Here is a 60,948-nt window from a genome sequence, read left to right on the forward strand (position 1 = left end):
AAAAAGTCTGAAAAAGATGCTGTCTTACATATTTGCTTCTACCTACGTCAGTGCTTTTCTTCCCGTGACTCACACATACCGGCGACCTGCTAGAAAAAAGAGCTCAAAAGCTGGGGAGGTGAGCAAACAACACATGAAACAACACACATGCGCACATGTCCTGAAAACAACCCAAGTGTCAACATCAGCAGCACAGTTTAGAGCACAACTAAACACCGAACACAACTAAATGCATGCATTTTTAAGCAAGACAAACAATGTTCTTTTTATTAACATTGTTATACTGAAGCTGTCCAATAATAAATAAAATACTTCTCACCATTAATGCGACTTCTGGTGCTGCACGGTTTTGCACCGTACTCCTTGTCTTTCTTTCTTTGCGCCACCTTCTTCGTCAAAAGGGTTGGCTCTGCAAAATTAGTTAGCTGCCTATTTGATTAAAGCAGGGAATTTTACTTTTTGACCTCCCAATGACCCGCGTAGGCTACCGCATTATCCAATAATAATCGAGTTTTGGTGTTTAACCCAGAAAATACTGGACAGCTGGCATGGGCTCTGGCCACCCGCATTACAGTATGGATGGACGGATGAATTAAAATACATAAGAATGTTTTTTATTTTGAACATTATTTTTAACACTGTGGTTTCTGGAATGTGTTACTCTGAATGCCGTTCTAGCTCGCTCTGCATTTTCATGCAAAGCTTATGACGTCCCTTACATCATACGTAGCAATTCATCATTAATGCGGCATTGTGCCTTTGCATGTGAGAGATGAAAGCAAATACAGACGTGATTATCTCCATGGATGCAGAGGCTGACATCTATTGATTTGCAGTCTCTCAGATTTGCGGTCCATGGATGTGAATGATTGATCTTCTGTTTTATCAACATGCATGAAAAGCTTGCATGAAACGGAATAGACTGGACCTTTGGAAAGATTATTAAGAAAAACTCCATCAATGCAGCTAAAGGTTAGAGAAGAACAGAAAATGAGAGCAGGGAGGGACAAATCCCAACAGAAGTGGGAACTTTTGCCAATTTCGATGTGCTGGATATGGAGTGAAACCACCTCACTCTATATATTTATAGTTGCTCATGGTAAATTCATGTAGATTACAAATTAGGAATAATCATTAATATTGAATTTAGTCGGTTGTGTGCAGTTGATTGTTGATTAATCACATCGAAAAAGTAGAAGAGAGAGTGCAGAACTTTGCTGCAACCAACAGAGGCACTGTTTGACGGCTATTCAAAACATTGACAGATATGATTATTATAACAAAATTATACAGTTGTCTCTTGTTTATTGCGGTTAATTGGTTCCAGACCCGACCACGATAAGTGCATTTCCACAAAATACAATTCCTTATCTATAAAGAGAATATTTTTGTAGTTACAGCTTAGAAAACCTGTTTTACGACCTGCTAAATATGGTTTTGAGCATTATTAGAGCCCTCTAGACGTGAAATAACACCCCCATAGTCAGTTTTAAACTTGTATTACCCAATATAGTTGACACAGTCAAAGAAAATAAGACGTCTTCGACATAACATAGACTCACATATTAGCACTGACAGGATACATGGTGGCTATTGTCTCATCAATGTGATGTTCCTGACACCTAGTGGCCAGCGTAGTAGAATAATACTGCAATGGCACAAAGAACACATGTGCAGTGAATGTTCACACAGGAGCTGCTGTCAGCCACAACTCACGCCAGTCACTGGCCCTCTCCACACTGCTACCTGTGCTAACACTCAGCAACTCTATAGTAGCTACCTGACGTCACACAAGTTACTTCCCATGCCTTTTATTTGTATTTGTGTTCATTCGGCCATTTTTATGACTGAAAATGCTTATATTGGGCCAATAACATGTACAATTTGCGTACATATGCATGAGTCTTGACTAATAGGCCGTATTCAACCATGAAACTGTGAACATTTGTTAATTAATTAATTCAATACCAACAACATATTTATACATTTTTTTTCAAAACCTGAAGCCTCGCTCCCAAAGACATATTTATAAGTGTTTTACGTTTTTTGTGGCACAAAAAGGCAAAAAGAGGGGATGACGCAATTGCACAACAAAAGAGATCACAATTCCAGCGGTTATACGCCATAAAAACGGCCACAAGGTGGCATGAGTGCATTTGATAAAAGCTCAGCATGGATCTTTTGCATGTTTTAACAGCTCGACAGCAAGGAGGAAGTACGAGAGCATGGAGGGGTGTAGCATGCAGATGGTTACGCATTGTAGGGAAAATTTTAGTTGTTTAGATATTTCAGCTGTCACAGAAGCAAAAAGGAACTGTGTCAAAGTGAAAGTTATGCTTGAAATGAAAAGCATACATGTATAAAACCAAAAATAGAAGAAGAATATGTACAGTACCATACAATGGAACCTTGGTGGGGAAAAAATCTATGATTCAAAATATTTTTTTAAATGTAATTAAAATAAAAAATAATCACCCAAAAATAATTTTTCCTTTTTTTTTTGCAGTTGTTCTAGTGGTGGTTTTTGGGATCTGCTGGGCCCCGTTTCACACCGACCGCCTGGTGTGGAGTTTCATCAGCGAGTGGACCGACAGCCGCCTGCAAATCTTCCAGTATGTGCACATCCTCTCTGGAGTGTTTTTCTACCTCAGCTCCGCCGTCAACCCAATCCTGTACAACCTCATGTCCACGCGCTTCCGAGAAATGTTCAAGGAGGTCATGTGCCATCGGCCGCACCACATCGTCCCTCGAAAATACTCGCTGAGTGTCACTCGGGTGACGCTTCGCAGTACCATCAACGATGTCCCGCAAAACATTGGACCAAACGTTGCGGAAGGGGAGGCAGAAGGAGAACGGGCAGTGAGAGAGACGGCAATCACATGTTAAGCACATTCTTATGATGTTAAGGATTGCATGACGCTCAGATAGTGTCTCACTTTCAACCACCGCATCCGTTCCCTGTCCTTCGCAATTGGACTGATTCAGCTTCATGTCTGAAAATACGGCAACTACCGCATGAACAAGCACAGGGCGAATTACTGTAACGTATGTCAGGGGTGTGCGAACAACATACTGAAAAATGAAGGGATGCAAGGGCCACTTTGATATATTGGAAAGAAGGAATATGTCAAGAAAAACCTGCATCTCAGCTTTGTGATGTAGGCGACAAATGACTTGCTCGCAAAAATAAAGGGAACACTTGTGTGAAATCAAACTGTCCACTTTGGAAGCAACACAGATTGACAATCAATTTCACATGCTGTTGTGCAAATGGAAATAGACACCACGTGGACAGCACAGCATAATAATAATAATAATAATAATAATAATACATTTGATTTCCATTGATAATTTCTGTGTGATTTAGTTGTCAGCACATACAGTATATGTAAAGAACAAAGTATTTAATAAGAATATTTCATTCATTCAGATCTAGGATGTGTTATTTTAGTGTTCCCTTCATTTTTTCGAGCAGCGTATTTCATCTTTCTTCTTAAATAAGTTTTGTAAATTTTCTTCTCGTATTTTGACTTTATTCCCCCGATATTTTGACGTTTTCACCAAGCCAATTTTCCAACAATTTTTTTTTTTTAATTCTCCTAAAATTGACATTTTCGGACGCTTTTTTCTCTTAATCCTTTGACTTTATTTGCGTACAATTCCAGCTATATTTTCCATCTCTGCCATTTGTTTCCTCATAATTATGACGTTATTTACATATTTTGATTTTATTATCATAACATAAGTTTTTTGCGACCTAATTTTCCCAAAATTGCAACTTTCTTTGTTTTTCATGACATTACAACTTTTAAAAAGTAACGTCTTTGATACAGTCGTCCCTCACTACATCGCAGTTCACCTTTCACGGCCTTGCAGTTTCAGACATATTTTTTTGCAATTTTGCAAAAACCCACGCATTGTGTTCTGCGTCCTGATTGGCTGCAGACCATTGTCAGTCAATCTCCTCCGTGCCGTGTCCCCTGTTGTCTGCGATCGCGAGCAAACAGCTAGCGGTGTGACTCTGAACTTTCTATGTTTGCAAGTTTTCTCACAGTGTCGATGAAACCTTCTGCGCCCAAAAGGCAAAGGTAGATGCTAACTAAACATTGCACAAAAAGTTGGATTTCTGGACATGCCGAAGGAAGACAGAAGTTACGCGGCTAGAGGGCGCCATTACGGAATAAATGACTCTTCGGTTTGTTCCATAAAGTTTGAGGAAAGTAGCATAAGGACGACAGCAGCAATGAGTTTTAACAAGGATGCAATAAACACTAGAGCGGAGCGGCGCCAGGACAAAGAGGCTCGGTCAGAGGAATGTAGTTCCAGGTACTCGCTGGGGTTACACAAGTGAGGAGTTTGGCTTCTCGAAACAATTTGCGTTCAAAAGAGTAGTATATTTGCATCACAAAAATGCCTACTCAAAATAATCAGACCTCACAAATCGCTCTGCGTTATATTTGTCTCCCCCCGTATCCTTGTGCACTGTCGCCTGTCCATTCTTGTGTATGTGACAAAGACGCTCACGTCTTCTTCCGCGACGGAGCGCCACGGCCATCTTGTTTACGTGTGTGTTCCACAGCGAGGTCCGTGGGTTGATCACAGCTTTTGTCTTGACTCAATGGGAAGCAATGGGAACCAAAGGCACTACTTCCCGCTATGAAATCTGCTCCAACGTCTTTAACACTTGGGGTAGAGAAGTGAATGAGGTATCAAATTCTAGTGCAAGTCATGTTTTATCAGATAGAATTAATCACAGACTTGATTTAATTCAACCTGTGAATTCATTCATCGTTAATTCAACCTGAAGTGTTGGTTGCGCTGGATTCAAATAAAATGCGAATGCATTTGCCATTAATTGTTGTTTACTTGTTTGTTTTATATCCATAATTAATTCATACCTGATTCTATTACCAAAAACAACGAGGAGTCTAGTCACCTGGACCGTCACCTGCACGGTCCAGTATCCAGGTATTTATTTCACAATCACACTGGTTGAATTTTTGGCTAAAAACTTACTGAATCGATTTAAAGTTACTGAATCGTTTCGGATCGTATCCTTCTAAATAAACCAATTTCGTCCTTGAATCGTATTGGCAACCACGAATCGTGATACGAATCGAATCGTTATGAAAATGAATCGTTACAGCCCTAGTCCTTGTGTTTGAGAAAGCTGCTTACAAATTCAAAGTATTATTATTATTATTGTCATGAATAAATGTACACCTTGGTCAAAAGTCAAATGAACATACATCACCCCAGACTTAAAAAAAAAAAAGGGGGGGAGGATTTGCTAAAAACAACAATTCCGGCTGAGAATTACAGTGCATCATTAAAAAGTCTTAATGCCTTTGCTAGTATTTATGTGCACGTCCACTCTTGTTTGGTCTTCTTGATGTTTAGTGGCGTAATGATCTGTAAACAGGCCCTGGCTAAGAGCTTCGCACATCTTTGCAGGTGCAGTAAGCGTGTAAAAATGTGTGTGCAATGGAAAATCTACGGGTTGTCTAATTCATTGAAAACGGTACGTGAAATCATGTTCAATGGTAGATGGCGCTGTAAGTGACACACCGTCTTGTTCTATGGAGTATTTTGTAAGACCTTCCCATTGACGTAAGTGTGCTGATTCCAGTGGCTTGAATGTAAAGTGAATGAAAACGTACAGTAGCGAAATGTCTTGACTGCTGTGTGCCTTCATGTTGTGGACTCAACTGTTTGCGTAATAAAGTTTTCGATTATGAACAGTTATAAAATGCAGTTGAATTTGTTTTAGTAGAAGCCAACACAAGCAGTTTGACAAATGTGATTTTCGACACTCGTGACGACACTACGCAGTTCGAATACATTGGTAAACTTACAAAAGAGTGTCTTTTAATTCAACTTATTCTCAATGCAAATACATACTAGCCCCCGGGTGTCCAAAGTGCGGTCCGGGGGCCATTTGCAGCCCGCATCTGTTTTGTTATTGGCTCGCTGCACATTCAAAAAGTATAATTTAACAAGAAAACTTAAAAAAAAAAAAAAAACAGCATCAAGTGAAAATTTGAAGAGAAAAAAGTTGTAATTAACGAGAAAAAGTCTTACAAGAACGTGATATCATGATGACGTTTTCAGTAGCATAAAGTTGAAATATTAAAGAAAAAAATATTTTTTTTTAAAGACAAATTATTATGAAAATCACAGAAAACAACAAATAAAGTTGTCATTTTTGGAAAATTAAGTTGTGAAAAAAGTTATGTGACAAAATAAAGTCATATCATACAGTGGTGTGAAATAGTGAAATAGTGTTTGCCCCCATCCTGATTTCTTATTTTCCCCGCCTTTAATAATAAAAAGTTTCATTTAAAAACTGCATTTTGTGTTCAGTTGTGTTGTCATTAACTAATATTTACATTTGTTTGATGATCTGAAACATTTACGTGTGACAAACATGCAAAAAAATAAATAAATCAGGGAGGGGGAAAACACTTTTTCACACCACTGTAGTAGTGTGATGGAAAATGGTATTTTTGTTTACGTGCACATAGATGCCAATTTATTGATTCAGCTGTCGGCCACAATGTATCGGTATTGAAAAACATTGCTTACTGTGTCAAATATTGTTATTCAATTCAAATGTGATGTGAATGAATTGGATGAGCAAATATAATCGGGTCCCACTACTGGCGACTACCTTCAAAAAGTACCTGTAATGATTTAATTCCTACAGTATTACATGTAAAGATTATTTATAGTGCCATATCTATATGCAAAGCAAGTTTTATGTGAAAACACGAAAAACAATTTCAACGTAGTCTTGTCCCTGACATCATTTCTGCCACGACACATAGTTAAACGCAATACAGCACAGAGCGCGAGGTCATTTTGTGTGATAAATCAAGTGCACCATCTCAGACAGATGTGGCTTCCCATTTACATTTCGCCAGCGTTGCAAATGTGCATAGTAACTTTAGTAGTACAAGACATTGGCTGAATTTTAACATTAGATATTTACTTTCCAGTCAGTGTCACAGTGGGTGTATGAAATAGAACATCAATGCAGCTTCGGGTTTCGATACAAGTGAATGAAATCCAATCTGGCGGCGGGACAATGGTAACGGGGCATAAATGATGCATATAAACACACTACTTAGCGGTAACGACAGTGAGGAGGGATGATAATGGAATTAGAATAGAAGAGCGGGTGGACAACAGGTGGTGAGAATTGAAAATCACAAAGACAGACTTTGGGCAGTCACAAGCGTAAGCTGCACAGCAAGCTATGACAAAAAAGGGTAAAGTAACCCTTCTCAAAAGGAGAAATCCTACCTCTGCCACGTAACACATTTAAGGTCGTCAGCCGTTTTTTGTTTTTTTTTTGACAGAAGATGAAAAGCGGCCCTTAAATTTAATATATAAATACCAACAACACAAAAAGCCGATTTGTATTTCATTCACTAATAATATCATTCAAAAAATGTGCATTAACTGCTGACTTGAAACAGTTGATGTTAGGAGTCTCTGGAAACATGGTTGGCGGGAGGGAGTTCCACAACCTGGCTGTTCTTGGGATGTAGGAAGAAAGGTGATACTGGGTGTTGGACTTGGGAATACTGACTACGTAGGGGTGACTACTCGCAAAAAATCGAAGTATGCATGCGCTTGTTCTTTCATTCGGCATATTTGTTCTTGCCAAGAAGTTTACTTCTGAGGGCCGTGTAAAAATTCTTGGATGGGGGCTTCTGAGGAAATGTACTTGCCAGGGCGTTTATTTCTGGAGATTGTGTCGACGTTCACGTGTGATTTTTACCAGGGCATCTCTCACGAACGGTAACTGAAACTCAGGAGTCAACGTAGAGCACAGTGAATTATGCTGAAATTGTAGATTCCACGTACAGTGGTACCTCAGTTAACATCCGCCCCGGTTCACGCGTTTTTCGGTTAACATCCCAAATTTTTGCCTTGGTTTGGGTTTGCCCGCTTGGTTAGCGTGCAATATGGCACGCGTAACAAACGTCGTATTAGTGCTTGGTTTGTTTACATAGCCATCTTGAATCACGCCAGTAGACGAAATCTCACTACAGCAGCCTGGAAGGCACATCCAATACATACGGTATAAGGCTATGAAGTAGCCTAAACCATGGACCCTCGGCGTTCATGACTGCTGTTCGTGCATTTTTTTCACTGAGTGCAATGAACTCTAAATAAGCGGCTATGAGTCCAAAGAAGGTTGCAAGTGACAGTGACATTCCAAAGAGGGTGAAGACCACTACTGAATTCAAGAAAGAGGTCATGATGGTGTCCATGTCGACGATCTCGCCAGGATGTACTGTAAGCCCTCATCAACAGTAAGTACCATCCTGAAGAATAACAACGTAATCAAGTGAGCTAATGTTGCCACATGAGTAACAGTGTTAACAAAACACAGACAACAAACCATGGAAGGTGTTCAGAAGCTGTTGCTCGTGTGTCTCAGCAGTGAGGCTGCTGGATCCAACACAGAAAACGCCTGCAACAAGTGAGTCTGTAGTCAAATTTAAAGCAAGCAGAGGCTGGTTTGGACATTTGTAAAAAAAGAACAGGCATACACAAAGTCAGGCATGGCAAATTTGCAAGTGCAGACTAACCAAGGGTGTCCACTTCAATTGTCGTGCTTGTGGCATTGTTTTTTCAATGTAAAACTGTGCATGTTAAAACGGCTTTAACAGATTATTTGTTTAACATGAGTGCAATAACAGTTAAAACAAAAAAGGCATTTCCCAGCAAGCATAAACTCCTCTCCTTTTAGGGTGTCTGCAATGGATTAATTGGATTTACAATCTTTTCTATGGGAAAACTTGCCTTAGTTACAGTCCGTTTTGGTTTGAGTCGAACCTTCTGGAACGGATTCATGACGCTAACCAAGGCACCACTGTACTATAATTTTGTCTCGAGTGCTCTCCGAGTGCCTGTTAACAGATGTTGGAAGCCCTTCGACCAGTTGGCAATAAAGATTAAGCAATGCAGAAAATCTGGCGTCAACTTGTAGCATCCTCTCTTAGAAACAACAGCTCGTGATTGGCCGCCCCCCAGTGAGGCGATAAGGATTGGAAAATATGGCCCCATCAATGCACAGGCACAACTTAGTTCATCAGATTGATTGATTGTACATGCAAACACACAGCCTGGAGTTCAAGCCATATGGAGGAATACACGCAAAATGATGTGTTAGGTAGGAAGAACATCATGCATAGATTTCTAAGCAAAGAGTGATGATGTGTGACGTTAAAATGTGCTCGTACTAGTCAAACCAGAGTACCCAATGACAAGTGTGACGTGTGTTAGACTATTTACAATAAAAACTGTATTTAGTTCACCCATTTATTTCCCCCCCAACCCATTTTCATTAGGGATTGCGACTGGATTTTGCATATACTGTGACAGAAATGTGATATATTGAAATTCATTTCTCATTTTAGAAGTCATTAACGGCCAGCTTGTGAAATAGCAACTACTCATCTGACTTTCTAATGGAAATCTGGCAGTCTGGAATTTCAGAGTTTATTTATATCTGCTTAAAAGAACATTTGGTCATGTTGACATTTTCTGAGAAAAAGTTGACAGACGCGGAATATTTTATGGTAGTTCCAATTTATACGTGATTCACGTTCTTGACAATGAACGAGATGTTTGTCATGAAGTTGACAAACATCAAGCACTTATTACTATTATTTAAAACAATGGGGGAAATGTGGATGTTTCTTTCAGGAATAGTGACACAGGAACCAAAAATGCAAAAAGTAGTATGTGTAATGAGTTTTGTGGAATTGGAATCATGGCAGTTGTTTTTTTTTTAACTCATTCAATTTGCAGCCATTTTTCAAAAGACAACCTCTTTAGTGCCAGCCATTTTAGACAATTTTGACTAATCTTTCAAGGTCTACAGAATATTGTGTTCTATGGTTATATAAACATGGAACCTACCAAAAGAAAGATTAGACTCTCATCTTTCATCAGAAAAAAAGTTGCTTTCTACCTTTTTCCATTCTTTAGTAATCAGCAGTAGAACATATGTACGTTTCAGGAAAATATCAGTTCCTGACTAAAACAGGGGAAAAAACAGCTTTTTATGAAAAGATGCATTTCAAGCATAACATTTACTTTGACACAAATATTTTTTTCCTTTTGTGACAGCTCGTTTTTATGGCTTGAAATTGCTCTGAAGTGAAGTGCATTAGCGGAGAGTTGCGTCATCACCTCTTTTTGCCTCTCGCGCAAAAAAACGTAAAAGATGTATAAATACGTTGAGCATTTTTCCAACAAAAATGAGACAGATCTGTGTCTTAGAAAAACATAGAGAACAATAGGAAATACTTGATGCATTTGCGCATTAATTCATGAGGAGCAACAGTTTAAGTAATATGGGGGCACAACATCATAGGAGGGCTGCACGGTGACCTAGTGTTTAGCATGTAGGCCACACAGTCAGGACATTAGGAAGATCTGGGTTCGTATCTCTGTTGGGTATCTCTGTGTTTGCATGTTCTCCCCGTCTGTGCGTGTTTTTCTTTCCATGTTTAAAACATGCATGTTAGGCTAATTGGCGACTCTAAATTGTCCATAGGTATGGCTGTGAGAGTGAATGGTTGTTGGTCTATATGTGCCCTGCGATAGCGGCATAGAAGATGGACGGATGGATGAACTTCAGAGGAATCACAACTTACAGAGACAGTTTGCTCAACTAATACCGACGGCAAAATGCTGCCGTGCACTTGAACTCAAGTGGTTTGCTTGCGACACAGCTGCAGTACCAAAAATAGCGTCTAAAGACCCCATTATCATGTTTACGCAATCACTATGAGTCATTTCACTAATCAATATACCTGCGCGTAATCACTTAATTGCTCACTTCTGCTTTGCCACTCTTACTCTGTGGCCCAAGAAGCAGAGCTTTTTCCGGCTGCTGATGGTTTGCTGAGGGGTTTTCAGTTAGCCTATTCAATGTAATGATCAGTTTAAAGTGCATGCATATTGTGGACGTGTGTATTACAGCGTTGTCACTGTTATCTAATTACACCAGTATGACATGTTTGAGCTGCTTTGCGCTTCTGCTTCATCATGAACCCTTCCAAGCTCTGCACCTGGGTTGAGCACATGCCATGTAACTCTGCACTGAAACGCTAGAGGGCAATGTTCTCCGGGGAGAAATGTGTCAAGTAGTGAGCACCATGACACTTGTCAGCTATTTAGCTTTTTAGCTTCCTTCGTTACCGGTGAGCAATGGCAATTAAAGAGAAACCAAGTGTGTCATTGGAGCAACTACCCATGTGGTACAATAGTAATTTTATTCCAAATGTTGGGGGTAATCAGATTACATTTGTTTGTAATGTAAAGTAAATATTTAAATATGTATTTATTTCATTCCGTCCCATTTGATCCTGTTTCCAGTTAGATGTGACAATTCATGATCAATTATCTGTGAATCTTTTTTTTTTTAACATGAACTTTGGTTATTGTGGGTGTTCTGCATACCTTACTTGTCTATTTGCATGTGCATTATACTGTATATTTGTCGGTTGCTACGTGAACAGATTTTCTGATATAACAATAGTGTATTGTGGAAAATGACAGTGGCATTTACCATTCTTGTCAGACCATTTGCATAATTTTTAGAATTAATGTCTCATAAAAGAAGTGCCAATCCTATACAAACCATTGACAGTATATATCCATTGAATTCCCTTCAGGGACTTCAGTGTTTTACTGTGCAGCAGCAATAAAGCGTCGCTCCATCTGCAATGCATACAAAGACACGGACACCTATACTATACTTAATAAACTGGATTTAATAGTTTCTGTGATAAGTGTTGAATCTGAAATGAGTTCAATAAGAGTCTATTGCTTATTTCAGCATACTGCTGAACAAGACTAGGTATAGACTACGTCTGCCTTCTGCAGAAAAAAGAAGGCTATGATCAATTTAGACTACCTCTTCTGGTAATAACAGACTCCAAAAATATATCACCTTTTCACACTTTAAATTACTTCTGACTTCATTTTCACACAAGACGTAATAACCCCCAAGACCTAAAAATTGCTGAAATACACTCACCGGACACTTCATTAAGCCTGCAGCTATCTAATGAGAGCAGAGAGCTGTATCACAAAAATCTGCTTTTCCAGAGACAATAATCCTCACTTTTGCCTGACATTTCAAACCATAGCTAAAAAAAAAAATCTGTAAGAAATAAACACTCGAAATAAAAACACTCAATAATGAGTAGCTGCACCATTCTTCTTCATCACCTCAAAAATTGGTTCGGGCATGCTTGATGCCTAGAGGGAATGTTGCTCCAGGTGGTGAAGATGGCTTCACAGACGGCATCCACTGTCCGGAACTGATGTCCATTTTTGTTAACTTCCCTTGCCATCCATCCCAATCTCCTTGTCTTGACGTTAGAAGCCATCAGGACCGTCAAGGTTCCATTTTTTTCCTCATCAGAGAATGAAACTTCTTTCCACCTTTCAATGTCCCATGTTTGGTGCTCTTCTGCAAATTCCAAATGCGCAATTTTGTGGCGTTGGAGACAAGGCCTTTGAAGATGTTTTTTGTTCTTAAAAACCTTCTCTCACAGATTCTGTCTGATGGTTATTGGTTATTTCAAAAGTTTCAAATGACTCCAACCTCAGCAGTATCACTATATGCATATTAATGACAATGATATACCAGTTTTTTTTTATATTGAATTCATTTTTTACCTTTCTTTGCTGATTGGTTTGGAGGAATCAAAGGGGTCTACTGCTTTATACTGAGGCTTCCATAGTAAGTTGCCCTATAAACAACTACACACAATCAAAAAAGGCCTCAGGATTCTTATCTACGTATGTTTTCACCTCAGCAGCTGCCTCTGCCTCCATGCTCCTTAGTAGAAATAGCTTCCAAAGACTGCCACAGCACAGAACAAGGAGTCCTGTTAAGGCATCAGAAATGTCAAGAAAACCTCCTCCACTAATGACACGGAACACAATTAGAGCACTCACATTCATGAAAACGTCTTCTGCATAATTGTCGGTATCCGCATCCCATAAACACCTTGAAGACATCCTGAGGAAGCAAAAACGTATCATCAATGTGTCCCTAAATGCAAAATGCATGCAGCTTTAAGTGTCTGAATGACATAGTATTGACAACAGCCATAGAAACTTCCTGTTCTTTCCATCAATACAGCTAACCTGCTGTTAACCGAAACATGTCATTATGCAATAAGCACTGACCACGATGCTATTCCTGTTAAATATAGTGTTTGTTGCACTATGATTGTGTCTGAATTGTACCTGGAGTGCTGCACTAATATCGATATTTAAGGAAACACATATTTTAGTTACTGTCACTTGAGAACTATAAAAGAAATGTAGACAACAAGCACAGCCAAATTGCTTTACTCAGTATATGTACGCTCAGAGCACTTCTCAAGAAAACTGCAGATGACATGAAAGGGTAAGTTGCTGATCTGATGAAATGGTGTCACAATAAACTGGAAATGCATGGCTGTAGATGACCACAATTTACTCCAGCAAGCATCTCCTTCGCATTATCACAAAAATAGGCATTTTTTTCCGCTGACAAAACATCTCATTCACCACAAATTGGTGAGAATTTATAAATACAGTATGTGATAATACGGGTCAAACTTACAGCATACATGTACCACTGCTAGAAAGCCCACAATTTTTACATGTTTATGTCTTTATGCTTCACTGGTAGTTTTTTCATCAAGCGCTGGGATTTCACAACTTTGTTCGGCGGTCCTCGAATGCACCATAGTTGTGTGCAGGGACGCAAAAATATGTTTGACTATGAAAGCACCAGTCTCAACAGTCATTGATCATCCTATGTTATTAGGGATGTCTGATATTGGCAATTTTGCAGATATTGTCCAACTCTCAATTTCGGATTCAGATATCAACCGATACCGTATGTGTAACATCACATATCTCATGTCATGGAATTAACACATTGTGGTTTTTAGAGGCATTTTAGAGATTAATGAAGTATCTATCTATCTGTCTATCTATCTATCTGGTTGTTGTAGCCACTTAGCTATTGCTAAAGAATAGGGAAAAACCCAATATCGATATTAACTGATATTGCGTTTCTATGCAAATATCTGGCCGATAATATTGGTGGCCAATATTATCGGACATCCCTATATATTATCATTCATTAGTGATGAGTAGCTATACGTTTTATGCTTTAAATGTGTTTAATAAGTGTGTGAGGCATATTTCAGGTTTAAACCTGAATTGTATCGTGAGTGAACAATGGCAAGTGAAGAGAGAGACGGGGAGGTTCTGGAGCTGAAGCTCATCTAATAATTACGACAGTCATTTTTATTGCAAATTTTGATCTAAAATTGGAGAACGTGGACATCAAGCTAGGAGGAGGTTTTGGAGACAATTATGGGCAATTGGTTAACTGTCCCAAATACTGTACGTTGTGCTTGACGGTGGCCATGTTTCTCCACCAATCTTGCTGTTATTCAGACATGGACTCCGAAAAGATGTGAAACAAATGTTGTGGTAATTCTGCTAAAGACGCTTAAGCTACAGTGAGTGTTTTGTAGTGCGCATTGAGCTGAAATCAAAGGTTACACCACTCTCGGAACAAGCTGAGAACTTGTGACATGTGTTCTGCACATATAAAACATCTGCAGCAAGTTGACGAGTACAGAATAATTCAAATGTTTCCCTGCACAATATGGTTATTTTAAAACTATGCGACTACAGAATATTTTATAAATAAAATGAAAATCAAGTACAGTGACTTACTTGACTCCTTGCCCACGTTGCTCTCCAATGGTCACCTGCACAACAAACTTGTATCTGTCAAACCCCAAACCTGTGCAGCAAGAGAAACATCAAACATAATGCAACCATTATTACAATGTGCATGTCATTTAGACATGAGGAGGAGGAGTTTTTAATGATGACTTTGGTTGAGGGTTGCATCACTCACTCTTGACTTTGTCCTTAATGCAGTCTGCCAATGTGCTGGTCAGCTCTGATACTTCTTCTGGGTCGTACTCCTCCTCGGCGAGGCGCTTCTTCAGTATTTCATGTATACATTCCTTCACGACAGCAGGCTTGAATCTAGAATGTTTCATAAATCAGATGTAACGAACCTTCCGAACTTTTCAAACTAAGCCCGGTGGTTTTCAACCAACAGGGCAGGAAAATGCACCGGATTACGGTAGCTAGGTAACGAGAGCGTCGGCTAGGCTACGGAAGCAATAGAAGCTAACCTCGCACTGTATAAATATTAGCTTTAAACCAACTCACTTGTGCTGGTAGTTGGGTCGTATGAGGTATGTATCTGACCCCTCCATGGCACGTCGACAACACACCCCCAAAATTCAAGTACTTTCATGGAAAAAGAGCGAGTACTTCCGTACACAAGAGCAGTGAAGTTACTGATCGAGACCGGAAATACATTCTTTTTTTTACAAACGGAAGTGACAGATTCGCACTCTTCAAATAAAATTGTTAATAATAGCGTATGTGGATTATAGTACCTTACATACATATTTTATCTTACAACATAATAATATATTTTTTTATTTAACAATACAAAATTGATGCGATTTGTCACAACTTGAGGGTAAAGTTAATTGTTATTATGCGCCAGCAGTTTCAACACATTCAGGGTGTGCCATGCTGCACACGTAAACCACACATTTAAATTACAATGCAGTCAAATTGTCTTCATCTCATCATCTCTTGATACCTGAATTTGACTGGGCCAATGTTGCTTGATATTGTAAAACATATTCTCTGACTTTGAAACATTATTAAAAACACATACAGACAAGATTAAAGGCTTGGGAAAATGTCATTCACCAGGGCTAAATGAATGTATTTAGTCTAATACAGAATACACGGTGAATAAATCCACTGTATCTTCTAAGATATGCCAGAAAGGTGAAGATCAGATCCAAATGAAAAATGAAGCAACAGAAAGCAAAGTGGTGAAGCTGACTGGAAGGTAAATGAATAATCATTTTCCCGACAAGGTGATTTTGTAAAAAAAAAAAAAAAAAAAAAAACAGTCAACCCGCGCCAACCTTCTAATTTCCCTTTGCCTGCTTTTTCCAAGTGGATAAGATCTGGGGCATTACGGGTCACAAATTGGCACCAGGGGATAGTGAGATTGCAACCTTGAGAGGTTCTCACAGATAACAAGCTGTGAGAATCTGTTATCCCCAAAGGTTTAACAGTACCACAGATTTAAAGGCACATTTTTATTTCACAGGCACACTTTCTCTGAGGATAATACTGTTGGTAGTGCAATTTCCCAACCTTTATCGAGCCAAGCACACCACCAACCAAACACGCGAAGCCCATTGATCTATTCCTTGGACTTTCCCCATCTAAATATTGGTCAATCCAATTAGTGAGGCCAAACATGTTCTTTTATGCTGCTGAAGAAGTAGAAAAATAGGCAAATCCCTGGTGACACTCCTGCATATCTAACATAACGGTGTTATTTCGTTTACATACGTTTCATCATTGTTTTTAATCAGCTACCTATTTCCCTGATGCAAAACAAGACTATAACTGATCAAAAGAAACGCACGTTGACATAAACTACGACGAAATTAGTACTTTAGCTGCAAGACGCCGTGTAAACCATGCGCAGCCATTAGCACCGCTATAGAAGCAACTTGAAGCAGCATCTGCAAGTGAAGCGAAGAGAAGTGACATTTTGCACAATAATCTGTTATTATTTTCATATGTTATATTTTTTTAATGTTTACTGCTGTTTTTATTGCTGCAAAAGAGCAGGGTTGCATCATGAATTTAATATCAGATAAAATAATATAACACTAGTATTAGTGTGAAATTGTTGACTTATTGATATACTGTATTCATTGAGAGCAGGTCTACTTTTTGTTATGAATTTTATTCAAGGAATAGTTCGGATTTTTTGACATGAAGTTGTATGACATCCCCATCAGCAGTGGGCTATATCAACAGTGGCTTACCCCCCCGTTTGGTCCCGCGAGCCCAGTTCTGGTCGGACTTCCGTGACAAGGAACGTAGTTCTGCTTAGTTGCTGGGTCATTTAAGTAAAGAGTTTGGCATCTCAAAGCAATATGCGTTCAAAAGAGTCATACATTTGCGTCATAAAAATGCCTCCTGAAAAAAATCAGACCTCACAAATCGCTCTGTGTTATATTTGTCTCCCGCCGTGTCCCTGCGCACTGTCGCCTCTCCATTCATGTGTATGTGATGAAGATGCTCACATCTTCATCCGCGACAGAGCGCCGCGACCATCTTGTTTACGTGTGTTCCACAGTGGAAGATATAGTTGATATAGTCCTGCTGATGTGGTCCAATGCTGATGGGGATGTCATACAACTTCATGTCAAAAAAATCCAAACTATCCCGTTTTATTAAGTCAGAAACTAGGGCTAAAAATACACTGGTATCGGTATCGGCCCTGGATCTTTCTCAATAACACAAAGCTGACACAGTTTTGTTTTTAAATACATATAAAATGTCCTTTTTTTAGGCTTTTTACAAAACAAAAATATCAAAATGGCACCGGCATCCATTGACTTTTCCATATGTGGACCTGTCTGGGAAAATGTTTGGGCACCCCAGCCCTAGAGCAAAAAAGACGCTGAAATTAGACAACAAAAATTGACATCAACCAGCACATATTAAGTTAAAATTTTTCTTAATGGATGCCCTGCCATTGGAGCCATCTGAGTGTGTGTGTGTATTTTTGTTTGTATTCCACCAGCTCATAGCTTGAATTGTCCCGAGAGTCCTCGCATGTGCACTAAATGCAGGATGCAGCATCTCCAACAAAAGTTGTGCAGAACTACAAGTTAACCTTGAATTTGCATTCATGTGATATAGTGTTAAGACACACACACACACACACACACACACACACACACACAGTGCAGTTCCAAATATGAAAATTGTAAATAGTTCATTGTGTTTGTAAATAAATTGTTATTTTCATGTAAAAAAAAAATTGTGGTGTTTATGTTGGTATAGTTGTTTAGATATTTGAGCTGTCACAAAAACAAAAAATATTTGTGTCAAAGTGAAAGTTATGCTTGAAATGTATCTTTTCACAAAAAGCTGGTTTTCTCCCTTTTCTAGTCGGGAACTGATATTTTCCTGAAACTTACCTACAGTATGTTCTACTGATGATTACTAAAGAGGTAGAAACTTTTTTTTCTGATGAAAGACACAGTATGTGGGTTGCTCAAGCTGATTATTTTGAACAGTGCGGCCAGAAAAAAATGCTGCGGTCATAGCAGAGAGCATCTGGTCCTCACATTTTATTTGCGTATGGCAGGTGTGCCGATGGACACACTGGAGCGGTGGTTTATTTCGTTTTGGATACATTCCTATACTCGCGGTTTGGCTTTTCCTACATTTGCATGTTTTTTTTAAGTCACATTTGCACTACCACTACTGTATACTGCATATATATGCATATATATACGTATATACAGTATATATATACAGTATCCTGAAGCACAAGCAGGCCAGTCAGAAGGACTCCTGTCTTCCATCTACCGGTCGGTAAGTTCTATTTATTTAACAAGTTCATATCACTTCATGTAATATCCAGTCCCAGTCAAAAGTTTGGAGACACTTTCCCATGGTATTAAATGAGAATGTGTGTCCATACGTTTGACTGGTATTGCATACAATATGATCTATACCATAAAGAAAGACCACTAATTCTCTGCAGGCACCACATATAAAACACTTGACATGATGGCCTTCGTGAAGCCTTCATTTCAGGTAAAGCATCCTCTCCATTTGTACATCCTGTATGTTTTCATCAACCTGTGACTGACAGTGCTTGAATTCTAGTGGACACTTCTTTCACCGAAGCCCGTATTGATTATACTGCTTGTTTTTATTCCCGGTACGTTTTATTTTTAAATGAATTTATAGATACAGCAGATTGATACAGAACCACTACATGTTCATTTTTGTATTGGTTCCTGACTTAAGAATGTTCTTCATGTGTTTTTTACCCATCAGTTCCGTGCAGCCCCATCAAGGTGACATGCTCTGAACCCAACCACCTGGCGCTGTTGGAGGCCCTGACACCCATCTTTAGCATGGCCGCCATGAGACCCGTCACAAACACGACCACCCCTACCAATGTCAGCATACGCTTCCTCCTGTACGGAATATTGGGAGTGGTATGTTTAGCTCAAGGTCTAAAATCGAATAAATCACTACAAACATGAAAAAGTATAATAACTAGGGATGCTCCGATAGATCAGCCACCGATCAGTATCGACCAATTTCCGTTAAAAAAAAATCGCATGATCAGCATACGCCGATAAATGCCTTTCAACGCCAATCACAAAAGCCTGTGGCTGGCACTAATGCAGCCCGCAACAATCCTTTCATTCAAGGCAGTGTCTTGCTCTAACTAACATCTTGGGCAGCGTCGTCCTCCCAATTTCCTTCAAAATAAAAGCAATCATGTCTGCCGTGAACCTAACTGCTAACACATGACACGAAAACTACCTTAGCCTTACCTTAGAAAGCTTTAATGCGGACACTTGACGGAGTATGGTGAGTTTTGGAGGCTCGCAGTCACGGCAGCTAAAGCAGCCGTGTGGCTAACACTCGCCCGTATGTGTGTGACAGTCAGACGGCTAAGCTAATCACCCGACAAAATCATTCAATTTATCGGATGAGAGCAGCCGTTCTCAGTGGTGGAAGACATCGGGTTCGCCAAAGTCCCCTTCAAGAAGGCGTCTCATCCTCTGGAAGTTTCAGAGTGGTATATGTTGTCTTCAAAAAGTAAGTCAAATATGTTTTTGTCTAAATTAGGTGATTTTATGCTTCCTTTTTTCATATCATATAGCCAAGTAGCAGGGGTGCAGCTAGGAATTCTGGGTCCTGGATGATCGGTATGGGAATCGGCAGCATAGAACCCTGATCGGAGCATCCCTAATAAAAACAATGACTATCTGTCCTTAAACATTGCCGTAATGAAAGTGTCTCATCTTCAGAATGAAAAGGCTCAACTCCTGACGACTTACCTTTGGCAGCATTTTGTAAGTACCGCGTCTTTATTTCTTCTTTCCATGGCCAAGCAACAACAGAGTCACTATTTTCTGCTAACCTATTTTGTTACTTCAGTGGTGGCAAAATGAGCTGGTCAGTTGGGACCCGCTCCAGTGTGGCACGGACAAGATTTCGCTGCCAAGAAATAAGTTTTGGGTTCCAGATGTCGTCATTAATGAATTGTGAGTTCACTACAAGACCGGAGAAAATGTGACTCTTGAGCACACTTGAGAGTCAGTGGTGTGCAATAATAGTCTGAGGCCAATAATAGGGTGTCCAAAGTGCGGCCCGCGGTACAGTCCAAAGAAAATTTACAAGAGGAAATTTGAAATGACCGAAAGAACGAGATCGCGGATACAAGCAGCTGAAATGAGTTTTCTTCGTAGGGTAGCGGGACTCACCCTAAGAGACAGGGTGAGGAGCTCGGTTATCCGAGAGGAGCTCAGAGTAGAGCCGCTGCTCCTTCACATCGAGAGGAGCCAGCTGAGGTGGCTCGGGCATCTAGTCCGGATGCCTCCCGGACGCCTCCCTGGTGAGGTGTTTTGGGCATGCCCAGCCGGGAGAAGGCCCCGGGGAAGACCTAGGACACGCTGGAGGGATTATGTCTCACAGCTGGCCTGGGAACGCCTCGGTGTCCTCCCGGTGGAGCTGGAGGAGGTGGTCGGGGACCGGGAAGTCTGGGCTTCCCTACTGAGACTGCTGCCCCCGCGACCCGGACCCGGATAAGCGGAGGAAAATGGAATGGAATGGAATGGAATGGAATGGAAATTTGAAATAGTTGGACAAAAAAACAGCAGAAATGGAAAAAAACAGCTGTATTTTACAAGAATAAAGTCAAAATATTAAGAGAAAAAGTCGTACAGTGGTCTCTAACCGAAACGGACGTCAACCGAATAAAAATTTCCCATAAGAAATAGTCAAAAATGTTAACACAAAACGTGGGCCATATTGTACGTTAACTGGAGAATGCACGCAAACTGAGGCAAAATTGTGCCGTAAATTTGACATTAACCGAAAAACACGCTAACCAGAGTGGACGCTAACTGAGACGCCGCTGTTTTCACGAGAATGAACTCATACTACTATTTTGAAGAAAAATATTGTCATTTTAGTAGCATTAACCTGAAATATATATTTAAAAATTTAAGAAAAAAAAAGTTTAAGTCGCAACATTAAAAAAATGTGAAAAAGAGCAAAGAGTGAAGTTCATACAACTGATATGCTTTTTCACCTCTATCACAAAGATGAGATGCAGTTTTTTGTTTAAATATTCTGTATATAACTTCTTAGTATAGCTACATTTCATTTTCCTGGTGGACAAAGTGTGGACACCACTGTTTTAGTCATTAGATGTGCTGTTTTAGCAACGCTTTAATGACCTCATGCAGTATAAACATTTCCCAATGTCTTTACTAGAGTGCAATTAAAATCACTACATTCACTCATGAGCTCCCTCCGGTGGCCATGGCCGCCATTGGCCAATGAACTCTGCTGGGAATAATACTCTATGGGAAGAACTTCAAATAGTTGCTGTTTTTTTTCATTTTTGGTACTTGACTTGTATAATTCTTAGGTACACCTTTTGAGTGTTAAGTTGCTGTGTGATGATTTTAGCTTTCTATCTAAGATGACACCGTGAGTCAGACTGTTACATTGAGTAATGACCCCCTGCCATTTCCGATGGGTTTCGTTGTGAGTTTTCTCATAGCCCATAAATAGCTGCCTGGACTAGTGCGCGCCACAATATGTATTTTTATGGCGTGGACATTTGCGGTTTATGCATGTGTTTTTCTCACTAGATTTAGTGGTTGCGGCTTAAACACGGGAAAATTACTGTACTATTGTATTGTCTAAAGAACTATAAAATAAGAAGTGGCCTTAGACTTTTGAAGCGAATGTTGTGCACGTTCAAGTCATCCATGTGCATTTGTGTGTTGCAGTATGGATGAAGACAAAGCTCCGTTTGTCCCTTATGTGAATCTGTACAGTGACGGAAGAGTGCAAGATGCCAAACCGGCCAGAGTTATCAGTTCGTGCAACCTCGATATCTACACCTTCCCCTTCGACATACAGGACTGCACTCTCACCTTCAGCTCCTTCATCAGCTTCGGTAAAGGACTTTGCATGAGGACTTTTCATCCTTCAGTGGTTGACAGGCGAAACAATGAGACGACTCAGCGTTGAAGTGCACATGTGGTGAAGTGATGGAATTGGACGTCTTAGAACCATGAAGATCTGTGAAAACAAGAATTTGATCACATGTGAAAGTCTTGCACAGTTGCTCTACAGCTGTCCAGGACAACTGTAGTACAGACTACAGGTCAAAACGTAACAAAGATGTATTGATTGTGTTTCTTCTAACCATCTTTAATGTATAAAGGGTTACAATTGGGAACAAATGGTAGATGAAGCCAAGGAGAAAAGGCCAAATTGTTGTGGTTTTCTATGAAATTGTGCTTTCAGAAAGAAAATTCTGTCTCTCATCTTGTGATCAGAAAAAGACTTGAAAGTGTTCTCGTCGATGCCTGATGATGAGATCACAGAAAGGTCCAAGAATGTGATGACCACTTTGGGGGAGTGGGAGCTGCTGGGCATCACCACTGAAAAAATGAGTCATCCACATGATACAAACGATTCCTTAATGGACGAGCTTGCATTTCATGTAAGTTTGAGTACTAAGTATTGCATGCGAGTGGACAGTCATTAAGTCAAGAATACTGTACATTTTGCTGCAAACCATGCTGGAAATCTATTGATTCGATTTTGGCTATGTCGACGTCAGTCAGCCAGTCTGAGTAGAAAAATGGCAAAACAAGGACTGACGAACAATTCAAGATATGAACATTTTCCCACTTTCCTGGCAGATCCGATTGCGACGCAGGTCTACATTGTACGTGGTCAACCTGTTGCTGCCCAGTTGCTTCCTCATCACAGTGGACCTCTTCAGCTTCCTGTTGCCTCCTCAAAGTGTGGACCGCTCCTCCTTCAAGATGACCCTCATCCTGGGCTACACCGTCTTCCTGCTCATTATGAACGACCTGCTGCCCATCACTGGAAACACCATACCCCTCATAAGTATGTTTCAGACTCAGATAAACAATCAATCAAGGACATGAGTAGTATAACTGGAACAAGGTAAACATTGGTAAAGTATGGAAATAAATGCCACAACAGTCTCATTGTTATCACACAATAATAATAACAGATACAACCTTAAACCAAAACAAAGTTCTTGACCTGTTCCATGTGTAAAGTGCCTTGAGATAACTTCTGTTGTGAATTGGGGCTATATAAATAAAACTGAATTGAATTGCATTGACTTAACCTTGAACATAACTCTAACCAAAACCCTAACCCTAGCCCAGCCAGAATTCTTAGCCCTACCTACAACCGTAACCAAAAACTTATCTCCAGTCCTAAGCAAAAATGTAAACCTAACGCCAGCCTGAACCGAACCCGCAACTCTATCCAAAACCCAAACTCCAGCCCGAACCAAAACCGTAACCCTAACTCCAGCCTGAACCAAAACGGTAACCTAATCCAAAACCATAACTCCAGTCGGAGCCAATACCGTAACCTAACCACAATCAAAACCCTAACTCCAACCCAAACCAAAACTATGACCTTAACCAATACCCTAACTCCAGGTGGAACCAAAACCGTGGCTGTATAACCTCTCACGGTTATTAAGCACATCTGAAATTCAGTTTTACAAATTACGAGACAATTACAGGCATACAGTATAGAGTACAGTGTTGTACAAAATGTGCAGTTACACAACATCACGTCTTGTCATGCGGCTTCCAGTTGGAAAATGTTGAGTTAATTTACTTGTGAGACAGTGCCCTCTGCTGGATTCATAGCTGCAGCACTCTTTTAACCCTTCTATTTAAGCCAGGGATGTCCAAAGTGCGGCACAGGAGCCATTTGTGTCCCACGGCAATTCTTTTATTGGCATGGAGTAAATTCTAAAAATTTTATTTAACACTAAAAACATTTAACACTAAAAAAAAACAACAGCAGCAAAAATGGAAAAATCAGCTCTAATTTTATAAGAACATAGTAAAAATATCAAGACAAAAAATTGTAATCTGAGAATTTCATTTAACGACAATAACGTCGTAATATTAGGAGGAAAAATAACGTTATTTTAGCAGCATAAAGTTGAAATATTAAAGAAAAAATACTTTTTTAGGGTGTAATATAAGAAACAAACAAAAATACAAATAAAGTTGAAATTTTTTAGAAATTTGGGTTGCGGAAAAAATGTTTGGAGAATGTAATGAAAATAAAGTCAAAATATTATGTGAACAAAGTCATAATTACAAGAAAAAAATTTACAAGAAGAAAGTTTAAATAGTTGGAAATGGCACATTTACCAGAAAATCTCACCAGAAAAAGGTCAAAATTTTACAAGAATAAACTCTTAATATTATGAGGAAAAATCTTTGTAGCATAGCGTTGAAATATTAAAAAATTATTTTTTAAGTCAAAGAAAAAGTAAGTTGGATTTTTTTTTACAGTTATAATATTATGAGAAACAAACAAAACATAATAAAGGTGTCATTTTCGGAAAATTAGGATGGGAAAAAGTTAGAATATTATGGGAATAAAGTCATAATATTATGAAAAGAAAAATTACGAAGATTATTTAAAGAAGAAATTTGAAATATTTGAAAAATTTAAAAATCCCAACAACAAAAATGGGGGGAAAAAGAGCAAAGATGATACTAATAATAGGCTTTTTCACCTACAGGATATGACAAAGCTGAGGTACAGTTTTTTCCTGAAATATAGACAACATGTGTTGCTTTACAAAATATCAAAGTGGCAAAGTTGCATCCTTCCATTTTTCACTATGTGGCCCTCGCTGGAGGAAAAGGTGGTTTAGACACTCCTGATTAAAAAAATTACAATTATAAAACTGAGAAAGGGAACCTGCAGATACGCTACAACTGCAAATAGGCAGTTCAGTATGTTTCCTATGGGGATTCCTATATCACAAAAAGATGCTGACTATGAGTGATTTTCACCAGCTAACAGATGAGTCCATGTTCACGTTCAGAGGTGTCCCACATGCAGGTTACAACTGCATCGATGGTAGTCATGCATGCAGTGATTTCATAAACAAATTCATGCGGTGCAGGGGTGCGTGGTAAAGTGTTACGTTCTCTACGGACAAACACGTTCAGATTTTCATATCGTCAAAATTCAAATAACAAGCAAACAAGTTTCACCGCAAGAAGTGACTTTTATAGACTTCTACTCTCTGCTCCAGGAACCGTTGGCGTTTTCATTTTGGACTGCACACTCTGGAAATGAAATGAATGTGTTTGACTTATCTCCTGTCCTTCTCGCCAGACGTGTTCTTCTCCTTGTGCCTGGCTCTGATGGTGGCCAGTCTCCTGGAGACCATTCTCATCACCAACTTGCTGCTCAGCTCAAAAAACCTCCGTCCCGTTCCCAGCTGGATCCGTGTGCTTGTTTTGCAGCTTCTGGGACGTCTTGTCGGTCAGCGCTGGGAGGCCAAAGAGGTTACAGAAGCAGGTATGTACTAAATAGATCGATGCAGATTCTAATTGTTAAATACTTCAAAGACAAGTGATCCGCTCTTACAGACACGAGGCCAAGCCCCTTGTCGGCACAGCAAGGAGAGGATGAGGCACCTGAAGAGGAGGAAGGACCAGAGGTGGAGGACAAGGCCCTGCAGGAGCTGAGGAGCCTGGGTGGAGACCTGAAGGTTATCCGCCTGCAGATGGAGCAGCAGCTGGGGGGCAGCCAGAGCGCAGAGGATTGGATCCAGGTGGGTTTCATCATAGACCGCCTGCTGTTTGGCATCTACATCCTCTTCATATCTATCAGCTTCCTCACCATCGTCATCATCTGGGTCAAGTCCTATAGCCAATAGTCTATCCGTGTGTGGAATTATGTTTTGGGCCAATAAATGTTTCCACTTTTTAATCATACACAAGTTATTGAAATGAGAACATGACATTGCCACACATCTCAAGAGGGATTCTCCAAATTTCCTGACGGATGTTGGTCTTCAGGGCCTCCACGGCCTGTGGGTTGTTGCAGTACACTCTCTCTTTCAGGTATCCCCACAGAATGTGTGGCAATGTCATCACAAACTTCAATGTGCGTGTTGCAGCTGTGATCCACGGAGGAGGAGCGTGGATTGAACATGTCATCAATTATTGAACTGTGCAGAAAACAAGGGAGAAAATGGGAAACCTTTGGTATCAAATGTTAATTTGATGTTTCGGTTACATATCTGTAAATACAATTTTTGAATAACTTATCATTTCAAAAACTTGTGCATGATTAAAAAGTGGTAACATTTTATTGGCCCACCCTTGCTACATACTGGTTGTATTACTTGTACGGGTAACAAATAGTCCCTCAATAACAAGCATTTACAGATACATAATGTATTCTCTACTGAATGTTAAAGCCACAGAAACCACTGTTAAAACAATAAAATTATATGTATAATACCTCAGAACTTTGGCTGATATTCATTTTAATCTACCATAGTTGTTGTTCTTGTTAGTCATGATTAAAAAACACCACATTATGAGAGAATAACTAGATACACTTACAATAATGTCATAAAATTAGCCTTGTTTTGTGCTCACTCTTGTCACATTTCATGTCAAAATGCATCCATGGTTAAGTCAAAAAATCAGAGCAACCCCACGAGATTTATTATTTACAACGGAACTGTATATAGTCAAACGCAATCCTGCGTGTTCAGAAATGATGTATTTTTTTTGCGACAGGAAGTCATCTGTTCCAGTGTCAAACTGTCATCTTCATATATTCAAGCAACTGTGCAATCAGCTTTTACAAGCATGAAAATAAGTTAACCGCCGTCAATACGAAGACCGGAACATAAAACAACCAGACAAGTGACTACTGAGCTGACCAGTCAGCTTCCAATTCATTTGTTCTAAATTTAGGAAAAGGTTTCAAATGGAGTGAGGAAGAAGGACAAAGTAAGAAGCCAAAAATTTACCTCTTCCACACTAAATGGGAGAACTTTTTTCACTCTATCATGTCAGACATACCAGGAAGGTAATGTAATGTAAGCTAATATCTTATCAGTGTAACATTAGTGCCACCTAGTGGCCAAAATATGACCATACAACTTGTCTTTCAATATTGTTGGACTAATAATAGTCCATAGTTAACCACAAAACAGCAGTGATTTGTGAATTAATGTGAAAAAACACGATCGTGTGAGGCAGCAAATTTTTAACCGCAGTGTAGCGAGGGACGAGCGTATTGTAAAAAATACATGACAGCATACGAAAATTGAGGCAACATTTTTGCCGAAAACCGAATCTTACAGAAACTGGGACATACAAAACCCAAGGTTGGAGTGTACATGTCATTTTACAAAGTTTACCAATATGTGAACCACTATAAAACACACGAAAACAAACCACCACATTAACTTCTACAACAAACTGTGATGCGTGTGCTTCAACTCAATGAATGAATGAATAAATGGTTAACCCGGAGACAGACTGTCTTGAATGTGTTTGCTGATGTGATGGTGACATTTAAAATGACACATTTCCACATGCAAATCACATTTCTGAAACTATCTGCAGTGCTGTGAAAAAGTGTTTGTCTCCTTCCTGATTTCTTATTTTTTTGCATGTTTGTCACACATAAATGTTTCAGATCATCAAACTAATTTAAATATTAGTCAATGACACGTCAATGTTTTAAATGAAACTTTTTATTATTAAGGGATAAAAAAAAATCCAAAGCTACATGTCCCTGTGTGGAAAAGTGATTGCCCCCTAAACCTAATAACTGGTTGGGCCCCCCTTAGCAGCAACAACTGCAATCAAGCGTTTGTGATAACTTGCAATGAGTCTCTCACAGCGCTGGGGAGGAATTTTGGCCCACTCATCTTTGCAGAATTGTTGTCATTCAACCACATTGGAGGGTTTTCCAGCATGAAGCGCCTTTTTAAGGTCATGTCGTCGCTGCTCTCTTGGGGTCATTTTGGTTGGCCGACCACTCCTTGGAAGGTTCACCACTGTTCCATGTTTTCACCATGTGTGGATAATGGCTCTCACTGTGGTTCGCTGGAGTCCCAAAGCTTTAGAAATGGCTTTATAACCTTTTCTACACTGATAGATCTCAATTCATCTCAGTTAAGTTATGTTTTAACAGGGGAGCAATCAATTTTTCACACAGGGCCATGTTGGTTTGGATTTTTTTTTCCCTTAATAATAAAATGTTTCATTTAAAAACTGCATTTTGTGTTCAGTTGTGTTGTCGTTGACTAATATTTACATTTGTTTGATGATCTGAAACAATTAAGCGTGACAAACATGCAAAAAAAATAAATCAGGAAGGGGGCAAACACTTTTTCACACCACTGTATGTATAATACATAAATATTTGCACGGGAGCACAGTGCACACTAACTCTCACCACCAACACAACACACACTTTTGACCCGCTGTTAATGTTTTTAGTGCTGCCCGCAGAAAGTCAAGTCTTCTGCGCTTCTCTTCATCTTCATCTCTCTCCTCGTGCACGGTAAGACATGTTCTTATTTTTAAGCTTGTTTTGCACTGAACAGGAAGCCACTGTGTGCACATCTTAAAGATGTGCACACCCAAAAACAGTAACAAAAATACATTTCATAGAGAATAATTCTAGTTTAAGACGCAGAAAGCAATATAAATGATGAATGGATGGAAATTATCGTTGATGTGGACTTCAGTAGTGTCGAATTCAGTAGTGTTGCTCAACTTCTTTATCACAGTGCTGGCGTTCACAACTTTCTTTGGCCCCATGGCGAATTATTTAAGGAGTCGCACTCAAAAAAAACAGCGAGTCAGCAAAACGTCGGGTGCTTTGTTTGGACACTTGATTTCACAGAATGACACAGTACAGGACAAACGGACTAGTTTGCTGCATGCAATACTGTACAAAAACTGAGCTAGTGTAGGAAAACGGAGGCAAAACTTTAGCGTTCGGTTGATATTATCAGACATCAACGGAATCATTGTGAATGTGTAACTGAGAAAGTGTGAGTGGTTGGATGATTATTACAGTGGTGCAGAAGAAGAGCTGAAGAATGCAAAAACAAAGTGTCTTCTATAGAGCATGTTTGGACCTTTAGAGTGGCACAACAGTTTCTCCTTGCTGACTCACCTGATTGTTGCAAGTCCTTCCTCCTGGTGTACAGGATCATGCACCTCCATCATGCAGAACTGCTCTCGCCCTGATTCCCTCGCCCTGCTGGAGGCTCTCAGGCCGGTTTTTAACCTCAGCTCCATTCGACCCGTCGTGAACATTTCAACCATCACTTATGTCCAGATCGACTTCATCCTGGTGGGCATCCTGGGCGTGGTAAGGGACAAATCATTTGTTACAAACAAGGTCATGACTGCTCTCGAACAGCATCCTGATGGCCTTCATTTGTTTTTCTATAGGATGAAAAGGCGCAGATCCTCACAACGTACATCCTGCAATACCTTGTGAGTCAGCACTTTTTAAGTTTCTTTACAACTGAAAAGGCTGTGATAACATCAAATATGCATAACACTGACAGGACTTTTTGTGGAGTTGCAGACGTGGAGAAATGAGTTTGTTAGCTGGGACCCAAGCGAGTGCGGTGCCGAGCAGATCATTGTCCCGAGAAAACTGCTGTGGATACCCGATGTGGTCATCAATGAGTTGTAAGTCGCCGCAACAATGGAGGAGCCACAATAATTAGCAATTTGGAATAATTTACTGTAATTTCCGGTGTGTAAGCCGCTACTTTTTTCTTAAAGTTGAACCCTGCGGCTAATTTATGGCTATGTTCAAATCTCGTGACATCACCTTTAGTTCAGAACTACTACTAATTGTTTAAATGCTGTGCCGCTCGCAAAATTGTCAGGAAATGGTAGCTCTGTCTTCGTCAGGAGCCGATCACGAGCTGTAATTGAACTCACGATGAGCTTGTCAACCCATTGGGAATCGCAGGAGGTCATTATGTATAACAGTATAACAACATAACAGCCTTACTCGCGGTGTCATCTAACTAAGAACACTAAACTCATCACACAGCAATTCAAAAGGTGTACCTGATAAATATACAAACATGTTTTCCCATAATGCATTGCGTCTGAGCAACACATTCATTGGGGCGCTGAAGTGACATCAGCCTCCCTCTGGGCTCTGAGCTCCCAGCTCCTCTGGCTCCCTCTGGTGGACAGAGGCAGCATTTCTGCATCATCCATACATTTTCTATGCTGCTTGTCCGCCAATGAAATATGTTGCTCAAGCAAAATGCACTATGGGAAAACTTTAAAATGTAGCTGATTTTTTTTAAATTGTATTGTTACATGTTTGTATGTTTCTGAGGGACACCTTTTGAGTGTTGAGTTGGTGTGTGATGAGTTTAATGGCGATGTTTTAATTGTAGCCATTGAACACATTTCTCCAAGCAATACTGACACACATTGTTGTGTTTTTTTTAAGAGGATGTTTCGTCTGTATCGTGATTGAAAAGGATATAGGCCTTCTTCTTCCTTTGAAGTTCCTCTTGCCACAGATCATGTCTCTTGAGCTCGTGTTCAATGATGTTCATACACAAGGCCCCGATCTTAAAATGTGTAACCAGTCCATGAAACTGGGAAAAACTAAAAGATAACATTTTAGACTTTCGTGAAGAAGTGGGGTTCGATCCATATTTAACATTATTAATAAGAGTAAATTTAGTAGTCGGCTAGTTTACCTTGAGAAGCAGAAGAAGATGCAGATTATGGTTGTTGCCAGATCCACACTCTGTTTCCAGTCCTCCCTCAGAACTCTAGAACTCTTGTAAGACGACACCGTGAGTCAGACTGCTCTATTGAGTATTGTGCAATTTCCAATGGGTTGACAAGCTTGTCATTGAGTTTTTTCATAGCTCATGATTGGCTCCTGTCAAATAAAGAGCTGCCTGGTCCTCACAGACTCGTGTGTGCCACAATATTTTAAGATTGTGGACACACCAGTGCAGCTTATATGTGTACAAATCTGGTTTTCCCTCTAAATGTAGTGGGTGCGGCTTATACACCGGAATTCACGTTAAGTACAAAAAAAGAAAGAATTTGAGTGTTGTGGTTTTCCCGCAGTATGGAGAGGAACAAGGCTCCAAAGTCCTTGTACACGTATCTGTATCACGTCGGCACAGTGCTGGACGCTCGGCCTGTCAGAGTGGTCAGCTCCTGTAGGCTCGACATCTACACCTTTCCATTTGACATCCAGAACTGCACCTTAACCTTCAACTCCTACCTGCATCGGAGTAAGTACTAACACCGCATCAGCTTTTGTTTTGCTGTATTTGTGTTTATAGTATTATAGCAACTGCATGCTGCCTTTGTATTGTATAGTTTTTTTGTGAATGTGTTGAGTGTAAACATCCCCTGGAAAATATTAAAATCCAAAATTCTTATCATTGTGTCCACTGGAGGTTTTGCATGGTAATATTGTGACTTTATTCTGGTAAGATATTTTGTTTCCCATCTTTATTGTGCCTCTAATAATCCTTTTAACATTCATATTTGTGTCTAGGCCGCTATAGAGATTTTTTTGGAACTATTTTTTTGGTTTAGAACTGTTATATTAAGTCTAAGTTGACAACATCCTCAACAGTTCCCATTTTAAGGCAGGAATATTTGTTGCTTTGCTTTGTTGTGATAAAATTCTGACTTTGGTATTGTAATATTTTAACATTTTTCCAGTAAGATTAGAAAAAAAAATGTTATTTAATATTTATTTATAATTTAAGATCACAAAATTAGGACTTTATAAGATTCTGGTAACATAATCACATCATTCGCGTAAAACTTATGATTTAATATTTAATACTGATAACTTTGTAGTTGTACTTTAAAATAGTAAAGTTGTATTACTAATTGTTCTCGTAATAGTAAATTACAACGTTATTCGGTCATAAAAAACGGTCATATCAGTTTCGTTTGAGCTAACCTTATTATTGGAACCTGCTTATTTTGTTGTCTTTTTGGATCGTGACAGGCGACAGCAACAATACTGTAGTTGAATAAACACCGTTCAATGTGTTTTTTTCCCTCCCCAGTATCTGCTATACAGCTCGGCCAAACAATTGCAACAGAGAAAATATTTGAATATTCCAAAGAAATGATGACAACCGTGGGTGAGTGGGAGCTGATTGGAATGTCATCGTCAAAAAAGCAACTACCGACTTCGGATGGCGACATTTACGAAGAGCTTCGCTTCTTTGTAAGGACGTACTTTTCCTGTTTTATTTTCATTGCAAGCAGCGCTCTGAATTATGAGTATTGAGCCACACTGAAAAAAAATGATCTGAGATTTTGAGAATAAAGTCGTACATTTACAGGAATAAAGTCATGAATTTACATTAAAAATGTCGTAAAATTACAAGAATACAGTCGTAAGTTTATGAGGAAAAAAAATCTTAATACTACAAGAATAAAGTTGTATATTTAAGAGAAAAAAAGGTGTAAATAAAAGCTTGGCTGAAGCAAGAGGAAATTTTCCTTTCTTCCTGAAAAGCTATGCTCTATTTTCCGTCTGACACGTATGACACCATGACAACTAAAATATTACTACTTTATTCTCATAAATTCACGGCTTTATTCTCGTACGTTGACAACATTATTCTCGTAAATTTGCTAATTTTTTCTCATAATATTAAGATTTTCTCATAAATGTAACACTTTTTTTTCTCGTACGTTTGCAACTTTATTCTCATAAATTGACTACTTTTTTTCTCGTGAATTCACAACTTTTTTCACGACGAGAATAAAGTCATAAATTTACAGGAACATTTTTTGTAAATTTACGACTTTATTCTTGTAAATGTACACCTTTTTTTCTTGTCAATTTACGACTTTGTTCTCATAATATTACAACTTTTTTTCTCGTAATGTACCAATTTTTCTCATAAGTTTACGACTTTATTCTCGTAAATCTACTACTTTTTTCTCATAAATTCACAACTTTTTTTCTCGTAAATTTAAAACTTTATTCTCATAAATTGACTACTTTTGTCCTCGTAAATTCACAACTTTTTTTCCCGTAAATGTACCACTTTTTTCTCGTAAATTTGAGACTTTTTCTCGAAAATGGATGACTTTATTCTCGTAATATTACGACTTTTTTTCTCCTACATTTACGACTTTATTCTCATCAATTCACTACTTTTTCTCATGAAGTCACAACTTTTTTCTCATAAATTTACGACTTTATTCTCGTAATACTACGACTTTTTTCTCATAATATTACGACTTTTTTTTCCTAAATGTCCGACTTTTTTCTCATAAGTTTACAACTTTATTCTCGTCAATTTACTACTTTTTTCTCGTAACTTTACGATTATATTCTCGTAATATTCCGAAGTTTTTTCTTACAACTTTTTTGTCATAAATTTACGACTTCATTCACCTAAATTTACTACTTTTTTCTCCCAAATTTCCAACTCTATGCTTGTAAATTGACTTTATTCTCCTAATCTCAGATGATTTTTTTTCCAATGAGGCCCTAATACTCACGACACGGTCTGCAACAGATCTCAGTGCGACGCAGGTCTACAATGTACGTGGTCAACCTGTTGCTGCCCAGCTGCTTCCTCATCACGGTGGACCTCTTCAGCTTCCTGCTGCCTCCTCAGAAAGTGGACCGCTCCTTGTTCAAGATGACCCTCATCCTGGGCTACACCGTCTTCCTGCTCATCATGAACGACCTGCTGCCCATCACTGGAAACACCATACCCCTCATAAGTACCTTTGCATCCAACTGTCACGACTTAACTTGATATATTTCACTCTGAATTGTTGGTAGAAATGCCACAAAACACACTCTGAGGAAAAAAGTGGAACTATTAGGAGGATAAAGTTGCGATTGTGAGTGGATGTCAGTGTCATACATACATACATACAAAATTAGGGCTTATTATTACTTATTTTCTTGTGTTTCTGTATACACAGGAAATGTAGTTTTTTTTCCCTTGTAATATTTTGACTTCATTCTTATAATATCACAGTGTTTTCTGTGAATATTACAGGGTTTTTTCTGGTAACTTGACACATTGTTTTTGTCCTAATATTCCAAATTCAAGATAACAAAATTAGGGGTATATTTCTGGGGTAATTACAATGTATTTTCTCTTAACGTAATTCTCGTAAAAAAAAAATTTCTTGTCATATTTTTACTTTAAACTTGCATTGTTACAATTTTTTCTGTTCATATTAAACAACTTTGTCACAAAAATGTTACTTTTTTCTGGGAATAGTTTGACTTTATTCTGATCATATATCAGTGTGTAATATTTTGACTTTGAAATTGGGACTTTATTTTTGGAAGATGATTATCTTTTTCTTGTAATATTTTTACGTCATTTTTGTAATAATATTTTTTTCATCATAATATTCCCACTTTATTCTCATAAAATGAAAACCATTTTCGTTTTTTCATGTATCTTGACTTTATTTTTGGAATATTATGTTTTCTTCACAAAGTTGACGTTTTTTCTTGTAATTTTTAAAATATTGTATTATGACTTTATTCTTTTAAAATGTCTTTCTTGCAATATCAAAACGTATTCAATGCTATATGACTACTTTAATACTGGAGCTATTTTTCCTCATAGTTTTATGACACTATTTTCATTTTTGTGCTTTTCCGTGTGCCCCTGAAAGCCACATTGTTCAAGAAGAACACCTTTTACCTGCCTAAATATGACAGTGAGTATGTGTTGCCATGACAGACGTGTTCCTGTCCCTCTGCTTGGCTCTGATGGTAGCGAGTCTGCTGGAGACGGTCGTCATCACCAACCTCCTGCACAGTTCTTCCCGCTACTCACCGGTTCCTCGGTGGCTGCGACTGACGGTCCTCCACATCATGGGCCGCCTGGTGCTGCTTCCTCCAAAGCCCGCACAACCGTGCCGGGTCATCCTAAATCCTGCCACGCTGGGTAAGAACTTTTACAAACCTGAAGACAAAAGAAGCGCGTTAAACCTGCAAGACGACGCAACTCCTCCTCCTCTACAACAGAAATGGACGCCAAAGACGGTGAAAGAGCAGGCGAGGGTGGGGCACCGAGAAAGGAGGGCAAGGCCCTGCAGGAGCTGAGGAGGCTGGGGAGGGACCTGCGCGTCATCCGCCTGCAGGTGGAGCGGGAGCTGAACGGCAGCCCGAGCGCGGAGGAGTGGATCCAGGTGGGCTTCATCATAGACCGCCTGCTGTTTGGCATCTACATCCTCTTCATATCTGTCTGCTTCCTCACCATCATCGTCATGTGGGTCAACTCAAACAACACAACATGATTGCGTTTACACTTCACTGTGTAAGTGTGCATGAGCAGGTTGCACTTCATTGAGTCCATTTCATCAAGTAATAAAGCCAACTGGCGTTCAATTGAATCTGTTGTGCTGTTTTGAATGTAAGATCGGATGCCACTTATTGCATGGAGATCAATACTGTCCATGTAATTGGATCACATCATGAGCCTCAAGGACCACTCAGTGATTGACATTATTTGAACAAAAATCATTTTTTAATATTCTTAAGTTTCAATTTTGTCTTCAAATATTAGTTACAGTTTTTGTCTTGCAATATTACACATTTTTTCATATATCTTTTTTTCTCCTATTCCAAATTTCGGATCAGGAAAATCAGGACTTCATTGTGGTTTATTTATTTTCATTAAAATAGCACTTTTTCCACATAATATTTTGACTTTATTCTCATTTTTAAAAAGTTGTTTTTCTTGTAATATTTTGATTTGATTCTCATAATATTAGAGCGTGCGTTGCTGTAATATTTATAATGCTGTATTTTCAGAAAACTATAAAAAATTTTCTTGTAAAATTTAAACTATGTTCTCGGAAAATAAAGTTTTTTTAAATCATGTAATATTTTGACTTAATTCTGGTAAATTTTTTCACTGTGATATTCCGACTTTAAATGATGACTTTTTTCTCATTACATTGCGACTTTATTCTTCTTTTTCAGGGATTTCGATGTTATTCTTCGAATATTACAATCATTTCTTTGAATGTTACAGTTCAAGTCGCTCTCTTGTAACGTTACACTTTCTTTCCTCACTTCATTTTCTAACTTCAAAATCATAAAATTAAGACTTTATTCTGTTAAATGTACAACTTTCTTGACCATTGCACATTTTTCCTGGTAATATTAAAATATGACATTAAAATGTACTTTTTTCTCATAATAGTTTGACTTTATTTTTGTAAAAAAGTTCTGTTATTCTTGTAATATTTTGACTTTATGCTTATAACATTACAGTATGTTCTTATGTTAACATTAATCTCATAAAAATACGACTTTATCCCTGAAAAATTAAAACTTCTGTCTTGTTGCATTAATTATATTCTTTACTTTATTCTTTACTTTGTTAAGATTTTTTTTAAATCCTTTTTCTCTTAGAATTATGACTTCATTCTCATAAAAAAATTAAAAACAACTTTTTTTTTTTTAATTTATGGCTTTATTCCCGTAAATGTACTACTTTTTTGGTAAATTTACTACTTTATTTGCGTACATTTACGGCTTTATTCCTGTAAACTTACAGTTTTATTCTATTCAATTTATGACTTTTTTTTCATAAATTTACAACATTATTCTTGTAAATTTACTGCTTTATTCCTGTAAATTTACTGGTTTTTTCCTCATAAATTTACGACGATATCCTTGTAAGTTTCTGACATTCTCTCATACATTTACACATTTTTCAATCGTGAATGTACAACTTTCTTTCTCTCTTACATTTACAACTTTATTTTCATAAATTTGCGACTTTATTCTCATAAATTTACTGCTTTATTCCCGTAAATGTGCGACTGTTTCTCTCTTACATTTATGACTTTGTTCTAAAAAATTTATGACTTTTTTCTCGTAAATTTACAACTTTGTTGTCATAAATTTACAGCTGTATTCACACAGATTTACGGCTGTATTCCCGTAAATTTACAACTTTTTTGTCATAGATTTACGACTTTTTTTCTCGTAAATTTATAACTTATTTGTCTTACATTTACGACTTTATTCTCATAAATTTACAACCTTTTTTCTTGTAAATTTACAACTTTATTCCCGTAAATTTGCGACTTTTTTTATGACTTTTTTCTCATAAATGTACAACTTTGTTGTAATAAATTTACAGCTGTGTTCACATAGATTTACGGCTGTATTCCTGTAAATTTACAACTTATTTGTCTTACAATTACGACTTTATTCTCATAAATTGACCATTTTTTCTCGTAAATTTCCAACTTTTCTCGTATTACAATTTTTTTTCTCATAAATTTACGACTCTATTGTCGGAAATGTATAAAAGCCGTACTTTTTTCTCGTAAATGTACGACTTTTTTCTCATAAATTTACGACTTTATTGTCGTAAATGTAAGACTTTCTTTCTCGTAAATGTCAACTTTATTCTTGAAATATCAGATTATTTTCTTTCCAACGTAGCCCTAATAATCGTCCTAGTCGTACATACTGTAAGAGTACAGACTTGAGCAGCCTGAATTGTAAGTCCCACAAGTGAAGGTGTTGGAAACTAAAACGGCTGAACGGTTATTGGAGGTGTTGAACAACACGTGGGTGCTTGTTTGCGACGGAGACGCAGCTGCTCATAGCAACATCTTATACTTTACTATCACGGTGCAACCCACTTACGTCGCTGCCGTTGTGGACAGCAGTGAAGCGGTGAGCTCGTTGTGAGGAGTTGAGGTCGTCTCCTGAGATGTCATGTGATGCTCCTGTCATGATGAAAGTGTGTGCGCGATGTGAGCTGTCTAACGGTCTACTTGATCGGCGCCCGTTGTTTTCTTTCACTCTAACATTCGTTGTCGTCTGACAGAGAGAAGCATCCAGCATGCCTTTGATGCATCACCAAGCCTACCTCATCTCAACCTTATTATTAATTACAGGTAACAGCTTTTTTTCTGCCTGCATCGTGTTTTAGCTCCGCGACTGAGATATTTCACGTAAGATAGTACTAGAACTGCATAGCAGCCATTAGCGTCTACTAATATGAATGCTGCTTTGCCTGTGGTGGCTTACGGTGTCTTAGGATACTTACTGCAAGTCAGTCGACTTAACCAACAAGAAGAAAACATATTCAATAAGAATAAAGTCAGAATGTTTTTAAAACAAAAACTAAAATGTATTTTATTTTTGACAAATACAAATTTATTTTGCTAAAAAAAAAAAGACTGCTCTTGTGCTCTTTTAATTTGATTCTTGAAAAAAACTAATAAAAAAATTAAATAATAAAATGTACTGTCAAAATTCCAATTTAATCTTTTTTAATGGTTTGTACATATTTTTGGAAACTTAGAAAAATAAGGTCATAAAGTTGTATTTTTCCAAATATATACAACTATTGCAATTTTATATGTTTTTTTAAGTAAAAATATGACAAATATTATTCTAGTTATTCTATAATTCTATTGTTTTATTTAAGACAAAAGTAAGTAAGATAAAAAAAAATTCTCAAGAAAAATATGACTATTTTTGGTTTTTAAAAATATAAATATAAAATAAGACGTATCTTTTCTTTTTTACTTTATTCTCTTGAGGTTAAAAATATTTTCCTTGTTTTTCTTGAGTTTTTATCAAAAACATGCAACCTTTCTAAAAATAAATACAGAAATAAATTAAAGTACATTTTTTTGTATACATTTTTTTTTCCTCAAGAATTTTGTGATGATTTTATTCTCAGCAGACTATGACTGTTTAGGACCTTTTTTTCTTTTCCATTGTTGCCCTAAAAGTTGTTCCCATTGTGTTTCCATGGCTTTACTTACTTACACTTGCTTATGCAGCATCATTCCCAGCTTCGCGCGTTCCTGTCTACTGGTTTGTCATTGATGACCGTTTTTGCAGCATCACAGTGTGACAGCAAGCTGTTGTGTGAGGAAGGGGAGAGCGGTCCATCCCATGCGTCCATGCAGGCTGTTTTTGACCTGCAAGCCTTCCGTCCAGTGGTGAATCTCAGCAATCCCACTGTGACTAACATCTCCTTCACGCTGTATGCCATACTCGGGGTGGTGAGTTCACACGTCGGGATTTCAGCTCCTACAATCTGACTCGAGTGCTAAATATGTCCACTAACTAATCAGACAGGAAGATGCTGCGCTGGCTCGTTAATGAGCAGTCTGATTATCACATTAAGAGCAGCAATTGGAGCTGACCGCCAGCCTTCTTTTTACTGCTTTTCAGAACGAGAAGACCCAGATACTTACCACGTTCCTGTGGCTAAGACTGGTGAGCGGGAGTCCATGAAATGATGCCGATCACACACAATAAGAGTGCATGTATGAATGTGTTATGCTTGGTTAATTACCTGCAGTACTGGAACCATGAGTTCCTCCTTTGGGAGCCTGACCAGTGTGATGGAGTCACCAGGATTTCTCTCCCTGTCAAGAAACTCTGGTCCCCGGATATCATCGTCTATGAGTTGTAAGGAAACAGATTTATTGTAAAAAATTAGGTAGATATGAGCATGAAATATTTGGGAGTCACACTTTTTTGTAGGGAAAAAAGTTGCCTTTTTTTGTGGAAAAAAAAAACGTAATTTTTTTGTGGAAAAAAAAAACGTAATTTTTTTGTGGAAAAAGAAACACTTTTTGTGGGGAAAAAAGTTACTTTTTTGTGGAAAAAGAGTCAAATTTTTTTGGCGGAAAAAAGTAAAATTTTTTGTGGCGAAAAGTTACCTTTTTTGTGGAAAACACTTTCATTTTTTGTGAAAAAAAGTCACATTTTAGTGGGAAAAAAGTCACATTTTTGTGAAAAAAAGTTACCTTTTTTTGTGGAAAAAAGTAACATTTTTTGTAAAAAAAAAAAAAAATTAATTAAAAATTTTTTTTTAAAAAGTTACCTTTTTTGTGGAAAAAAGTTACTTTTTTGTAGAAAAAAAATTTTAAAAAATTGTAGAAAAGTAACATTTTTTGTGAAAAAAATTATATTTTCTGTGAAAAAAAATCTTTTTTATGAAAAAAAAGTCACATTTTGTGGGGTTGTACTTTGTGGTGGAAAAAAGTTTAATGTTTTTGGTGAAAAAAGTTTTTTGTTGAAATTCTGCTACGAATTTGCAATGTGATGACTGCCCCCCCCCCCATATGACTTTTCCTTGAAAAATACGTATAAGCAGATATTGCTGTCAAAAATATATGACTTACATTTTTTTAATGAAAACACAATTACAAGAAAAATATGACTTTGTTCTTGTTTGTTCATGACTTTATTTTTTTTTTAAGTATTTTTAGTGAAAAAAAAACGTAAAAATTTTTGTGGGGAAAAAAAGTTTATTTTGGGGGCTGGGGAAAGTTGTACTTGTTGGTGGAAAAAAAGGATACAGATTTATTGTCAAAATTAGATAAGAGCATAAAATATTTTGGGGAAAAGAAGTTACATTTTTTGGAGGAAAAAAGTTTAATGTTTTCATGGACAAAAGTCACATTTTTTGCGGAAAAAAGTCAATTTTTTTGTAAAAAAAAAAAAGTTGTATTTTTGTCCAAATTGATATTGCAATGTGATAACTGTTTCCCCCCCAAAACATGATTTTCCTTGAAAAATGTCTTTTTCTCAATATAAGCAAATATTGCTCTCAAAAATATATGACTTTAAAAAAATGTTTATTCAAAAAACAATTACAAGAAAAAAAATGAGTTTATTCTTGAGAAAAAAAATGGTTTTGTGGGGAAAAAGTTGGGGTTTTTGTGTAAGAAAAGCTACTCTTTTAGGATACAGATTTAATGTCTAAATGAGTTAGACAAGAGCATAACAGATGAAAACAAAAGAAGAATTATTTGTGAATAAATATACAGTATGATTATCATTTCTGCCCACTCACTTGTACGTTGCAGCGTGGATGACGACGTGTCCCAAGCGTGCCCGTACGTCTACGTCAACCACACGGGCCACATTCGCTGGGACAGGATGCTGCGTCTGGTCTCAGCCTGCAACCTGGAGATCTTCAGTTTCCCTTTTGACGTGCAGAATTGCACTTTTACCTTCGGCTCCTACATGCACACCGGTAACAAAAGACTTGTTGTAGTGCAAGGGGAGCCGAGGGCCACCATGTTCCAGTCCGTGGTTTCTGTGTGCCCAGTACGTGATGTGAGGGTGGGTCCGGCGCTGACCTTTAAAGAGATGTCTGGAAACTCAAAGCGGTACCTGGAAACCAGCGGCGAGTGGGAACTGGTGGAGATACTGGGAGAGACCTCCATCCTGCGGTTTGGGATTGACGAATGGGACATCATCACTTTCTGGGTTGAGCGAGTCAGCTTCTCTGAATTATTCGAGGAGCTTTCCCCTTTCAAATCTTTCTTCCTTTTCCACAGGTGGTGATAAAGCGACGCCCCGTGCTCTACGTGGTCAACCTGCTGATCCCCAGCTCCTTCCTCATGCTCATCGACATCCTGTCCTTCTACCTGCCGCCCCACAGTGTGGACCGGGCCTCCTTCAAGATGACCCTCATCCTGGGATACACCGTCTTCCTGCTCATCATGAACGACCTGCTGCCCAGCACCGCCAACGGAACGCCCATCATAGGTCATTTGAATAATCGGCAACCAAAACTCACTTGCGTTAGTCGCTTTTCCTTGAAAACTGAAAGTGCTTTTTCGGAAAGTATGGATAGAGAGTATTTCCTGGGCGGTATATGATATTGCATTTTCATTTCATTTTGAAATGAAATTCTTGTCGCGCCCCGCCCCCCCCCCCCAAAAAAATATAACTTTTTCCTTGAAAAATAAAAATAAAAAATTCTCAAATATAAGCTAATATTTTTCTAAAAAATATATTAATTAAATCTGCTTAGACTACATTTTTATTTAATTTTAAAAAATGCTTTCGCATGCAACATATATTTTGTTCTTGTACATTTATGACTTCATTTTTTTGGGGGGCGGTTAAGGTTGGACGTCTTTGTGGGAAAAAAAAAGTATTTTATTTTTGGTGGGAAAAATAGTTATATTTTTTGGGCAGGTAAAGTTGTACTTTTTGGTGAAGACATTTTTGCATTTTTGTCCAAATTCCATTTAGATATTGTAATTAACCCCACACCCCCAATAAAAAACCTTAATTCCTATAAGATTTTCCCTGAATTTTCCCTGAACAACTGACTCAATGCAAATATTTATTTTAATATTAATTTTAATATTTAATTTAATATAAATGTTTGCAAAAAATATTACATAATTCTGGTAAGATTACAATTTTTTAAATTAAAAAATACAAGTAATAAAATAATATATTTTTTGATTAAAGTGTTTTTTTATGGGGGGGTTATTTAAAAAAAAGTTTTATTCTTTGTGGAATAAAGATTGTATTACTTGTGACAAAAAAATGCATTTTTTGTAAAAAAAAAAAATTACAAAATTGGGAAAAAAAGTTACATTTTTATGGAAAAAAGTTGTCCTCATTCCATTTTTATATTGTAATGCGATGACTGCTTTCCCCCCCCAAAAATATGACTTAATTGCTTGAAAAATGCAAAATTTGAATTTCAAATACAGACAAATATTTTTCTCAAAAATATATTTGAAAAAAGTGTGTGGGGGGGTTGTATGTTTTTGGCCGAGTAAAGCTGCATTTTTTGGTGAAATGTGGGTTTTTGTGATTTTTTGGTGAAAAAAAAATCTATTTTACATAATTCTGTTAAGATTAAAAAACGTATGAAAAATGTGACTTTATTCTTGAAAAACATACATTTTTCTGTTTTATACTTTGTGGTGGGGGGGAAGTATTTTTTGTAAAAAAAAAAAGATTGTATTACTTGTGACAAAAAAATGCATTTTTTGTAAAAAAAAAAAATTACAAAATTGGGAAAAAAAGTTACATTTTTATGGAAAAAAGTTGTCCTCATTCCATTTTTATATTGTAATGCGATGACTGCTTTCCCCCCCCCAAAAATATGACTTAATTGCTTGAAAAATGCAAAATTTGAATTTCAAATACAGACAAATATTTTTCTCAAAAATATATTTGAAAAAAGTGTGTGGGGGGGTTGTATGTTTTTGGCCGAGTAAAGCTGCATTTTTTGGTGAAATGTGGGTTTTTGTGATTTTTTGGTGAAAAAAAAATCTATTTTACATAATTCTGTTAAGATTAAAAAACGTATGAAAAATGTGACTTTATTCTTGAAAAACATACATTTTTCTGTTTTATACTTTGTGGTGGGGGGGAAGTATTTTTTGTAAAAAAAAAAAAAAAAAAACGTGGAAAAACATAGTATTTTTTAACATTGTATTTTTGAGAAAAATAAGTTGTACTTTTGAGGAAATAAGTTACAATTTATGGTGAAATTGTTTTTTGTTTTTTTTTTAATTCTTGACAAACGGGTCTTTAATTTTGACTGGTACCAACATGTACCAACAGCAATGACTTAGGTACGGTCATCTCCTGGCTGCTTTGCAGAGCTAAGAATGAGCTCATGTGAAATACTACTGGAAATGTTGTCGTCTCATCACTGTGTGTCCTGTGTCCTGTGTCCTGTGTCCTGTGACCTGTGACCTGTGACCTGTCCTCCCTGTGTCCTGTGTTCTGTGACCTGTGACCTGTCCTCCCTGTGTCCTGTGTCCTGTGTCCTGTCCTCCCCGTGTCCTGGCAGGTATTTATTTCTCCGTGTGTCTGGCCCTCATGGTGATCAGTCTGCTGGAGACGGTCATCATCACCAATGTTCTCCACAACAACTCCATGAAACACCAAGAAGTTCCACACTGGGTGAGGGTGGTGGTCCTGAAACACATCGCCAACCTCATCTGTTACCGCTGGCGCGAGGACGGCCGGCCGCCCTCTGTCACTCATGACAAGCCTTCGGAAGGTCAAGGTGCACTCACCCAACCCGCCAGGAGGACATCCGCCCAGAATCCAACCAGCAATGAGGGTAAGCACGCTTAAAGCAAAGCAAATACCGTGTAGACTGCAAACGCATCGTGACGTACACTTACGGGTCGTACCAGGCACGGCTGCGGTGGCCCAGCTCCAACAAATCTGTCAGCACCTGAGCGAGCTTCGTGCTCACGTCATCTCCGCGCAGAAGGAGAGCGAGCTACACGAGCGATGGTGTCACGTGGGGTACGTCCTGGACTTCCTGCTCTTCCGCATCTACCTGCTGCTCATCTCCTGCTACGCCGTGGTCATCATCTCCATGTGGTGCGTCTGGATCAGCCACGTCTAGACTAATCCTTTCAGCTCACCGCGACGCCACGCTAGGATCAAAAGCAGGGGGCCGCCGCCACGTTAGGACTTCATGACTGTGAAGGACATTTGGGGCGCCCCCTATTGGTTGTGGTTCCACTAATCTTGCTCGAGTCCAGTAATAATTTGACTTTATTCTCGTGATATTACAACTTTTTCCCAACTTCATTTTCCCAAATTGCAACTTTTATTTGTTTCTCATAACAGTTCTCATAGTATGACCGATTCAAATAAGGATTAAATAATATTTGAAAAACATAATATCAAAAATAATGATTTTTATATATATATATATATTTCAGCTTTGTGCTTCTAAAATTATTTTCCCCCTCACAATATTAGGTTATGATATTAGCTTCCATAATATTTAGACTCTATTCCTGTAATATTAGAACATTTTTCCAAACTAATTTTCCAAAACTGGCAACTTTTGTTATTTGTTTCTCATCATATTATGACGTAACAATATAAAAATATCAAAAATAATATATTTTTTAAATATTTCAGCTTTATGCTTCTAAAATTATTTTTCCACTCATAATATTGGGTTATATTATTAGCTCCTATAATATTTGGACTTTATTCTCGTAATATTATAGCTTTTTCCCAACTTAATTTTCCCAAATTGCAACTTTTATTAGTTTTTCAGAATATTTCTCATAGTATTAAAATAAGAATTCAATAATATGTTAAAAACATGATATAAAAATATCAAAAATAATGATTTAAAAATATATATTTCAGCTTTATGCTTCTAAAGTTATGTTTCACCTCATAATATTAGGTTATATTATTAGCTCCCATAATATTTTGACTTTATTCTTGTAATTTCATAACCTTTCCCCAACTTAATTTTCCAAAAATTGCAACTTTTGTTTGTTTCTCTTATTTCTCATAATGCGTGACTTAATAACAATAATAAAATAATATATAAAATATATATAATAATATATAAAATGAATAATATACAGTATTATGTACTATAACATGTTAAATATTATAAATAAATAAATATTTAATATATATATATATATATATAAATAAATATTAAAAAATAACATCTTTTTTTAATATTTCAACTTTAAGCTTCTAAAATTCCTCCCTTCTCCCACACATTAGGACTTTTTCCACTTAATACTGTAAAAAACGATATGTTTTAAAAACACAACGATTCGATACGGCGTACAAACGCTACGATTCGACATGATTCAAAGGTTCCATTTGTCGATGTCGACGTTACTCTTACATTACAAAATAAAGAAGCCAATTGTATCTGAGTGTCATTCTTACAGTATTTTCAAACGTGTGAAAGAGCACATCATTCAGGTGCAATGATTAAAAATATATATGTATTAAAAATGAAATTATTTTTATAATAACTACATCATTTTTTGTAAAGGGATACAAAGTTTGGAAATATGGGCCATTCTTTTATTCCAAAAAATTATATATATTCCGATATCCCACAATTTTTGCATGTTTTATGACATCGGTGACTTGTTCCACGGTCCTTGAACGCACCATTTGACTTTGCATTGCATCTTCTCCCAGGATGCACAGGTAAGACTACTTTGCCGTATTTGTCGGGTTTTCTTTCTCCTCATATTTGGTCCCAAATGCTGGAACCCAGATCTTCCCAATCTCCCGACTGTGTGGCCAACATGCTAACCACGTGGCCACTGTGCGGTCTGTGCTTTTAATTTGATGTTGTTTTGCACAATACATCATAAATAAGACAAATCAGATGGCTTCAATGTACGTACGTTACGTGTGTGTTGAAAGTTTTTCCCGGTGACCAGCCAGCGCGATGCTAACGCTCGCGAGAGCTAATGATATTTGACACAAGCCCCCAAAATAGCTGTCCTCGCTATGCCTGCCTGCAACTAGTAGCTCCTAGCCCTATTTTAGCTAGCCGTCCAAAGCAAAAATCCGCCCAGCGACGGCTTGTATCTTAAAAAAAACACACACACTCGCTAGTTGGGACGCTCGGTACCTCTGTATAACGGACAATTAAAAAAATACCAGCAGTGCACCAGTAACTTCTCTCTTCTTCCCGGCGACGTACGTCGTGACAATTGGACTCACAGCGACACAAACAAGTTTGGTCTTTGTCGAGAGAGGCATCTGCTAGGGCTGTGAAGCTAAACTTACACTTTTCTTTGCCCATTTTGGCTCGACAGTTGGACTCGCTTCTGGCTTCACATCCTCACATCTGCCACGCCGCTGCGCCGGAAACATGAAGGTGCACTGTATGACAATAAAGTGACATTTAATTAATAAGCGCCAGATGTTTAAAAATCATTGCTAAAAATGAAGGACGGTGTAGCAGCGGCATGTGAGGGAGGATTGAGCGCGTGTGCTTTTAAGGGTTTTTTGGGGGGTTTTTTTAGTGAGCGAGAAAAATATAAATTTCATCTCACGTCAGGCTAATATTGTTGATTTATACAAAAATGACCCGTCTTCACGGGAATGTATTTGGTTAGTTCAACACGAATATGAAAGTCATGTTTGCTTAACTTGATAAACATCCAGGCACCCACTTGCACGTAGTCGGTGTAAATATTGTTCATTGAATATTTGATTTACCATCTGTGCATACATCTGTGCATGAGTGGCTGGCACCAGCATCGTTCAAGCGTGAATAAAATACACTAACAGACGTACCGACCTTGAGGAATGCTTACACTTACCAGTCCAGGGTGTAAGTCAGCTGGGATAGGCGGCATAGAAGATGGATGGATGGTACGGTGGTAACCATCTCTCTTTACATGCATGTAAATGCATTTGCTAAACAAACTGTGGTGAGCAGGTGGGGGGTTTGACACGTATTATCCCAGCTTGTTTGCACACTTCAAGTGCGGGCTATGCATATAAATGAGACGATGCACGAGTCATTAAAAGCCTCCGACGGAGAATGCCACGTACCCAATTGAAGAAGGGATAACTGGGGATGGAAATAACGCTGGCAAAGGCACTTTGGCTCTTGATGCTGCCTCAGGGTAAGATTTTATGCAACTTTTTTTTCTTATATTCTTATTTCATTTTTTTCATTATCTTATTTTATTGTTTGTTTTCATATCATATTTTCATTTGTATTTTTTCATGATGTATTTTACACTTTTTTTTAATTTGAAAAATGTCCCAAGTTACTAAATGGCTTAGTCGGTTGAGTGCAAACCGCTGCAAGCTTAGAAAGTTTAAACGTCATGTGAAATGGGAAATAATAAAATAAACATCAATCATTAAAATAGCATATAAGAATAATAATTGGCAAATAAATGGAATTACAGTGGGGGGGTGCACATGTAACGCATACGCCGAATTACACAACGAATAAACGACTTAAGTTACGGTAAACAGAACTAAAAGGCGGTTATTTTAGGATTTTTACCACCCTGTGTACAGCTTTCTGTGTTTTTGGCATTTTTAAAAACATTTAATCGAGCTTTTAATACACTGTAGCAGCCTGCCTCCTATTTATTTTATTGCCGATATCTGTGAGCCTATACCAAAATTGAGTCCAATTGAATTTTGGGCGGGGGAAATTGTACGGGATTTCAGTCAAATTTGCCATGGAAAAATAAAGAAATAAAACTACTTTTTTTAAATCTCTCTATGGCAGGGGTGTCCAAACTTTTTCCACAGAGAGCCAAATAGTGAAAAATGAAAGGATGCAACTTCGCCGCTTTGCGATTTTGTAAACCGACACATGTACTGTAGATATGCTAAGAAGTGATATACTCTATATCAGGGGTCTCAAACTCAATTTACGTGGGGGCCGCTGGAGATAGGGTCTGGTTGTGGCTGGGCCGCATGAAGTATTGGGAATAGGGCTGGGAATCTCAGCGTACCCTACAATACGGTATGATACGCGATGCACGGCTCCCGATAATGATAATATCTTGATACAGTGATAGGATGAAACAAAACAATAAATCCATTTCATAGTTTGTATTTTGCTGCATTCAGCTGGGATAGGCTCCGGCTTACTCGTGACCCTAATGAAGACAAGCGTTAGAAAAGGAGTGGAATTTTTGCAGCATATTTAAGCAGCAATGGCACAAAAAGAATGAGGATGTTTTAGCAACATAAGTGTAAACAGGATTTTAGTTTCGGTGTCTGAAAAACAGTAAAGCTATTTTAAACTCATTCAGAAAACACAACATCTCATGTCTGTCAAGTAGATCAATGCTATAAAGTAGAATCATATCAAAAAGAAATATTTTTTATAGCATTTACACTACTCCTCCATGTCTAGTCGCGGGCCGCAAAATATGATCCGGCAGGCCACAAATGGCCCATGGGCCGCGAGTCTGAGACCCCTGCTCTATATGCTCTAGATACTGTATACCTTTTTTTTAAAGTGCATCCCAGCTTTATGATATAGGTGAAAAAGTCTATTATTAGCATAAAAAAGAGAAAAGGAAAAAAAGAGAAAAAATAGGGCAAAAAAAGGAAAAAAAAAGGGGGGAAAAAAGAAAAAAAAATTTGCATGAACCTCTGGCTTTGCTTCTTTTTCCCCGTTTTTGCTGCTGTTCAAGCAACTATTTCAACTTTCTTCTTAAATAATCTCGGTACATTTTTGTCTCGTAATGTTATGACTTTACTCCCATAATATTCTCACTTAATTTTCCTATTCTAATTTATTTATATTATATTATATTATTATATTATATTATATATTTATTTTGCTTTGTTTGTGTCTCATAATATTACAACTTTTTTCTGTAATATTTCGTCTCTGTGCCACTAAAATGACATCATTCTTCCCCATAGTATTACGAGTTTATTCTGTTTTTTTATTTCTGCTGTTATTTTTAGGGATGTCCGATATTGGCGTTTTTGCCGATAACTGATGTGCCGATGTTGTTCAACTCTCAATTTCCGATTCTGATATCAACCGATACCGATACGATACCGATATGTGGGACTTTGTTTTAATGTTTGACTTTATTCTTGTAAAGTCACTGCTGAATTTTCCATTTTATCTGTTTTTTTAAAAGACACTTTTAGAATGTGTCAAGGGCCAATAAAATTCTTATTTTTTAATTTAGCCGGCAGAAACGGAAACTCTCGAGGTCATTTGACCTCCTTTAAGTTTGTTAGTGTTTCATTTGCACAAGATAAATGATTATTTCCAATATTATGGTGCGGTACAGTGAAGAAGCTTGAAGCAAGACGTTTATATTTGCCCACCTCAACATGACTGGAAAGGAGCAGGAAGAAGCAGAGCTTAAAGTGTTCAATCCAAGCCCTTTCGGATGTGGGGCACATTTTCACAATCGAATCATTCAATGCAAGACTTGTGTCAAACATCCAACACTGATAAAGTTAATAATCCTCATGTAAGAATTTCTTATGGACTATATTGTGGTTGTAGTTTGCAGAACTCGCTGTTGCCCGAGGAATATCCATCTTCTCCTGATAACAATATCCTTTTTACCCCCTTAGATTGTCATCTTGTTTTTATGGGAAAGTTTTAAACCTTTTCTTATAATAAGGTCTTTATCCTATCATCGCAAGACAGGACCTAAATAAATAAATAAATGGGAGCACTGCAGACAAATAAAAATGTGGAGTGTCCGTGATTCACAAGTTATCTTAACACAGAATACACTCGAGCACACGGGGTGGGCAAAGTGTGGCCTGGGGGCCATTTGCAGCCTACAGCTGTTTTTTTTGTTGGGTTTTTTTTGGCCCTCGGCACATTTTTAAAATGCAATTAAGAAATTAAGAATGTTTTTTTATGTGAAAAAAGAATAGTAATTTCACAAGAATAAAGTTGAAATATTAGAATAAAATTGTAATCTTATGAGAAAAAAAGTTTAAGTCGGAATATTACGAGAAGAAAAGGTCATGTTAGAAGCACAAAGTTAAAATATTTAATAAAAAAAGATGTTCTATTTTAAAGTCAGAATATTAAGAGAAACAGGTAAGGTTGTCATTTTTGGAAGATTTGGTGGAAAGAAGTAATATTATGTGAATAAAGTCATTGTATTATGAGGGGAAAATGTATGATAACGTTGAAATAGTTGTAAAATAAAAAAAAACAGCAACAATGAGAAAAAGAACAGTAATTTTACAAGAAATAAAGTCAAAATGTTAAAAGAATAAAGTCATGATATTCAGAGAAAAAAGTTGTAATCTTATGAGATAAAAAAAGTCATAATTTTACGAGAATAAAGACAATTTTACACAAGTAAAGTTGAAATTTTATGAGGAAAAAGTCATAATATTAGGACAAAGAGTTGGAATACTGTAGTACTCTAATAATGATAAAAATAATAATAATAAAGTAATAAATAAGTAATTGAAAAAAAAACAGCAACAATGGAAAAAAACAGTGATTTTACAAGAATAAAGTCGAAATAATGAGAAAATAAAGTCATAAAATTAAGAGAAACGAGTTGTAATCTTACAAGAGAATAAGTCATCATTTTATGAGAATAAAGGCATCACTTTACAAGAATAAAGTTGGAATTTTATGAGAATAAAGTTTTTATGAGAAAAATCCTACAAGAAAAAAGGGTGTCATTTTACGAGAAAAAAGTCAAAATATGAAAAGAATAAAGTCATGATATGAAGACAAAAAAAGTTGTATAAAAAAAATGTGTCGTGAACCGCGATGAAGCGAGCGAACACTGTCTGCCACCCTCGGTGGGAAAAGTTTGGACACTGCTGTAGATCATTTCTTCTTCCTACCTTCAGGTTTTGTAGCACCGTTGAAGTGCAGCAGCCGACGCCCAGAATCCCTGTTTGCATCACTCGAGGCGGATTTATTCCCTAAAAAACTGGTGCCCCCAGTGGACAGGTTTTCAGATCCAATCAACATAAACATCAGTATTGTGGTGATGGCCATTTTTGGAGTGGTGAGTCTCCGACGATCACCCATTTGCAAATCAAAACTCTACTGAGACTCCATTTAAGGTCAAAATGTCTCACATACAGGATGAAAAAGTCCAGACTATGACATCTTTCATATCACAGTCCCTGGTAAGTGTTCATGCATCACGACATACCACACCATGAAGAGTTTAGTCATGCTGGGAGGGGTCACAGTGGCTGGTCAACGGGCCGTTCGCCTGGCTGGTGGCTCAACAGCTCGTTGGTGGACACGCTTCCCTGAGATGACACAAGACCTAAAATATAACACCAAAATATCCATGTGCACATGTTCTTAGAGTAGCACCAGACACTGAAAAATAAAGAATAATCAGTAGATTGTCTATTATTTGGGCACACAAAAGCAACTGATTTCCTGAGAGTCATTATTCGTGAGTGACGTGACGTGATTGTAGGAGACAACGCTGTTTTTTTAAGCATTACTGTGTCACTTGGACTGAAATCTAAAAAAAAAAGATGAATTATGGCAAATCAAAAATACATATTTTTGACAAAGATATGCTTTTTGTTAGTCAACAAAAAAAAAAGGATACACAGCAATCCCTCGTTTATCGCGGTTAATTGGTTCCCGACGCGACCGTGAGAAGTGAATTTCCGCGAAAGTAGGATTCCTTATTTATGAATGGAACAGGAAACCCGCTTATGACCTTCTAAATACACGTTTTGGGGCGGCATGGCTCAGGTGGTAGAGTGCTCGTCTCCCGACATGACAATCCTCCGTGCTCCCGTGATCGTGTCGAAGTGTCCTTGGGCAAGATACTGAACCCCCCGTTGCTCCTGATGCTGCGTCATCGGTAGGTTAATGTGCTAGCAGTGTCAAAGCGATGTGAGCGCTTTAAAGACCATTTAGCACTTTTTAACATTATTAGAGCCTTCTAGACATGGAATAGCACCCCTAAAGTCACCTTTACACTCATATTACCCAATATAGTAGATAAGACATCAATAAGACATAATACAGACTCACACATGTAAGCATTAGGAGAGGTCCTTGTTGTTCTTGTTTTTAGACGGCACTTCCTGCTGGCGGCAATTTTCTCATCAATATGACATTACTGACACCTAGTGACCAGTGTAGAATACTACATATCACTTCTTTGAATGCATCTTCTGAATACCTTATATTTAGATTTTTGTTAATTTAGCCATTTTTATGCTTGAAGATGCTTAAGTCTTTATTCAACCACAAAACAGCATGATTTATTCATTAATATATTTTTGTAAAAGCGTGATAGAGCGAAGCTGCAAAATTCAATGTGTGAAAATGGCGAGGGATTTCAGTAATACAATTAAAAAAAAATGCTGCTTTGCATGAACATAATGAATATGCTTGTGACTGTTGCAGACGTGGAGAATAGAAGGGCTGCACTGGAATGAGGCGGAGTGTGGAACGAACAGAGTTTCCGTTCCTCGGGAACAGCTTTGGCTGCCAGAAATCCACATTGCAGAGTTGTATGTTTAAAATTTTTGAAAGTGAATGGTAAATTCGCAAAAATGACATTAATAGTTCATGACGTCAGCCATGACAAACTCGTTATCGCAGCAAAGCGTCATTTCCGGAAGTGACATAAGCGAAGTAACACCTCTCAGCTAAAGCCAAGTAAACAAAGCTTGTCGATTTATTTCGGTATATTTTTCATCAAAATAGCAGTTATGCAAAAGGGAGTGTTGCTGCTGGATGTTCATAGTATCCAAGTGATACCGTAAGTTTGTTTTCTTTTACAAAAGAGGAACGTTTAAGACAGAAATGGACGAAGCAAGTGCAGAGAACGAGAGACAAATGGACCCCCCCATCTCTTTTTTATTTTATTCTTCACGGTGATCATTTCACTGATGACTGCTATGAAGGAACACCTTTAAAGCATTACACGTGTTTTGAATGCGACCAGTCTTCATCTCCATGTCATAAGGCTTAAGTCCATGTTCTGCAAGTGGGCCACTTCATCTCCAAATGTTTCTCCATTCTTTACTCCTCCAAAACTATTGACACATCGCTCAAATCTTCGCTATAATGACTGCAAACATCCTCCGTCTCGTACACCGCTATGTTTGTGTAGCTGAGAGGTGTTACTTCGCTGAGGTCACTTCCAGAAATGGCACTTTGCTGTGACAACCAGTTCCTCATGGTTGCCGCCATGAACTATAAATGTAATTTTCGCTAATTTACCGTTCGCTTTCAAAAAACAAACATAATTACAAACAATATATGACATATTTAAGCAAAGTTGATAAATTATGTGAGTGACCCTTAAAGATGCTGTGCGTTAAATCAACACAAACCCCCTTCTAATCCCTTTCAGTCACTATTTCTCCTGTTTCTTCTAGAATGGGTGAGGATGAATCGCCCCAAACCACGTATGTCTCCTTACACAACACTGGGGACGTTTTTGACAACAAGCCCATCAGAGTGGTCAGTTCCTGCCGAATGCTCATCTACACTTTCCCCTTCGATGTCCAAAACTGCTCTCTGACATTTCAATCATATCTGCACTTTGGTAAGACCAACCGCTCACACCTTCAACACAGTGGAACACGTTTATGTCAGTTTATGTCAGTCAGCCGGTCTGAGGGTGATTGTCGACATAATCGAAACCGAAACTAACAAGACATAAACATTTACAGGAGTGTGAAAAAGTGTTTGCCCCTTTCCTGATTTCTTTTTTTTTTGCATGTTTCAGATCATCAAACAAATTTAAATATTAGTCAATGACAATACAACTGAACAGAAAATGCAGTTTTTAAATGAAACTTTTTGTTATTGAGGGAGAAAAAAAAATCCAAACCTACACGGCCCTGTGTGAAAAAGTGATTGCCCCCAACCCCACGTTAAAACATAACTTAACTGAGATGAATCGAGATCCTTCAGTGGTTATAACGGTTATAAAGCGATTTCTACAGCTTTGGGACTCCAGCAAACCACAGTGAGAGTCATTATCTACAAATGGCCAAAACATGGAACAGTGTTGAAACTTCCCAGGAGTGGCCGGCCAACCAAAATGACCCTAAGAGCACAGTGACGACACGTCCAAGAGGTCAAAAAAGACCGCACAACAACATCCAAAGCAGCACTGCAGGCCTCACTTGCCTTAGTTAAGGTCAGTGTTCATGACTCCACCATAAGAAAGACACTGGGAGAAAACGAGTTCCAAGACCCAAACCATTGCTGAACAAAAAGAACATTAAGACTCGGGCTGCTAAGGGTGGCCCAACCAGTTATGAGGTTTAGGGGGCAATCACCTTTTCACACAGGGCCATGTAGCTTTGGATTTTTTTCTCCCTAAATAATAAAACGTCTCATTTAAAAACTGCAATTTGTGTTCAGCTGTGTTGTCAGTGACTGATATTTACATTTGTTTGATGACCTGAAACATTTAAGTGTGATAAACATGAGAGAAAATAAAAAAGCAAACACTTTTTCACACCACTGTACTTGAAAAAAAGATGAGAAATAATAAAGCACTTTTGAAGTATAGTCATTTGTTGACATTGGTAATGAGTAATGAAATGTTCATGGTTTCTTTCAACACAACTGACGAAAGCTCAGTCGGTCTGATTTTGCTCAAGCTGCTGCACCAAATATTGCGGTTTTTGACATTGGAGTTTTCCGATTGTCGTTGAAAGATCTGGACATAAGACTGATTCAGGGTTCCACAGCCGAAGAGACCCTGCAGGCTTCCAAAGATCTCATCCGAACCAACGGGGAGTGGGAGCTCATGGACATCAAAGCAGCACCGTATGTCGACAAATTAAGAAGGGGAAGAAGCTCCTCTGAGATGAAATACCATGTGAGTACCTACCTAGCAAGAACAGTCGTCCCTCGTTTATAGCGGTTAATTGGTTCCAGACTTGACTCCGATAAGTGAATTTTTGCAAAGTAGGGTTCAATATTAATAAATTTAATATGTTCTTAGTTATAGCATAAAAAACATGTTTTTGACCTTGTAAATACTGTTTTTACCATTATTAGAGTCCTGTAGACATGAAATAACACCCCTATAGTCACCTTTACACTTGTATTACCCAATATAGTAGACGTAATAATACTGTAGAAGATAAGTCATCTTAGACATAAATAAAATAGACTGTGTTAGCATGGACAGGTACTTCCTGAGATGGCTATTGTCTCATCAGTGTAACGCTACTGACGCCTAGTGACAAGTGTAGAATGCTGCCCCTGTTTGTGGTTAAGGAGAGACTCACAATTAGTTAGGGTTGGACATCGAGTCTCAAACATCGATGGTAACTGGGACTAACATCACAATTCTCCAGGGATCGTTCAAATGTTTTTATTTTCATTCCTTGGTTCAATGCCCACTTCGTCGATGGCGGAAATAGCTGCAAACACGACGAAGAAGAGGGCTTCAAACGATGCACAAGCAGAGAACACATGCAGTGAACATTCACACAGCAGCTGCTGTCGGTCACTCTCTGCACTCAGCTACAGTCAAGTCTAGCTAGGTGACGTCACACGCGTCACTTCCCTGGCCCCGCTTCTTAAAGGCATACCCAAGTCACAGATACAGTTTTACACTTCCTATCACGTCTTCTGAGTGCCTTATATTTGTAATTTTGTCCATTTAGCCATTTTTATGCTTGAAAATGCTTAATTTAGGCCAAGAATACGTACAATTTGTTTAAATATGCAATTTTTTCGGACTGATGGCTGTATTCGACCACAAAACAGCGATCATTTATTAATTTTTGAAAAACCGTCATAGCGTGAGGGAGCAATGTTGGAACCGCGATGTAGCGATGGACGACTGTATCTACCAAGTTTGAACTACGTGGTATGGTGTGTATTTAGGATTAGGACATGCATACACACTAAAATACCCTTCAGTCGTAGTCTACACTCTATACTCATGTTTTGGCGTGTTTTGTCTTAAGATTTCTTCTGTTTGACCAGAAATTTAGCACTTTAAGAGTTCCACTTTACTTGCAATATTATTTCAGAGTGAGTAACAGAGTAAGAGTTGTGTTTCCTTCTGTAATGTAGCTAGCTAGCGGTAGTGGGGTGAGTAAGTCAATGAGTTATTGGACACGAGGACTCTTTGGAACAGCTCATCCACGGCTCGTGTATCTCTACCGTTCGCCATCACAGTATTTCAGCCATTTATACGGGGCATGAAGGGGCAATGTGATTTCCTTGCAACACAGCACCTTTTGCGTCTCATTTCAAGGGAGAACTGCCCATTGGTCTCACCTGAGTTAATCCCTTTGTCTCGTCCCAAGATTGTCCTAAAACGTCAGCCCATGCTGTACGTGGTCAACCTGATCATCCCCAGCTGCTTCCTCATCACAGTGGATCTCTTCAGCTTCCTGCTGCCTCCCCAGAGCGTGGACCGCTCCTCCTTCAAGATGACCCTTATCCTGGGGTACACCGTCTTCCTGCTCATCATGAACGACCTGCTGCCTGTCACCGGGGAGACCACGCCGCTCATTAGTGAGTGACTCCCCCCTCCTGTAAGAAATAACCTCATTTTTTGCCCCTGGGCTTATCCTGACTCAGCGTTTGTACCATATTTTATGGAGCATAAGTCATACCTTTTTTCATATTTTGGCTGGTCCTGCGACCATATAATTTAACAAGTGCTTCCTTGTGGTTAAAGTGGGGTGGTGGGTGGTTTTGGCGACACCGAGTGGCCGCAATAATTCATTGCGTTGAACTTGTGAATTGAATGATAGAGCATAGCGGACGGTTCTTGATACTTTCTAATAAGCTTCTGCCTTGGAGACTATCTGTAAGTAATGTGCAACCATAATTATATGTATATGATTATCTACACCTGTGCGGATTGAGGAATGTGGGATTTTAGACGGCAGTGTTGTTTAATTAAGACTAAATACTGTATGTCAAGATTCAAGATTCAAGAGTTTTATTGTCATATGCTTGCAGCGGCTATGTCAGCCACTAACTACTGTAAATACACGCGTAAATGCCGTCCCCCCACAGAGGCTGATGCTCTTTCATAAGTTTATTCTGATCTGAACACATCGACAGCACTTCAACTCCAACATCATACAGTCATGGAAATACTGATTAGACCACCCTTGTTTGATTAGACCGCCCTTGTTTCTTCAGTTTATTGATCCATTTTAATGTCTGGAACAACGAAAGGCACAAATATAGTTCATAAGAGTTGAATTTAATAGCTGATATCTAGCAACTTCCATGGTTTTCCTGATAATAACCAAAATCACGTAAGTTCTTACATGAATAGCTCTAGCACCGTCCTGCCAAAAAAATTAACTCTTATGAGCTATTTTTTGTCATCGTTATATTTGTCCAAACAAAGGTACCTTTAGTTGTAGCAGACATTAAAATGAACAAGAAACTGAAGAAACAACGGTGGTCTAATCATTTTTTCCATGACTGTATATGCACCCAGTGGCGGTTCTAGCTATGGGCCACATGGGCAATTGCCCAGGACGGCATTCTCCAGGGGGCGCCGCAGCAGAGGAAAGAAAAAAAAATCCTATTTACTAATTATTTACTAATGCTCAGCGCTCATCAAATCCTCATCAAGTCAGCACATACTGTATGTGTGGCAGATGGGCGCCCTCTACAGGCGAGATACTCGCGCCCCCATGCTGGTCAAACGTGAGCTAACGTCCACCACGTGATGTGGATCAAACCAAAGCAGCAGCGAGGTGGCGCGTGCCGCTGGGCCTCAGCCCTCAGGTTAATGACAAGGTAAAAAACGTAAATTACAACAGTTTTTGCTAAAAAAAATAAAACACATTTAAGTGTTAATATTGTATTATATGAATTATATCGGACACCTAGAGTCTCAAACATGTTATTTGATGATGATGATAAAAGTGCTGTTAATTTGTGTCAGCAAAAAATGGAAAATACAAAGTCAAAGCCATCAGGTGAACAATTTAGAAGAATCGGTGAAACGGGCCAAAGATAAAGGTACTGGGTGATAGCATAACTTTATGGTCACCACATTTTGGAATGTACAGTACAACTTTACTCGGTTGTCTCACTGCTGTTCATTTGTTTTCTTGAGTGAGAGTTTTAATTGTCTAAATGTGGATTTAAGTCAAATGCAATGTAAGGAGAGTTTCAGCTTGTGAAAAAAAAGGTGTGTTGAGGTGAGGAGAAGGGGGGCTGGGAGGGGTTGTACTTGAAGAATTTGTGCGCTGCAAAAAAATAATTTTCCTTTCTATTTATGTTGTGTTGAGTATTTTGTGCTTATTTAGTAATTTGTAGGCATTTGTGGCGCCACAGCTTCGATCCGCCCAGGGTGTCATTCAAACCAGAACCGCCACTGTGTGCACCTCCAGCTCATTAACGCGTCTCGTGTCTGCTCGTCATCCAAACTACACTTCCTCATTGTCACGCGACAACCGCGAGGTGCATCCAAGGACACTCGGAACATCACAACAACGTCTTTATTAAGCGCGTATGTGTGGTCTAAACAAACAGAAAGACAAAGAAAACCAGTAAGTGGCTATTATTATCACTAAGCTAACATAACTTACTCCGGAAGTACAATTTGCTGCATTTAAGTATGCTTGGAAATCCCAGAAAATACATCTGCACTCTAAACATGTGAATTAATTGTAAATTACGTGGTGTTTTTGATCGTAACTCATATTGGCTCATAATAACACGGGCAAAGTGTGATTGAAATACTATTAAGTGTTAGGCAAATACGTTTTCAGACGTGTGTGCTATTTTTTAGCTTGAGTTACATTTCACTTCATTCGGAACTGTTAATACATACATGTGTGTATATATACTGTATTATGTCCTGTCATTTATCTTTCTGTACATTAAATACAGTCAAAATGGGCAAATTTCACACAATGCTGATTAATCCTGAAGAATTCATTTGAAAACTGATTAATTTGGTTAAAATTTAACAGTGATAGTAAATCATTGAATTTTAATTCATTTGTGAATACAAGTTTTGGTGTTAAAATGCATCTGTTCAATATGTTTCTACACATCGGGATATTAATAGCAAGAACATTCTGACATTTATTAAACTAGTATGTTTTTATTGTATCCATATACTTACAAAATCTGACGTACTTCAGCTTTAGCATGTCTCCTTGTTGGTGTAAACATTGCCTCCTCCTGGCTTTTCTTCTTCTCTTGTGATGGTTGTTAAAAGCGGTGCCATGACACTCCTAAAAAAAAAAAAAAAAGTAAAAAGGTTGATGATGGTAGCTCGATCATTACGCATTTTTTGACTAATGCGACTGATACGCTGCAAAATACATTTCATTCCTCCACTTTGCACGTAAAACACACTCTTCATGTTTCATCCTCTGCGTGCAGATGTCTTTTTCGCCCTCAGTCTGGCTCTAATGGTGGCCAGTCTGTTGGAGACCATCTTTATCACCAACATCCAGTTCACCTCCACCCAGTACAGAGAGGTGCCTCGTTGGCTCAGCATCCTCGTCCTGCGTTACCTCGCCATCGCGGTTCATCTGCCGCCCCAGAAAGAAAGCAACAGAGTCACAGTGGTTCTCCAATCGCATGATAACGGTACACACAGATTTCAGATTGGAACATTTGTGGGTTGAAGGGGCTGGTGTTGTTGGTTCAACTTTCATTAAAAAGGCTTGTCTTTCAATGATCCCCCACTTTTCCAGAACTCCACATATGTACAAACAACAACATCAGCAGCAGCCCAGTGATGTCACATGACGGCGTCTCTGACAGTACTATTGAAGAGAAACCTGCTCCAGACCCCCAGCAGCACCTCGTGGATGAGCTGAGAAAGCTGAGCAATAATCTGACTGCCATCCGCCTGCACGTGGACAACCACTTCAAAGGCGCCAACACGTCCCAGGAGTGGTACATGATCGGGATCGTGGTAGACCGCCTGCTTTTTGCGATATACATCGTCTTCATCCTGGCCAGCTTCCTCACCATCATTTGTATCTGGACCTGGGGCAACTTGTGAGATCCTTGTTGAGAAAAGGGTAGAGATTTCATCGTTATCATCTGAAAATTGCCTTGGGTGCCACTGGCAACAACTTTCACGTTGCTGTTCTGCATGAAAAGTGCTCACCTCTAGTGATTGATGATGTATGATGATCCATGAACAGATGGAATCGTGAGTCACGGTGAAGAAGTCGTGTGCAAGTTTCACTTTTGCATCTCACAGCAGCTATGGTGCGTTCAAGGACTGCTGAACGAAGTGTGAAATCTCAACATTTAACAAAAAAAAAACATTATCGGTGAAGCATAAAGACAAACATGTAAAAACTGTCGGCTTTTTTCCAGTGGTCCATGCATGCTGTACATTTTACCTGTATTATTACATATTTATATATTACTACCGACTTGGGGTAAATCAGATGTTTCTGTGGCTAAAAAAACACAACTATTTTTTTTTGGGGGGGGGAATATAGCATAGAAAAAAAATATACATGTATATATATATATATTTGTTTTAAATACATGTGGAAAAAAATTCAAAAAATTATATTTTATACAAAATTATATATACAGAAGTATTTCTTATAAATTATAGATAAAATTTACAATTTGTATATAAAATAAAAATATACATGTATATATATATACATACATATACACATATATATGCACACACGTGTATATATATGTATATATATATACATATATATATATACACACACACACACACAGGGTGGGCCAATAAAATGTTACCACTTTTTAATCATACACAAGTTTTTGAAATGAGAACTTGTTCAAAAATTGTATTCACAGATTTGTAACAGAAA

At 38.2% G+C, this 60,948-nt stretch overlaps 6 protein-coding genes across 11 annotated transcripts in view; 5 read left to right on the forward strand and 1 right to left on the reverse strand.

Annotated features, from left to right (window-relative positions):
- nmur1a (neuromedin U receptor 1a) overlaps positions 1-5,477 on the forward strand; it is a 22,019-nt gene extending 16,542 nt beyond the window's left edge. The window contains exon 3 of the mRNA XM_054790457.1: positions 2,507-5,477. Within this exon, the coding sequence (XP_054646432.1) occupies positions 2,507-2,886 (380 nt within the window). The 3' untranslated portion in view covers positions 2,887-5,477. The remainder of the gene's footprint in view (positions 1-2,506) is intronic.
- Positions 1-15,443, reverse strand: part of dynlt2b (dynein light chain Tctex-type 2B) — a 15,909-nt gene extending 466 nt beyond the window's left edge. Inside the window, exons 1-7 of one of the 6 annotated variants that reach the window (XR_008572736.1) lie at positions 15,295-15,443; positions 14,972-15,105; positions 14,785-14,854; positions 12,997-13,060; positions 12,850-12,926; positions 8,414-8,485; positions 1-8,336 (exon numbers count right to left, since the gene is read on the reverse strand). The exon at positions 1-8,336 is cut by the window's left edge and continues 466 nt beyond it. Coding sequence is in view for 3 of the 6 variants with exons in the window: in XM_054790460.1 (XP_054646435.1) it covers positions 12,879-12,926; positions 12,997-13,060; positions 14,785-14,854; positions 14,972-15,105; positions 15,295-15,341 (363 nt within the window). In the remaining 3 variants the exon portion in view is untranslated. Of the gene's footprint in view, positions 8,337-8,413; positions 8,501-11,781; positions 12,927-12,996; positions 13,061-14,784; positions 14,855-14,971; positions 15,106-15,294 lie in introns of those variants that run through there. The other 5 variants (XR_008572737.1, XM_054790460.1, XR_008572735.1 and 2 more) reach the window with 5 other exon arrangements.
- A 3,316-nt stretch (positions 15,444-18,759) lies between these two features.
- LOC129188947 (5-hydroxytryptamine receptor 3C-like) lies at positions 18,760-25,984 on the forward strand. Its single transcript, XM_054790108.1, has 10 exons — positions 18,760-18,786; positions 18,859-18,913; positions 19,033-19,196; positions 20,022-20,066; positions 20,152-20,258; positions 22,017-22,186; positions 22,572-22,738; positions 22,941-23,151; positions 25,438-25,623; positions 25,695-25,984. The coding sequence occupies exons 1-10, from the start codon at positions 18,760-18,762 to the stop codon at positions 25,982-25,984; spliced, it is 1,422 nt and encodes a 473-aa protein (XP_054646083.1).
- A 3,230-nt stretch (positions 25,985-29,214) lies between these two features.
- LOC129188948 (5-hydroxytryptamine receptor 3E-like) lies at positions 29,215-35,408 on the forward strand. The gene is made up of 8 exons (XM_054790109.1): positions 29,215-29,460; positions 29,544-29,588; positions 29,683-29,789; positions 31,215-31,384; positions 32,180-32,343; positions 33,653-33,863; positions 34,850-35,012; positions 35,108-35,408. Exons 1-8 carry the CDS (start codon positions 29,215-29,217, stop codon positions 35,406-35,408), a joined length of 1,407 nt encoding a protein of 468 aa, XP_054646084.1.
- A 3,618-nt stretch (positions 35,409-39,026) lies between these two features.
- On the forward strand, positions 39,027-44,314 carry LOC129188750 (5-hydroxytryptamine receptor 3A-like). Its single transcript, XM_054789707.1, has 8 exons — positions 39,027-39,158; positions 39,331-39,375; positions 39,461-39,570; positions 40,977-41,146; positions 41,222-41,382; positions 41,454-41,664; positions 43,724-43,999; positions 44,076-44,314. The coding sequence occupies exons 1-8, from the start codon at positions 39,057-39,059 to the stop codon at positions 44,291-44,293; spliced, it is 1,293 nt and encodes a 430-aa protein (XP_054645682.1). The 5' UTR covers positions 39,027-39,056; the 3' UTR covers positions 44,294-44,314.
- A 1,926-nt stretch (positions 44,315-46,240) lies between these two features.
- LOC129188749 (5-hydroxytryptamine receptor 3A-like) lies at positions 46,241-60,695 on the forward strand. The gene is made up of 9 exons (XM_054789705.1): positions 46,241-47,312; positions 51,022-51,182; positions 51,262-51,306; positions 52,562-52,668; positions 53,542-53,711; positions 54,838-55,001; positions 56,449-56,659; positions 59,513-59,722; positions 59,830-60,695. The coding sequence occupies exons 1-9, from the start codon at positions 47,264-47,266 to the stop codon at positions 60,141-60,143; spliced, it is 1,431 nt and encodes a 476-aa protein (XP_054645680.1). The 5' UTR covers positions 46,241-47,263; the 3' UTR covers positions 60,144-60,695.
- The last annotated feature ends 253 nt before the right edge of the window (positions 60,696-60,948 follow it).

This window comes from Dunckerocampus dactyliophorus, chromosome 10, assembly GCF_027744805.1.
Source record: "Dunckerocampus dactyliophorus isolate RoL2022-P2 chromosome 10, RoL_Ddac_1.1, whole genome shotgun sequence".
Classification (NCBI taxonomy): domain Eukaryota; kingdom Metazoa; phylum Chordata; class Actinopteri; order Syngnathiformes; family Syngnathidae; genus Dunckerocampus; species Dunckerocampus dactyliophorus.

Coding starts and splice junctions, on each gene's coding strand:
- LOC129188947 (XM_054790108.1), top strand. CDS start 18,760: ATGGCCTTCGTGAAGCCTTCATTTCAG. Junction 18,787..18,858: donor TCGTGAAGCCTTCATTTCAG/GTAAAGCATCCT, acceptor CTTGAATTCTAG/TGGACACTTCTTTCACCGAA. Junction 18,914..19,032: donor ACTGCTTGTTTTTATTCCCG/GTACGTTTTATT, acceptor TTTACCCATCAG/TTCCGTGCAGCCCCATCAAG.
- LOC129188948 (XM_054790109.1), top strand. CDS start 29,215: ATGTTTGGACCTTTAGAGTGGCACAACAGTTTCTCCTTGCTGACTCAC. Junction 29,461..29,543: donor TGGTGGGCATCCTGGGCGTG/GTAAGGGACAAA, acceptor GTTTTTCTATAG/GATGAAAAGGCGCAGATCCT. Junction 29,589..29,682: donor CGTACATCCTGCAATACCTT/GTGAGTCAGCAC, acceptor GTGGAGTTGCAG/ACGTGGAGAAATGAGTTTGT.
- LOC129188750 (XM_054789707.1), top strand. CDS start 39,057: ATGCAGGCTGTTTTTGACCTGCAAGCCTTCCGTCCAGTGGTGAATCTC. Junction 39,571..40,976: donor GATATCATCGTCTATGAGTT/GTAAGGAAACAG, acceptor TGTACGTTGCAG/CGTGGATGACGACGTGTCCC. Junction 41,383..41,453: donor GGGACATCATCACTTTCTGG/GTTGAGCGAGTC, acceptor CCTTTTCCACAG/GTGGTGATAAAGCGACGCCC.
- LOC129188749 (XM_054789705.1), top strand. CDS start 47,264: ATGGAAATAACGCTGGCAAAGGCACTTTGGCTCTTGATGCTGCCTCAG. Junction 51,307..52,561: donor CTTTCATATCACAGTCCCTG/GTAAGTGTTCAT, acceptor TGACTGTTGCAG/ACGTGGAGAATAGAAGGGCT. Junction 55,002..56,448: donor CCTCTGAGATGAAATACCAT/GTGAGTACCTAC, acceptor TCTCGTCCCAAG/ATTGTCCTAAAACGTCAGCC.